Consider the following 72,089-nt stretch of genomic DNA (forward strand, 5'->3'; position numbering starts at 1 on the left):
TGTCAGCCGAGGTGCCACGTGTCCTAGTTGTTATGCCGAGGTCATCTCGGATAGGCCGAGGTTACCTCCGAAGATATCGAAATCCGAGATAAGCGGATGAGGGGCAAGAGTCCTAGAATGAGAGAAGACTTCAGTTTGTATTAAGATAAGACTCTTAGAGAGTTTATCCTAATCTTATTGGGAGTCCAAGATTAGCAGTAATTCTGAGTCCATAGAAGTTAGGCTTCTATTGGGATTAGGTTTATGTTGGCTATAAAAGAGAGGCACCCCCATGGGTCTAAGGTATGCTTTTGATACTCAAGCTTGTGAGTTTAGTACTTGATTTATCTATGAGAGATATACTGACTTGATCGTCGGAGTGCCCCCGGGTGGACAAACCACCGCCGAAATCTTCTATTTCTGTTGTAGGTCAGCCAGGTGCCATCTATTCCGCCGGTGCTCTCCAGCTGGTTACTAAGCGGGCAGTGTAGTCAAAAAATCACTCACACAATTTGGCGCTGTCTGTGGGAAAGAAAGAAGAATAGATGGCCAATGAAAGAAAGAAGAATAGATGGTCAAGGAAAGAAAGGAGAATAGATGGCCATCATTGTACAAGATCAACGTATCGAAAACGACAAGTTTAGCAAAGATGGAGAATGTATAGACATAAACAGAGTGAAGACCCTTCCAGAAGGGACGCAAAGACAGAGGGCATGAGTGCTCCCAAGGAGATGACATTCAAGTATAGAAGAGCTCAGCCTAAGTGAGCAGATCCCGGATTCCAGATTCTGGATCCCGGATCCCAGAAGGCGTGATCTCAGCCTAGATGAGTAGGTCCGAGAGGAGAAGAGCTCAACCTGAGAGAGCAGATCCAAGATTCCAGCAGACAAGATCTCGGCACTTAAGTCCGAGAAGAGAAGAGCTCAGTGAGCAGATCTCATATCCCAGAAGATAAAAAAAGAAAACACACAAGGTTGGACTGCAGTTAGCCAGGTTGAAGACCTTTTATAAGGTTCGTAAAGGAGTATGTGGAAGCCATGCAGGGGGCAGAGAGAAGAAGAATATGTTTACCACTTGTTGAAATTTGCAGCAATTTACAAGTTGGTTAAACCGATATGATGTTTACCACTTGTTGAAATTTGTAGCAATTTACAAGTTAGTTAAACCGATATGATGTCTGCCACTTGTTGAAATTTGTAGCAATTTACAAGTTAGTTAAACCGATATGATGTTTGCCACTTGTTGAAATTTGTAACAATTTACAAGTTGGTTAAACCGATATGATGTTTATCACTTATTGAAATTTGTAGCAATTTACAAGTTAGTTAAACCGACATGATGTTTAACACTTGTTGAAATTCTGTGTGAATTTACAAGTTGAAGTTAAACCGAGATGATATTTAACACTTGTTGAAATTCTGTGTGAATTTACAAGTTGAAGTTAAACCGATATGATGTTTAACACTTGTTGAAATTCTGTGTGAATTTACCAGTTGAAGTTAAACCGAGGTCATATTTAACACTTGTTAAAATTCTGTGTGAATTTACAAGTTGAAGTTAAACCAAGATGATGTTTAACACTTGTTGAAATTCTGTGTGAATTTACAAGTTAAAGTTAAAACGAGGTCGTATCGGAAGAAGATTGGCTTAAACACTTGTTGAAATTCTGTGTGAATTTACAAGTTATAGTTAAACCGAGGTCGTATCGAAAGGAAGATGGTTTAACACTTGTTGAAATTTTGAGAAAAATTTACAAGCTAAAGTTAAGCCGATGTTATGATAAAGGATGATGGTTAAAACACTTGTTGAAATTTTTGAGAAAAATTTACAAGTTAAAGTCAAGCTCAAGCAATATCTGCATACTTGCCGAAACTACCAAGTTGTCAAAACTTGAAATATGGAAAACTGAAATCTTGATAGAAGACATTGAGAAAGTGACAAGTCCTAAGCAACACTTGTGAAAATATTTGTTACAATATTTTCAAGTATTAGGACAAGGCCGAGATGAGTAAGATTAGAAGTTGTGGCAGAGGTATTTTACCCGAAGAGATTGCACAGTCAAGGTGTACTTTGAAGACATGCAAATTATTCTAAGTGTAGAATCATACAAGAGTAGAAAAAAGAAGATATTCATTCAAAGAAGAAATTAGAGAAATGCATTTAAAGAAGAAAGAAAGGCACTTCGGCCTGAATATTGAAAAATAAATTATTCAGACCACAAAAATGGCACGTCGGCCGGATTAAAAGCATACAAAGAAGGACAAAGTACAAGGTACAAGATACAATGAGTAAAAGAAGGAAACAAAACTACTCGGCATCAATGGCAGGATATAGAAGACAGTTGGGGAGACTTCTTAGCAGCCTTCTTGGCCTCGAGCTCAGCATCGATCTCCGGAAGAGTTTGATCAAAGCTCTTCTCGGCGATTGGCACCTCAGAGTTTGAAGGCAAGAATTGAAAGCAAGAATCTAGAAAAAAAACACAGAAAACAAAAACAAGAATGTAATTCGTAATCAAGAATGGTGATGAAGCTATCAGGAAATCAAAACAAAAAGATTGCACAGATGTGTTAAGCCAAGAACAGTGACAGAAATCAACAGATGTGTGAATAGTGTGTATTCAATAAGATGATTTGGAAACAACGAGTAAAACAGCAATGGTGATTAACAATAAAGCAGAGCTTCTTGGAAAGCAACAAGAAATAAAACCAGGAGGAATAGTGGCTTACCAGAAAGAGGGAAGCCGGAATGAGAATTGTCGAGTCTGACGACGGATGCGAAAATGACAGAATGACGTAAGCTTCACCGGAGGAGAGGAACGAAAACAGTTGCAGAGCTTGAAGCTTGGAACAATGACGGATTTAAGCAAAAGAGCTAGAAAGAGAAAAAGCCAGAGGATTGAATGAAAAAAGAGAAAAATCAGAGTCAAGAAGACGACAAAGTTCAAGAATAAAGCCACGTGCACAAGCACTAAGTAAGTATGTGAAGAACAAGAATGTAATGACCCAAGCACGATACTAGCAACAGAAAGCGGATATGGCAAGAACAGTGCCAGGCGTTCAAACAATTCAAAACTTGAAAACAGACGAAAATAGAAGACAACAGAGGGCAAGTAAACGGATTCAGAAGAGTTATGAAAGATTGAGCTTAATAAAAGAGTTTATGAACCTACCAAGAGAAATGAACGCCGATATGAAGATCACCGGAGTCAAATAGATGACTGGAAGTCGGGAACCCACCGAAGAATGTAAGTGGAACAGTTGCAAAGCTCTTGGAGTTTACGAATTAATGGAACAAGAACCTCGGCTAGAAGGTGTGATCTCGAGCAGCTTGGAAAGCATGAAGCTTGATACTTAACAGAAGTGGACAGTAAAGTTCAGGGAACTTTGAGGTCGACGAGTTTGATCTCGGACAGAGAGGCACAAATGAACGAACAATGTAGGTTCCATCACCTCAGAATGCTGAGGTAATAGAACCTAGGGGCAGTTGTGAGGATATATTTTCTGAGTACCAACACGTGGCCAAGGTGACACCGACGTGTCAGCCGAGGTGCCACGTGTCCTGGTTGTTATGCCGAGGTCATCTCGGATAGCCCGAGGTTATCTCCGAAGATATCGGAATCCGAGATAAGCGGATGAGGGGCAAGAGTCTTAGAATGAGAGAAGACTTCAGTTTGTATTAAGATAAGACTCTTAGAGAGTTTATCCTAATCTTACTGGGAGTCCAAGATTAGCAGTAATCCTGAGTCCATAGAAGTTAGGCTTCTATTGGGACTAGGTTTATGTTGGCTATAAAAGAGAGGCACCCCCATGGGTCTAAGGTATGCTTTTGATACTCAAGCTTGTGAGTTTAGCACTTGATTTATCTTTGAGAGATATACTGACTTGATCATCGGAGTGCCCTCGGGTGGACGAACCACCATCGGAATCTTCTCTTTCTGTTGCAGGTCAGCCAGGTGCCATCTATTCTGCCGGTGCTCTCCAGCTGATTACTAAGCGGACAGTATGGTCAGAAAATCACTCACACAAAATGTTTTAAATATTTTTCTTTAAATCCCCGTTTTAATTTCAACTATATTTTCATTTTTACTACTTTGAAAGGTTAACTTTATCCTTTGACGAGCACATTCGAAGTCAATCCATCTCCACGTCCACCCTTCTCCTTTTTTCTACTCCTCTCTCGTTTTTTTTTTTTGCTCATATCTTTTTTACTATTTACAATTAGTTAGTGATATAGAAGGTGAGAATGAATTAGAAGGTGGCAAGACAAAAACAGTACGAGGTGATCTTAGAGCACCACATAATAATACTCCCATTAATTATTAAATATCATATTTTTTTTACCATTTCCCATTACTCAACAACACCATATCGTATATTTCATTATTATAATATTTTTGGAGCACCACTTGATTATGTTTCAAGATCACCAAATAACTTCTCGGCATGAAGGACTAAGAAAGATCATTATATATAATTAGTGGTGGTGGGCAATGGAAGTGATTAATTAGGTTGATATTTACGTTAGGCAGGGGCTCCTCTCTAGTTTGCTTTCAAACTGGACGGTCTTATTGGGCCGTATTGGGCCCTAATCCGAGCCCATTTCAATAATTTAAATTATTCAATATGTAGAGTTCGTCGAGTATATCAATCTTGTAAAAAATTACCTTGATCAGATATTGATAGCCATTGGATCAAACGCATTTCTATCACAATTTATTTTGAAAATCATACTTGCCATTAACAGAAAAGTGATCTAATCAAAAAGCTATCAATATTCGATCAAGGTGATTTTTTGCAAAAATGGTGTACTCGATAAACTTTACATATTAAACAATTTAGATCATTGAAATGAGCCCAGATTAGGGACCACCATGGCCCAACAAGTCCGTCCAGTCCGATGATGGACTCCATTTCCTTTAGGTTAATGTTTGAAAAGTAAGGAATGAGACAGAATTGAAATTTTATATTATGATAAAATTATTATTAAAAGGTTGTATGGTTAAAAAAAATTAAAAATTAGTAACACCATGTTAAAAATACTCTTCAGCACAAAATCACATATATACATTTTTTATTTTTTGTTAAAAAAAGTAATAATTTCCAAGTCACAAAATCATTCTATTCAATTTTTTTTTGTTTTTATTTTTATTCAATTTATTTACTCCACATAAGAGAGTGATTGGGCAAAAGGATAATGTTTGTTGCAACTCCCACCACAATTGTCACCGTAGGGTGATAATATGGAGTGATGTGGGAAATCAATTAAAAGTTGATTTTTTGATTTATTTTTTTAAAATTTTTTTGTTCTTTTGTATGTAAAAAATATGAGAGGTGATATGAGAGAGTTTCTGTCTATTCCTCTGTTTCCACACATTTAATGATTTGTTTTTTAATTATAAATCTATCCCCTTAATCAAATTACTATTTTAGATCGAACATACACCTGTTGATGGAGCACTCAACAAACACACACCGACCGGCCAACCACCGCCACCAACCATAGCTATCACTACCGTCGCCACAAATCCCACCACTGTGAACCCTCTATCGCGGTGAACCCCACACTGTCGCAAACGCTCCAACTGTTGCGAATCATATCCCATCATGAAGTTTGATTTTGCATAATCGCCACTAACAATTCAATGCTACAAGTTTGAACTTTAGCCTTTGATTTGGAAGCAAAGCAATAGAAAACATATATCTAATAGTAAACAAAAATGAAGCTACGTTACCCCAATATTATACTAGATATAGATATATATATATATATATATATATATTTCTTTTCTTTTCTTTTTTTCTCTATTTCTTCATATGTATTTACGTCAATAGTTTTTTACCTGCAAACAACTTTGATGAAAAAAAAGGCATGTTTGATAAAACAAATACAAATATTCATACTTGCTTCCCTCAACAAAGCCTGTCTGTTCGGATTTGATATTTCGAACAGAAACAATGGTGGGTGATGGATTTCGGGTGGTAGCCACGACGAGTGGGAATGGGAGAGTTTCATGATGATAGCCGCAGGTTACAACGGTAGTGGCTTTGTAGTGGTAGAATTTTGTAGTAGTGGTGTTGATGGAGCTAAAGGTTGGGGGAGGAAGGATTTGAGTGGTTGAGGTTGAGGGAGGACACTGATAGACAAGTAGCTATGGTGGTTTGAGATTTAAGATTTGGAGTGAAAGATGAGGGTATTTTGGGGAGAAGGGGACATGCACAAAGTGAAAATTAAAATTTAAAAATTATTTGGTGAGTGTATTAAGTAAGGATGCGTATAAAGAGGAATAAGTGTATAGGAATAGTAGCTCGTGATCTGATCCAAAATGCATAAAAAATTAAAAGTTAACTTTTCAAATTGCCCTCTATCTACAATGGCATTTTTTCATTCCTCATTCTTATATTTCATCAATTTGCTTATATATTATCAAAAATATATATATATTTAAATTTTTATGTAATACAATTGCTTTTACCAGTTTTTAAATAGAGTCTAACTTATTTCCAACTGTGGTTGTTTGGAAAGTTGGGTTTTTAGCTTAAAATAAAATAAAAAGTTACTATAAAAATAAATTTATAATCATTCACTTTTTTTTTAGGGCGAATTACACCAATCGTTCCTATAGTTTGAGACTCGTATCATTTTAGTTCCTAACTTTTCAATTGCGACACATTTAATCTTGAATTTTAAATCTTATGTTAAATAAGGACAATTAAAAATATAATTACTGAATTTCAAGGACAAAGTCATCAATTTGATAAAATATAAACTAATTAGATAAAAATAAATATCAAAAAAATATTTTTGAATGTTTTAAAATTATTTCTACCCACCAAAGATAAAATTATATAAAATTGATAAATATTTTAAGCATTTATTTATTTATCAAATTAATTTTTATTATGTGTTTGGATGATGATCTTGTAATGGGTGATTGTTAGGCTTTTAATGTATAATCGATATATTTAATATATGAAATGTTTTTAATTTTAGATTTTTTGATTTAATAGATTAGTTTAATATTGATATCAAAGTGTCACCATATTTAACTTTCGAAAAAATAGAAACTAATTTAATGAAAATAAAAACAACCATTCATTATATGATCATCATCCAAACACATAATAAAATTAATTTGGTAAAATAAATAAAGAAATAAATGTGTAAAAAATTTATCAATTTTACATTTTATCTTTGGTGGTTAGAAATAATTTTTAAAAATTCAAAAATATTTTTTTGACATTTATTTTTGTCAAATTAATTTATATTTTATCAAATTGACAACTTTGCTCTTGAATTGTCCTTATTTGAAACAAGATTTAAAATTTAAGATCAAATGTGTCACAATTGAAAAATCAAGAAATAAAATGACACAAATTTCAAATTATAAGGACCGTTAGCATAATTTGCTCCTTTTTTTATTCAATTTAAAAAATCATTTTCAAACACTTATGTGGGCTCACCATATGACAATGTACTTTATTTATTTTCTCAACACTTGTGTGTAGATTATATATATATATATATATATATATAAAAGCTAAACCAATTTAATAATCATAGCCTCCGTTTGACAAGTTGGGTTAGGGACTTTTTTAGCTATTTTAGTCACAAAAGACAAAATAGGCTATTTTAGCCATAAAAAATAAAACATCACATCTAATTCATAATCATTACACTCTTCTCTTACAAAAAAGTCAAAAAAGTCAAAAAGCCAAAAAGTCCTTCCCAAATCAAGTTTTTAGTCCAGACTAAAATAACCAAAAAAATTAAAAAGCCAAAAAACCAACCCACTTCCCAAACCAACCCATAATCTATTGCAGACTCATACGGCCAAACGAAATGATCCATTCAAGTTTTCCAATTAGTGACAAGCCGAACAATTTAAATATTATCATAACTTATAGTTACATTTTACTTGTATTTTATTTATTTTTTTCTTTTCAAATTCACAATTCAAATACAATCTAAGAGTGAATAGTAAATGAAATATTTAATTATTGATCTGTATTTTGAGATTTGATTCCATGAATTTAATTAGTTAACCTCTAACTATTTTAATACAAGCAGGAGAGGCAGGATGAATGAGGGCAATTGAATCAAAATTTGGTACAACTACAATTTGACAGCCAAAATGGGTAACTAAACAAATCTGAACATGTTCTGTCTAATTTGGAAGGTGAAGCTGTCCATGCATGTGAAGTTGTTGTTGTTGTGTTTTTTGGGTTATATTTTTATAAAATCTATATTTAATTATGGATGCTATTAGTAAAAAAAATGAATAACTATATTATTAATTATGTATTTACATTTCATTTATATTAGTTCCAATCACTTTAATTTTATTATAAAAAAAGTATAATTATATTAAATTTGTTAAATTTATTGTAATTTTATTTTCTTCAAACATGGTTGAATTGATTTATTCCATTTTTTTGTGTTTACAAGTCAATATTGTTGTTGCATCTAGGGCTGCAAATGAATAGAGTCATTCGTGAACAGATTCGAATTCGACTCGATAGGAGCTCTTTCGAACTTGGTTCATTAAATTTATTTTATTTTAGTTTTTGCCTTCAAGCTTGAACTCTCACTCGTTAAATTTTAATAACAAGCCAAAACGTACTAAAGATCAACTCGTAAGTTTAGTTCGTTAATTGGCTTGTTTAACATTTATTATTTATATATTAAATAATGTAAAAATATGTACAAAAAATAAGATAAATATGTTATTTATAAATTTAAAAAATATAAATGTAAATAATAGTTAACTATAGATAGTACATTTATGTAATACCCAAGTTTTAAATATGATTATTTTATTGGATAGATTAGTAATTAAATTAATTTATATGGGTCATTTATTAATATCAAAGAATTAGTTATGAGATGGCATTATATTTCCTATCACTTAGATGGGTAATTTTGTAACTTTGCGAAATTAGGTTAATAAGCCCACCTATTGTGGCTTTAAGTCTTGGAGAACAAACAAAACAGAGGCTGTGAATTGCTCCATAGGCGGCTAGGGTTTGAGAAGGTAAAAGAAAAAAGAAAAGAAAAGGAGAAGAGAGGCTTGTGCTGCAGAAAGGGTTTGGAAGAGTTAAAGGTGAAGGCAGCAACAAGGGTTTGGAAAAGTATAAAATTAAAGAAAAGAAACCCAAACCAAGGAAGAGAGAGGATTCATAAGAGTGGTGGTTTTTCTTTATTCATCACTTAGGTAAGATTTATTTTATTGTATTCCTATCTATGATTTTAGTGTTAATATATCAATAGATGCTTTTATGGGCATATATGATTAAATAGATATATTGATGTAGTCTATGTTGAGGGTCTCAATTTTGCTCAATTTTAGAGTGTATTTGGCATCCCATTTGGGTGGTTCATATTTTGAGATTGATATGGGATGGGTTAAGTTTAATGGTGGTGTATTTGTAGGATACACAATTGACTACAAGCAATTACAATTTTTACATGTATATAAACAACAAGAGAATAATATGGGTTGAGAATTTCTGAAGCCGTGATGGCTTTGTTTTGATGCTAAATCGTGAGAGTTCCTAATAGACTATTGGGTTAATTTATTCTATTGTTGTTACAAGAAGAGATGGATGGGTGCACATAATAATTGTTTATGCGGTGCAATATTTTATTAGGTTTGTGAGATTGAAGTGGATCTTAGTAATTTGAGATTAGCTTGGGAAATATTATTTTAGCTGTTTGAGGTAAGTAACCCTCTATCACTGTTGGTTTATTTTTAATCCTATCGAATCGTTTAAAATCATAAATATTTATTCGTAGCTTTCCTGTTCTCTTAAAATAAAATATGGGTCAAGTATAAAACAACATCGAATATTATTATGAAAATTATTTGAATATTCAGTGAAACTATTCTGAAAATTATACTAAACGTTTATTCTGAAAATATCGAATGTTTTATTTAAAATTTGTGTATTGTGTGAATTCTGAGCATCACTCTAGTCTGACTATGATTTGGACCCTAGCCAATGGGGGTTATTTATTGGCATAGAAACTAGTTTCTTTTGGGGCTTTACCACCGGCCTATGTGTGGTTCTGAGCCTTGTCACGGGCTATGTGACCGTAGTCAATAAGACTTGGGTTTTGTGAATCAAATCATCGAACCATCTGAATATCGAACCATCGATTTGAACAACGAATTACTTTGAATTATCTTGTTGGCTTTTCATTTAAAATGTATTGTACATTGTTTATTTTTAGCTATAAAACCACCTTACAAATAATTGTTCATTTATTGAACTATAGAAAAAAAATTATATTTATTGGTTATCGATTTATTTATTTATTTTTGTATACTTGATCCAGCTAGCAGTGATGGTTGGTTATTTACTGGGCTATCTAGCTTACCCTTATTTTTTTTTTCAGATTCTGAAGAGTAGAGCTGCGCGGGATCTTTTTTTTTACATGTGGGAGTGCCGAGAGTAGGACCATGATTTAAGTACTTGGATTATTGTTTTGTTAGTGGATTAAATTAGTGGATTTGGTGGGCATTTTCATATGAGAACTATTTATTTTTATGGATTCTGGCATTATGACAATTAAGGATTTAATTTGAGTATTTTATTTTATGGGTTATGTGATTGGATTCTTAGCCTTGCATGCTCACTTATATGAGTGTGCGGCGTTGTCACAGAGCTTGGGGCGTGACATTTATATAATAGTAGTGGTAGATATTATTATTTTGGTAAAATATTAACTTTTTAAAAGTATGTTTATATATATTGTATATATAGTTATATAATTAAAGTTTTAATTGTAAATTTAGTCTCATATGCAAATATAAATTTATAAATTTTTTGTCTCATTAAGGTTCACGAATAGGTTCAAGCTCGAGTCAAGCCTAAACTAACTCAGCTCAAACTTGATTTGTTAAATTTTTATTGAGCTCAAGCTCGAGCTCGAACTCAAACTCATTAAAATTTTAATAAACAAATCTAAATATATTAAAGCTCAGCTCGACCCGGTTCAACTCATTTGCAATCCTAATTGCATCCCATTTGCTTGCATATTGAAGAAATTATTCATTGTAACAAGTATTAATATCACAAAACAAATCTAAATTATTTATTTATATAGGTTTCACACGTCTGGAATAAACATAGGAAAATGATTGACACTAAAATAGTTTTTTTTATACAAATGATGTAGTATAATACATTTTAACATTTAATTTGTTATATCTCCAATGATATAGGCCAAACTCATTTACTACAAGTCTATTGCGAATGAAATGATGAATTATTAATATTTTTCAGCAAAGATATGAAGAAAAACTTGCCTCATTTTTCAATGTTGTTATCTTATTTGGATTACAGATAAATTCAATTACATCCATACTTTATTTCAACTTGATTTAATTAAAGTTTATGAAATATATTAACTATTTTGTATTTTCCAATCCCGTGAAAAGGATCAATAATGGTGTTCTCATGACTCGTACGAAGGTTAGTTCGTTTTCACATAATTCTAGACTGATTCAGATTTATTTATAATAATGTTTCCGCGAGCAATGTACATTCCTATGTAATTTTATCATAAAATTAAGTAAGTTGAATATAAAAAATAAAATATTTATGAATTTTTTTTTATAAGTTTCAATAAATTCAAAAAATACGAAAATATATTATACTTTTAATTTTTTTTCAATATTTAGGTGTCGTTTGATAAAAACGTTTTTAGTTATTTTTTTGGAGTTAATTTTTTTTTTAACTTGAGACTAAAAAATCCGATTGGTTTGAATTTTTTTATTTTTATGAGAGAAAAAACAAAATAATTATAATTTGAATATGATATTCTATTTTATTAATTTTTTTTAACCTATTTTATTTTTTATTAGTTAATTTAGTCTCCACCCAATCTAACCCACCTAACCAAACAAAACATTAACAAATAAATTTTATACTTTATAAATTGAATAATGTTTGAGGGCCCGAAATTAGGGGCTCGAATTTGGCTCAAAACCCAAAACGATGTCGTTTTGGGTTTTGATTTTTTTTTTCTTCCTTTTCTTTTCTTCCTTTTCTTTCTTCTTCTTCGTTGAGTTGAACAGAGGCGAGAGAGAGAACACAGAGGCGAGAGCGAGAACGCAGGTCGTCGTCGGCATCGCAGCCCGTCGGCGTCCTAGCTCGTCGGCCGATCTCGCAGCTCGTCCCTCGTCGCTTGTCGGCATTGCAGCCCTGCCTCCACCTCTGCCTCCGCCCGCCGCCGCCTCCGCATCCGCCTCCGCCTCCACCTTCACCTCTACCTCCGCCCGATTTTGTTGGCCCCTCCAGTTGAGTTCTTCTTCTCCTTCTTCTCCTCCTCCTCCTCCTTTTTCTTCCCCCTAATTTCGAGCCAAATTCGAGCCCCTATATTCGGGCTTTGTAGCATTATTATTTATAAATTTATTCAAATTAAGCAATCTAAAAAAATATTAAAGACAACAAAATATGAATTCAAAAAATTATTTTTAAAAATTTTAAACTAAACACATTTTTTCAAAGAGAGAATTCTCCCTAGTTCACATAGTGAATTAGAGTATACTGTTAAGCATGTGGAGACTATCAAAGGTCCTGTTTTGATAATTCAAACCGTTTAATGTGTAGAGATCATCAAGTATTCTATGTTTGTAAAAAATCACATTGATTAAATAATAGTAGTCTCTTGATCAGAACACATTTTTATCAATAATAAATATAATTTTAAAATTAAATTATTAACAAAAATATGTTTCGATCAAATATTCGATCAATGTGATTTTTTTAAATATAAAGCACTCAACAATTTTTACATATTAAATAATTTATATTATTAAAATAAAACTTATAATTAATTTTACGAACAATATGCACCAATCCATAAGCCATCTCCTTTTCCAAAATGGTTTTGAAAAGACAGAATCATGATAACTAAAATGTTTCCCTGTCGTGTCGTCATTTTATTTATATGCCTCCTATTTTTTTCCAAAATTCCCTCTCTCTCTCTCTCTCTCTCTCTCTCTCTCTCTTATCTATCTATTATCACTCATAGTACACTCTGTTTCACTGTCAGTCTCATGTGCACTATCCTCAATCGCAACCTTCATCAACCACTAATCACTCACCCCATTCCTCTCTAATCTAATCCCCTCTCTCTTCAATCATTCACACACACGCACACACACATTGTTCTTCACGGGTCTCTCTACTCTCCATAGCAACCCCACAAAACCTCTCTGTTTTGTTCAAATTCCATCTCACGAGCCATTCACAAGCAAAACCTACTCTCAGATTACGCAAACCTCTGACATGTGATTTATTGGATTCATCTGAAAATGGGTTTGCAAGAAAAAGCTTCATGGCTGGTTTTGTTGCACTGTTGGGTTTTTGTGGGTTTGTTTTTGAAGGCTCAATGTCACAACACTTCTGAGGTCTCTGTGAAGTTCTTCGAGACCCCCCATGCATTCTCAAAGCTCAACTCTGCTACATTTTCTTTTCAAGTTTTTGTGGGTCCTAATGGGGATACTTGCCCAAACTGTATCACCAATTGCACGGTTTGTATATATATATACTATGTTGCTACATTGCTCTGATTTTTAGCTATTCACTCTGTGTTTGTGTGCATCTTAATTGATACTACGGATCTGATTTGGAGTTCTCCATTTCGTGGTTTTGTCGTCTAGACAAGTGTTAATTCATCAGCATATCTGTTTTTTCAAGTCATGTGATAGGTTTGAGAAATTTGTAATGAATCACTTGACAAAAACATAAGAATTTTGGGTTTATTTGATCTCCCATTGATTCAGAATTTATTTTTATAGATTATGGCCATGTTTTCTGCAACTTAAATGAGCTTATTATAGTTCATTTTATTTTTGGAAGGATGTGACAGATTGTTTGGTGTAGTTTAAAGCTTATGGGGAAGAAATAGCTTAAATAAGCAGAAAAAAACTAATTATTTAGAAGGTAGGGAAGGCGTGCTTTGCTTTATGATTACTTTTATATAAAGTTCAGCTACCAAGTTGCATGTCTTGAACAAGTTCTAGCCTATTCTGTTTTGAGTAGTGATATACAAACAAAAAAATTCATACAAAATTTGTATACAAATGACTTGGTTGCATTAGGATTTATCATTTTGAAACAAAGTGTCCATTTAAACTACATTTAATTGAAAAAATACCATTGTCACATCATATTGGTAATAGCTTATGTATAAAATTTTTGTATGAATAACATTTTCCTTACGTTTCTTCTTTCCTGACCATGTTTACCTGGGTAAAAAAGAGTAGTTTAGTACATGAGGCTCTTGCCATTGCACGGTTTGGGAGGGTCAGATTTATGTGTTAGAGCATGTGTGAAGGTAGAGTCCCACATCGGATAAAAAGTAAAAAAGATGGGTCTTAATATACATTAGATGGGCTTTCCACTTATAGGCTTAAGCTTTTAAGTGGATATGAGTTCCAAATAATGTATGTTGGGCTTTAATGTGGCGTCTGTGGACTCTAGAGTTTCTCCCTGTTGGATTAGGTCGGTATTGTTGTGCGCTTGTGGACTCTAGAGTTTCTTCCTCTTGGATTGGGTCGGTATTGCTTGTGGACTCTAGAGTTTCTTCCTCTTGGATTGGGTCGGTATTGCTGTGCGCTTGTGGACTTCTTAATTCCCTGACAACTGGTATCAGAGCCAATGGCAGATGATCTATGGGTGGACTTTCCTAGAGCATTGATGTCGGTGGACTTAGGCTTGCACGGAAAACTCTTGATGGAGCAAGAAAAAAAATCCGTGTTGACTCTTGATGGAGCAAAAGAAAAATTCCCGGTGCATGTAGAGGTTGGACTGCGGCAAGGTAACTCTTAATGGAGTATGGCCCAAGTTGGACTTCATGTTGGAGAGTTATAAGTTGGACTTGATGTTGGAGAGTTATAGGTCAAGATTAAGGGGGAGTGCATGTGATCTATGATGAATCTGTTGATGATAGATCAGACTCGAGGCCTAATGTTTGGTTCACACATGAGGGGGAGATTGTTGGAGTATGTGTGAAGGTAGAGTCCCACATCGGATAAAGAATAAAAAAACTTATAGGCTTAAGCTTTTAAGTGGGTATGAGTTTCAAATGATGTATGTTGGGCCTTGATGTGGCGTTTGTCGACTTTAGAGTTTCTCCCTATTGGATTGGGCCGGTATTGTTGTGCGCTTATGGGCTCCCTAATTCCCTAATATTATGTAGTTTGAATTCCTAAGTAGCAATGGGGCAACTTTAGTGCTGCGCCAAGGCCTGCACTCGTTGTTTACCTGGGTTGTTAGGCTAAAGTTGAGAAGGGGCTTCATTGTGTTAATAAATTTATTATTTTTCTTGTCGATTTAATTTGGCCATTTTTTATTTTATTTTATTTTCTTATCAAATTTGTTAAATAATATATATTTATACACTGTTCATGCAGCTGGATTATAGCACACCTTCAAATTGTGATGCTAGGGAGGTTTCTTACAGGGGTTTGCAGGATGGAACTCATACATTCAACGTCTGCACCAATGGGGCTCAAGGCATCGGCTGTGCTAGCTATAACTGGACTGTTGGTTAGGAAACCTTCCTTTGTACTTATGGCGATCTAGTTGAATTTTCAACAAGATCTTCATCATCCATAGGCATATATAAATATTCTGTTCGTAAAAATGTGTGAACAAATGTCTTATCTCTTGTTCCAAAAATAAAAGAAAAAGAAAAAAAGAAATGTCTTTATCTCCCCCCAATAGTTGTTCAATAGAAAATGTTTTGTAGAAGATGATCATATTTTATGCTTTCCAATACCATGAATTACAATGGAGTGTTGTTCACCTATGTATCCAAACACAGAATGTTTTGGTTTCAAATATTCTACTGAAAAGGAAGTCTAAAGCCTGGTGCTCACTTAAAAAAAAAAACCTCGATAACATAGAAGCTAGAGGTTTCCAACATTATGAAGCATGAGGGAACTGTATTTGAGAATCAAATTTAAGATTATATTTGTTGGCACTTCTATGGCTTTAATTTCTTGAAATACTTTCTAATTGTGGTTGTGCCATAATAATGCAGATACTATTCCCCCAACAGCATATGTTACAGCAGCAACATCTTTTACAAATACTCTTAATGTTCCTGTAAATATTTCTTTCAGTGAACCGTGTACTGGTGGAGGTGGTTTTGGATGTTCATCCACAAATGCCTGCAATGTGAGTACGTGACCACCTGAAAATCAATTTAATAGTTTCTCTTTTCTTCATCTCCGTTCTGTTGTTGTGTATAATCTCTCTTTCACCTTGTTCATAATTTGTGGTTTTATGAGAGAGGTTGGCTTCTTTCATGGTTTTCTTCCTATACATTTTAGCTAAAGTCAATAGCTAACTCGCATGAAGATAATGTTGAAGTATCTCCCTGGTTGAGAGTAATTGTGTGATTTGCTTTAATACTTAAAAAGAACCTTAAATAAATTATACATGCATTGAAATGTCTTGTTTTAAACATCTTGCCCGCTGTATGCTTTCTTTTAATTTGTTAGTTTATTATTGTTGTATATTCCATTGTTAGTTTATTATTGTATATTCTAGTGTTAGTCATAATGATGTTCCCCATTTGTATTCTAGTGTTAGTCATAATGATGGTAGTGTTAGTCATAATGATGTTCCCCATTTGTGTTTCTTCTTTCGGTGCTATTAAGGCACCCTATGTAGCTTTCCCTCTCTATAAAAGAGAGTGTAAATCATCTTGTAAATTAATACAACAACAGAATATTTCAGTAGCTCTTTCTCTCTCTCTCAATCCTCTATCACTCTCTCAAATTATTCTTTCATGGTATCAGAGCCCAGTATTACATTTCTGGCAATTTTTGATTTTGGTGTTTAGTCCCGTACACAGTGGCATACATCAAACCGCTCGGAATTTCCTCACGATTCCAACGGTACCAAGCCCGTTCTCAGAACACCCTCCACGCGCCCACACGCGCCGCCCTTGTCTTCTGCGCGTCACCAGCTCCGCCACCACTCTCACACGCGCCCGCACGCGCCATCTGTTGCTACTCTCCTCCGCCACGCGCCACCACGCGCCCACACAACCGCGGCTGACGTCAGCCCTACCACTCCCGTACGCCGCGCCTGCTACTGTGCGCCTTTCGTGCGCCGCTTCACTACATTGCACCCGCGTGCGCCAAAACGGCTACTGTGCACCGCGCCTGCGCCTGTTCGCTACCGTGCGCTGCCGCCTTCCTGCTAACGTGCTCCTCCCTGCACTCTGCTAACGTGCGCCGCTGACATCATCGCTGACATCATCTCTGTCCAGCAGACCTTTCCTGGCTATTTTCGACCTTCCGGACTCATTGGTACACTCTGTTTTACCAAATTTTGCTCCTACAGGTCTATTCCTATTGCTTTAATCCTACTCAACTAGTATTATGGATCGTCCTGATGCCTCCCATCCCATTTCCGTTATTTTGAATGGTTCAAACTATGTTCTGTGGGCCCAAGCCATGTCTTCCTTCCTCAAAGGCAAGAAGCTCTGGCGAATTGTCACCGGGGATGTGACTAAACCGGTAAAAAACAGTGTCACTACTGAAACTATTGCTCATACTGCTACATATGAAGACCGACTTGAGGAATGGGACAGTAAGAATTACCAAATCATTACCTGGTTTCGTAATACCTCTATTACCTCTATCAGTCTTCAGTTTGGTCGTTTTCAGCTAGACTCTGTAAATACTCCTGCCAAAGACATCTGGAATTTTTTGAAAGAACGATACCAGACTACTGGTCTTGCCCATCAATATCAACTTCAGAACCAACTTCATCGCATGCGCCAAGAATCCACTCAGTCCATCAATGACTTCCTTTCTCAAATGTACTCTGTTTGGGATCAGCTTGCTCTTTCAGAACCGACTTGGCATAACCACGAAGATGCTGTTTTATTTACTATCTATCGCAACCAGCAAAGATTGGTGCACTTTCTCATGGCTCTTACTTCCTCTTTTGAGCCCGTACGTGCCTCTCTGCTTCATCGTCATTCATTGCCCACTCTTGAACAAGCAATTTCTGAGTTGCTATCAGAGGAGACTCGTCTTGGTACACTTCAAACTCATCATGTGGACTCTGTTCTTGCCACTCCTCCGTCCCGGCCGTCATTTCCCCCGCGGACCACTGCTTGCCTCTATTGTCAGAATCGGGGCCTTCCTTCAACCCATCTCCTGGTCAACTGCCCCGTCAAATCCTGTCGCTACTGCAACAAACTTGGTCCTGGTCATCTGCAACAGGATTGTTTTCGCAATCCTTCCCGATCATCTTCCAATAGCCACTCCTCTCGCCGTGGCTCTTCCCGGGGAAGCTTTCATTGTTCCGGGCATCAGTCTCATCACACTGCTACTGCTGCTTCCGGGAATCAGTCTCATCACACTGCTGCTGCTGCTTCCAGAAATCAATCTCCTCACACTGATGCTTCTGCCTCTGCGGGGTTCTCTGAGTCACCTGCTCCGTCTACCCATCGCTTTTCTCCGACGGATGTAGAGGCCATGCTCAAACAACTTCTCTCCCCTTCCGGTACAACTCCTCCTACTGCTTTGTCTGTCATCCCAGGTAACTCTTCTTGGTATTTTGACTCTGCCTGTTGTAATCATATGACCTCCAATTCTACTATCTTTTCTTCATCCTCCTCATTTCCTCATTTTCCCTCCATTCATACTGCTGATGGTTCCCTCATGTCTGTTCGTCATGTTGGTACTGTTTCCACCTCTTCTTTATCTATACCTCAAGTTTATCATATTCCTGCTCTCACCTTAAACCTTATTTCCATTGGTCAATTATGTGAACTTGGTCTAACTGTCACATTTTCTGCTACTGATTGTTTGGTACAGGACCCTCAGACGGGGCAGACTATTGGGATCGGCCGTAAGCGTGGACGTCTCTATGAACTCATTCACCTTCATGTTCCTCCCTCTCCTCAGATCGCTGCTCCTACATCGCCTTCCTCATTATCTCCCTTTCATCTTTGGCATTGTCGCTTAGGGCATATTTCTGTTAATCGTTTAAAGTCTTTGGTTTCTAGTGGCCAGTTGGGTCATGTAATTCCCGATCATTTCGATTGTATACCCTGTCAACTTGCCAAACAACCTGCTTTATCATTTAATAAAAGTACTTCTGTTTCTCTTGCACCTTTTGATCTTATACATTCGGATATTTGGGGACCCTCCCCTACTACTACTATGGGGGGCTCCCGCTATTTTGTTGTTTTTATTCATGATTTTTCCCGGTTTACTTGGCTTTTTCTCATGAAACATCGGTCTGAACTTAAACACATTTATTATAGATTTGCCCAAATGGTCCACACCCAATTCTCCAAAGCCATCAAAATTTTTCGCTCTGACAATGCTATGGAATATCGGGATTCAGATTTCCTTTCCTTTCTTCAGCATCATGGTACCCTGCCTCATCGTTCTTGTGCTGGCACGTCCCAGCAAAATGGCCGCGCTGAACGGAAACATAGACATATCCTTGACACTACTCGTGCTCTCCTTCTCTCTTCTTCCTGTCCTGAAAACTTTTGGGGGGAAGCTGCCCTCACTGCTGTTTACACTATCAACTGTGCTCCTACTCCTGTCATCCATAATCAAACTCCCTTTGAACGTCTGCATGGCACTCCCCCTCCTTACGCCAATCTCCGGGTTTTTGGCTCTGCCTGCTTTGTTCTTCTTCAATCTCATGAACACACCAAACTTGAACCTCGTTCTCGACTTTGTTGCTTTCTTGGGTATGGAATTGAACATAAAGGTTTTCGTTGTTGGGATCCTCTCTCTAAACGTCTTCGTATCCCTCGCCATGTCGTTTTTTGGGAACACCAAATGTTTTCCTCACTCTCCTCATTTCACTTACCCGCACTTTCCACTCCAGTACTATTTACTAATCCTTCCATCGATCTTTTCTCTGCTGATTTTAATACAGGTTCCTCATTCATCGAGACTCCCTTGCTCACTCCTGATCCCGTCCAGCCTGCTCCCTCTGACGGTCTACCTCTTATTGCCACACCTCCTTCTCCGCCGGTTCTTCCTCCCACCGATCCTCCTACGGGTCGACCACGCCGGGTAACTCAACCTCCTCTCCATCTTCGTGATTATATTGTTGGATCTGCTGCCTTCTCTACTTATGAACCTACCTCCTATCGTGAGGCCTGTACTAATCCTCTTTGGCAGCAAGCTATGACTGATGAACTCCAGGCCTTAGACAAAGCTCATACTTGGGATCTTGTTGATCTTCCTCCTAGCAAGACTGCAATTGGCTGCAAATGGGTTTACAAAATCAAAACACATTCTGATGGCTCTATTGAACGCTACAAAGCTCGTCTTGTTGCCAAGGGTTTCAACCAGGAATATGGTATTGATTATGAGGAGACATTCTCTCCTGTTGCTCGGCTTACCTCTGTTCGCAGTTTACTTGCTGTTGCTGCTGCTCGCCACTGGGGGCTCTTTCAGATGGATGTCAAAAATGCTTTCCTCAATGGTCATCTTCTTGAGGAGGTCTACATGCAACCTCCACCTGGGTCCACTTTTCAACCTCATCAGGTTTGCAAACTACAGCGTGCTCTCTATGGTCTCAAGCAGGCGCCTCGTGCTTGGTTTGCTACGTTCAGTTCTGCCATTCATGACTTCGGGTTCACCTCTAGCTCCTATGACTCTGCTCTTTTTATCCGGTCTACTTCTCATGGTACCACTCTTCTTCTTTTATCTGTGGATGATATGATTATCACTGGTAATGATGAAGCTGGTATTCTCCACCTCAAACAGTTTCTCCACCGACAGTTTGAGATGAAGGACCTTGGTACTCTTCATTACTTCTTAGGTCTTGAAGTCTCTCATGATTCTACTGGTTCCTATTTGTCCCAAGCCAAATATACATCCGATCTTCTGGCTCGTGCTAGTCTTACTGATTGCAAAACTACCTCTACTCCAGTTGATCCTCAGATTCGTCTCACTCCTCTCGATGGGACTCTTCTCTCTGATGCTACTCTTTATCGCCAGCTCGTCGGCAGTCTTGTCTATCTCACAGTAACTCGTCCTGACATTGCCTATGCCGTTCACATTGTTAGTCAGTACATGTCGGCTCCCCGCACTCCCCACTATACTGCTCTACTCCGCATCCTTCGCTACCTCAAAGGCACTCTGTTCCATGGCCTTCACTTTTCTGCTTCCTCCTCTCTTGATCTGCGTGCCTTTTCCGACGCTGATTGGGCTGGGGATCCTACGGATCGACGCTCTACCACGGGTTTCTGCTTCTTCTTAGGGGATTCTCTTCTTACTTGGCGTAGCAAAAAACAATCCCTCACTGCCCGCTCTAGCACCGAAGCTGAATACCGAGCTCTTGCTGATACTACTCAGGAACTTCTCTGGCTTCGCTGGCTACTTGCTGATATGGGTGTTTCTTCTTCTGGTCCTACTCCTCTCTATTGTGACAATCAGAGTGCCATTCAAATTGCTCACAATGATGTTTTTCATGATCGCACCAAACATATTGAGATTGATTGTCATTTCATTCGCCAGCATGTTACCAGTGGTACTGTTCATCTTCTCCCTATTGCTTCAGTCGATCAACCCGCTGATATCTTCACTAAAGCTCATCCTCCTGGCCGCTTCCATGATCTTGTTTCCAAACTCAACTTGGTTGATGCTTTCCCTCCTTGAGTTTGCGGGGGGATGTTAGTTTATTATTGTTGTATATTCCATTGTTAGTTTATTATTGTATATTCTAGTGTTAGTCATAATGATGTTCCCCATTTGTATTCTAGTGTTAGTCATAATGATGGTAGTGTTAGTCATAATGATGTTCCCCATTTGTGTTTCTTCTTTCGGTGCTATTAAGGCACCCTATGTAGCTTTCCCTCTCTATAAAAGAGAGTGTAAATCATCTTGTAAATTAATACAACAGAATATTTCAGTAGCTCTTTCTCTCTCTCTCAATCCTCTATCACTCTCTCAAATTATTCTTTCATAATTTATGCATTTCTGATAATTCTCTCTAATCAGTGGTTTTAGTCATGATTTTACCCTTTTGTAAGCTTTCCTCAATGTTTAGTCTAGCAGCACTACCAATGTGATAGTATATTGAATTGAATTCTAATGGATAAATGTGCGTCTTAATACAGCTTCTTGTCTATGGTGCTGGCCAAGTTGTACCATCTACATTCAACATTCTTGAGCCCAACCTCAAATTTTCTCTTGTTGTGAGTTTGTCTTCAAGTGTTGATCATGGACGTGTGATTTTGGTCATGGACAAAAATTTCTGTACAGATAGTGCTGGAAATAAATTTACAAGAACATCAAATTCGAGTTTTTTGCTACATTTTGGTGAGTCCAATATTCAATTAGGCATTATTGTCAGTTATTTGTATTTTACTTTTACCAAAAACAAAAGAGAGCAAAAGAAAGAATATGATCTTTTTGGTCAGAAATATGACTACTTTTGTTTCAATTTTCTATCTGAGTATCTAATTTACTTTGAAGTTTTGGTGGTCGAATTCTACAGATAGACGAAGCGTCTTTGTCAACCTGAGGACTCATGTACCTGAAAAGCTACTTCAACTTAACAGTGAAATGAGAACTGTACAAGCAACGAATAACTATGAAAACCTGAAGGTTTATCTGTACTTCACAGAATCTGTTCTCAATTCATCAACTGAAATGTTGAATTCTCTCAACACAAGTCAGGGCTCGCTTCTTCCTATTACTGGAAATAGCCTCAGAAATCGCAGATTTGGCTTTATGGTCAGTTGGCTAAAAGCTTTGAATTTCATATTCTAATTTCTCTACAAAAATTTATTTTTCCTTTATTTTATGTACAATAGTCTTATTTTTATTATCACTTCTCAGGTGGTGGAAGATATATCCAGCATGTGTATAGTCACAGTTAGCCTTAATTCAAGCTTAATAATAAGCAGACAGGGGACCCCAGTTTCTCCTGTTGCTCCAGTTACCTTCCTTTATGGTATGTTTTACATCTAGATAGGAAGTTTATGAAAGATATCATATTATTTCCAGGAGAATAAACTTAATGCTCTGTTTGTTTTGGCAGAGAATATTTTTTGGAAAACATTTTTCACATTGTCTGGTGTTTGGTACGACAGAAGACTAAAGTCCATAAATTTTTTTTCCAGTCATCAACAAAAAAAAGCCTTGTTTGGGTGGAAAACGTTTTCCACTACCACCTCCACTACCACCACCTCTGGCGCTGCCACATACCACCGCCACAATCACCACCACCACACCAACACCATTACTACCATTACCACTATCATATTACTTTCAAGGTCACAACCAAACATAGTAAAAAGTTTTTCCCAAAAAATAGTGTGAAAAATGTTTTCCACAATAAAATGTTTTCTACCAAAACAAATAAAGTGTAATGTCCTCTTCTTTTCCATGTCAAAGAACAATATTCGATGAGAAGTGTGTTTTACATAAAATATGGTTTATTTTTATATTTATCATAGCATTGTCTTCGGGCTCGGCATATATGAGATTTGGTTGTTTCCTTCTGATGTACGTTGGGTTTAATCTTCAGATTCCCAGAGGCCTGCAGTGAGTTTGAGTACAACATCTAGCACAAGGACAAGAGAAAATAGTATTTCAGTATTGATAAAGTTCACGAAGCCAGTATTTAGCTTCAACTCTTCACATATATCCGTCAGTGGAGGCCATTTGCTGGGGTAAATAATTTGCTACATAAACCTTTGGCATATATATTATAAATATAGCAAATGGTAAATTATACTGAGAGTGGTTATCCAAACTTCAGGAGAGGTTAGTGTAATTTACCCTATAATATATGAGTATCATCTGTATAATTACTGCATTACAAAGAGGCATATTTATATGAAAAAATCATCAAAAATTTGTCACAATGTGCAACCAATTTCAGGAGGATAGACTGTTTATTAATATTTTTCTTGTAAGTGAATCCAGCTTTCGTGAAGTTAGTACGAGCATTTATGTTATAGAGGCAGAGGCAGATAATCAAACCATATCTGTCAGCATTCCTGAAAACGTAACAAGGGATGTTGCTGGGAATGAAAATATGGCATCTAACATTCTACAAGTCAAGCACTGTAAGTATTCATTGTAGGCTGGCTAAATAGTTTAGAATTATATTTTTCTTTTGATTAATTAGTGATATTCTGATTCTTTTAACTAACAATTTTGCAGATTCTGTACCTGTAATATCTTTGGTGGTTTCCACCTTCGCAACTGCTTCTTTCGCGGTGACAGCTTTAGTTGCGGGGCTGCTCACTCTTTCGACTGCGAGCCTTCAATCAATTGGGGTATTTTCAAGACCATCTCCGGGTTTGACATCTGATCCTGCAAGGAACCTTTTTGTAAACTACTTATCCCTTTTAAACATTTACTATATAATTGAACTGTTTTGTTATATTATGAACTTCTGTGAGTGGATTCAGAGGACCTATTAAGTTGGAAGGTGTTAGTGGTGGTAATTGGTCAAAATGATAAATAAAATATGAAAGATTAAGGGAGAAAAATGTTGTGAGGTGTCTTGTATTAACTCTAGCACCCAGAATTTTCGTATTTCTTAGATTAAGATTCTACCCATCTCTCATTACAATGTTGCCTGTTGTCACAAAATTGTCAGATATGCTAAACGACAACTTTGAGGATTTCTAGAAATAATTTTTAACATATAATTAAAAATACTCAATAATACATTGTATATTGGTGGTTTAGACTCCTTTGCAACATAGATGATAACATGTAAATATTTACCCCTACCTTTGAAATGGGGGGTCTGAATCCATCCCACATCGGTTCACTAGGAATTCTTGACCGACCTTATAAGTGTGGCATACCCACAAACCTTCAAGAGACCTTTTCTAGTGAAGGAAGAACAAAACTGTGCGTGTCCCCGTGGTACAAAGTAGACAATATCTTGGTGTGTGCTACGGCAGTGGGGTGGTCTGCACAACTGCCATGGAAGGACTATTGATTAAGAAGATTTCAAATGATAAATACTTAAAACTACTTAGCTGTCTCATGTTCATCATCTTTAGTTTGTTGGGGTGGTGTGGATCCCGATAAGTACTAGACACTAATCACTTAACCATTTGGTATAAGGATATTTTTGGTATTTTCTCACTTTTGACTAGTTGCCCTAATTTTTGAGTGATGCTGTACAAACAAAAAATTCATACATAATTTTTATACATAATGATGTGGCTCATTATGGACCATTTATTTCAAAACACAACACCATTGAATATGCATTTATTTACAATAATGGCATTGCCACATCATTTTTGTGGAGTTTTTTGAATGAATTTTATGTATGAATAGAATTTTTCCTAATTTTTATGTATATATAGTTAAGGAGGGCGACTATCTCTGTATCTCTTGTAGCCTTTTTTATCACAGTGAAAGTCGCAACAAATGTGGATCTAGTTGTAGTTTGGAGTGAACAACATAAATGTGTTCTTGTGTGCTTGATTAGATTCTCATTTTTATTCCTATTTGTGTTTCATGTCTCACTGATCCTGGTTAAGTGTATCTATTTCTAACACTGTTTTGTGTTGATACAGAGAATTGCATGCCACATTCAGGTCTTTGCACTGTCTAGATGGTTAGCAGTCACGTTGCCAGTTGAATATTTTGAATTTGCGAGAGGTTTACAATGGAGTATCCCCTACTTCAGTCTCCCTTGGGAAACGGGGCATGTTCAGCAGGTCATGGTTGGCTCAAATCCTCCGATGAATCCAAATTCATACAGTTCCAAAATTTATGAGAATGTGCGACCGCGAGAATGGAATTCACATATGGCTGCCTCAGTTTATGGGTTGCCGCTTACTCCAATGGAATACCGATCATTTTTTGAGGTAAAAAAAAAAAAAAGCCCCTTAGTTTTCATGAAACTTGCTTTGGATACTGTTAGTATTTTCCTGATAGAATGGGTCTATGGCAGATCCAAAATATTAGACCGGAGGCTGATCATATTTTGGATTCACATAATTCAAATGGGTAAGTTATTGGAATATTTCATCCCTATGTGCATTTAGTGAGTATTTGTCGGGTTAATTACACTAAGATCACTTCAACTTTTAGTGAACATCATCTTTCCCCCAGAAGTCAAATGGGTAAGTTATTGGAATATTTCATCCCTATGTGCATTTAGTGATTATTTGTCGGGTTAATTACACTAAGATCACTTCAACTTTTAGTGAATATCATCTTTCCCCCCTCATCTCTGAACCTGTACATTTTGACCTCCTTAACCATAAAAATGCATCACTTACACCCATTCTTGCCTCCTCCAAAAGGGTGTATATGTACGGATTTATAGTTGAGGGGGTTAAAATGTATGGATTCATACATGAGGGGGTAATGTGATATTTACCAATAGTTAAGGGGTCTTGATGTAATTAACCCTTCTTCATCTGCTGTATCCATATGACGGCATAAAGAAATGATAAAACTATATGAGAAAATGCACAACATGAAATCCAGCACATTTACAATCTCTAATGCTTATTTGTTCAATGAATTCACCACCCTTTGGGGGTATAAACAAATTAAAATCATTTGTCAACCGTGCTGCATTATGTGCCGATCAAAACTGAGAATACAATAAATTTAAAATCTCAAATTTTTATTATTTATTTATAAAACAAAGAACATGTGCAAACTCATTGATTTACCAAAATGAAAGACATATTTTGGTAAGAAAGACATTTTTTTTATATCTAAAATGACTAATTTTTTCTTTTTAGGTGGAGGGATTTCAATCGAAGCATGTTTTGGTTAGCTGCAATTAGTGGCAGCTTGATGCTATTGCACGGTTTGCTCCTGTTGATCTTAAAATTGAAGCAAAAAAACTCAGAAAAAAGGGGCAGTTATGGAGCACTCGTTTTGCCAAGATTTGAAATATTTCTCATAATTCTTGCACTACCCTGTATTTGTGAAGCCTCGACAGCTCTAATCAAAGGTAACTGGAATAAATAATTTCTACATAATATATGCATTAGACCGGGAAGCAAAGCTCTTCATGTATAGGACTTGTCATTATGTCAGGCATATCATTTCAATTAGACATATGCCATTTTTAGACTTGAGTTCAACCTGTCTAATCTTGCAAATATCTTTTACTTCTATTAAGAATAGCAATTTAGAATGGTTTCTCGTTTACCAAATCTGTTACGTCGACAGCAAATATCTGGAATTTTTTCTTCAATTTATTTAATAATTTGTTAGGACGCACCTTCCTTGACCTGAATTTTGTGAGGTAAATCATAACTATATGCACTTCAGTACAATTTATTTTTTCTGCTGACTTTTTCTGGGCTGAGCTATTATTCTTTAAATTCGTGTTCTAAAATGATGTTTTAATGTGAAAATTAATATCAGTTCAGTTGCTACGATTGCCATGTTAATATATCGGATGAGCAACACATACTGTTCTCATTACCTTAAATCAAATCCCATATAGGAGTGATATTTGTGTTATCCTACAACTGCACTGGTCAACCTTAGCAAGTACATATCTGTATGTAAGGAACATTATTTACTGCACTCCACTAATCACTGATACAGTCAGACATTGACGGGCCACACATCTGACCCAGTCGTTTTCGGATCTTAGTATATATTATGGGTTGTTTTGAGAATTAAGGTTATGTGAGGAGATAGAACTCTTGTTATAGATGTACGGCTTTGAATCTTGCATTTTCTTCTCTTTTGATAGCAAAATCCTCTGCCCGTGGACATAGGTTAACTCGAACCACGTCCATGTTCTTGTGTAATTGTGTTGTTTAACTTTCTTGTTTTTGTTTGTTTTGTCATAACAGAGCTCATCTCAAATTATTTAGGTTAACTTTGAGCTGTGACTTCACTAATTTTAATAATTTGTCTTTCTTGTTCATGATTCAAGGAGGAGAATCTTCCAAGGTTGTAGTTGGCGTTCTCCTATTGGGTATTGTATCGTTCCTACTGCTAGCCTTATTCTTGTTCCTCTCCATTGGAATTTCATTTGGGAAGCTACTTCAATACAGGGAAATACATCATGAGGGCCGGATAATTCACTGGTATCGAGACATTGTTCGGGTGACTCTAGGTCCCGGTAAAAGAGGCCAGTGGACATGGAAGAACAAACCTAACTCTATTTATCTAACCATGTTAGGTCCTCTATTCGAAGATCTAAGGGGTCCCCCAAAATACATGCTTTCTCAGATTTCCGTGGGAAATCCCCGCAAGCGGGGCAGTCAAATCATCCCTTCCGATGATGAAAACGAGGATGCAGAAGCACCTTTTATTCAAAAGGTGTTCGGTATTCTCAGAATATACTACACGTTGCTTGAATCCGTAAAGCGGGTTTGTCTTGGAATCATTGCTGGTGCCTATTCGGTGCGCTGGACTTTTAAAACTCCCACAGTTGCCTTACTATGTGTTGCCTCATTTCAGCTGTTTTTCCTTGTCCTTAAGAAGCCGTTTATTAAGAAAAAGGTTCAGATGGTGGAGATCATCTCGGTTTGCAGTGAAGTCGGAATTTTCGCTATTTGTTTTGTTCTCTTAGAGATGGAATTTTCAACCCGGGACGAGACAAAAATCGGGATCTTCATGCTTTCACTATTCTTAGTCACTTTTTTGGCTCAAATGACCAACGAATGGTATGCATTATACAGACAGACAAAGCGGCTGGATCCTTCTGAGGAGTCGTTGTTGTTGGGTCTGAGAAACACCGTGATTGGATTCCTCGTGCTTTTCATCTCACAAAACTTGATCAAAACCTTAGAGAGCCGGTTCTTGATGGATCAACGTGTGGATGGTGAACCGGGGGATACAACTTCGTCTGGCGACAAGCGTAGGAGCTCAGGAAGTAGGAGCTCAGGTACAACAGATAAACCTTGGCTGAAACAGCTACGAGAAATGGCAAAAGCGAGTTTTAGTAGAGATGGAAGTGGAGCTGGAAGCAGAGCTCCAAACGATCCTTCAACCAGTGGTGCCACAAAGAGCGGATTCTGGAGTGGCAAGCGGAGTGGGAGCTCGTCTCAAACTTCACCGGCCGATTTCAAGTTGAAACCTACAGGTTTGGACCAAGATTTGGAAACCATTTTTGCATCCAAGTGAAACCGAGAGCATTCAAGAAATGGGACGCCTTCGAAGTCTATCGCCGAATATGAAGTATAACTGACATAACTACTTTTTGAAAATTACAGTGCCCTCTTAGACTTGATTGTTTAGAGATTAGATGAGGGGTTGTTGTAATCTATGCCAGCAGGAGTTTGGATCTACTTTTTTTATTGGCTTTTGGTTTTTTACTAGTTTTTTGTGTCGGGCTTCTGATTAAATAGCCAAAAAGCCACACTGAAAGTCCACAAAAAGAGTAAAAGATTGAAATGTCAATTGAATAAACTTTCATAGAAAGGCTAAAAGCTTATTTAAAAAGCGAGTAAAGAAGTTGATCCAAACAAGGCATAGCCACATATGCAAGTTACAGAGGGCTGTTATTATGTATTGACAGTGCAGTGAATTAGATTATTGGAAGTGGAGGTTGGAACTTTCCTTTTATAGTCTCTTGTTTGCTGTTACTAATCATTTTCTTGGTTGCAGAAAATGTTGTTGCAACCCCACTTGGCATCCAGCTAAAAAGGTTATAATTTTTTTTTTTTTTTTAAATGTGTCAATTTTTTTAGTTTTTCAGTCTAATAGAAAAGAATGTAACAAGTAAAAATATTTAAAAAAATTTACGAAAGTCAAAAGAAATTCAAAAAAGTACACTGTTTTGGATTTTTTTTTTTTTTTTTTTTGCTTTTTTTTTGGTTTCATCTAGTTGAGTAAAGTCTAAAAGTTCAAAGCTTTTGAAATTTTTATTTTTTATTTTTTTTTAAAAAAAAAAGCCTTCACGAAAAATGAAAAAATAAACTAAAAAATCATTAAAAAAAGTAATCTTATACAATTTCAGAAGATTATTTATATTTTTGGCTCAAACCAGTTTCCTATATTAGACGAAGAGAAGAGAAGAGTACAAGTCAATTATTGTTGTAGATAACAATATGTATGTTATGGTTTATGCCAACAGATTATCAAATATTTTCAGTTGAATCAACTCACTTATCGGGTGGTGAGATATACTATACTAATGATTAGATGAAAATGATGTCGGCTTCTAAACTATGACCCATGATTTTAGATCAAACTTGATAGAAAAAGAAATTTTAAGAGTCAATAATAAGATTTGATGAACTTTAACATTATACTTTGGCAGAAGATCTTTGGCTTGCTTAGCCTAAGATCCCTTTGTCTCTAAAAATTGAATCCTGTGAGATTCTCAAGATTTTCATATGACTTGTTATGAGTGTTTTAGGACTGTTACACAAATGTATAGAGGGAGAAGATTAGAGAGAAGATTGTACTGATGACTAGATTACTTGATTACATGATACAACAATGGTGGTAACACAATTATATATAGATATATATATTACAGAGAGATTAGACAAAAGAGAGGAAAAAGATGAAGTCACGATATGTGAGTAGGAGGAGGCTCGAGAACGTGGCTTTCGATGGCTTCTTGTTGTGGCTTGACTTGTACACCTTCAGATATATTCAGATCTTCATCTCGATACTTTCGAAATTTGGACAAATTTGAAACCGTGTTCTATTCTTCTCAATTTTTCGAAAAATTGGTCCAAATTGGCTTTGATACCACTGATAGAGACACAATATGTAATGTGGTTCAATCCAATATCTACGTTCACAGGAGAAAAGCCATTTACACTATATTAATGGAGATGAAATACAAAGAGATTTACACAACGGAAGAGGAGACTCTCTCACTCTACTCCCACGGGGAGATTGTTAATCATGTGGTTTAATTTTGATAATGTCTAAAATATTATTTGATAAATTGTGATTTTTTAATGTACATATTTTACAATCATTTCACACAATATGAAAATAAATTTCGATTGCATCATATATTTTTACTGTGTAGGTCACTGTGCATGTTTGAATTTCGTGGAAGTTACTATGCTTAAATAGTAAATTTTACTATTCATATTTTGATAAAATCAGTTTGTTACTATTCATTATTTGACAAATTTGATACATCTACGTAATGGTGGGTTATCTTCATTAGAGTGTATCCAAAATCTCTACAACAGTTACAAAGATTATAAAAAGGGTATATATTTCAAATATAATATAAATGTTATTTAAAGAGATTTTACTGTACATTCAAATATTTTAATAGAAAAGTCACTGTATATTCAAATATTTTAATAGAAAAATTACTATACAAGTCACTGTGCACTCTTTGATTTAACGAGAAATGTCTTGAAAAATCAGTTATTACTATTCATCGAAAGTGACCGTGGCCTATTATTTCAACCTTTCGTATAATAGGTCAAGATCGCTTTCGATGAATAGTAATAGATGATATTTCAAAAAATTTCTCGTAAAATCAAAGAGTGCACAGTGACTTACATAGTAACTTTCCTATTAAAATATTTGAATGTATAGTAACTTCTCTATTAAAACATTTGAATGCATAGTAAAATCTCTTTAAATAACATTTATAATGGATATAAAAATATATATATTTTTTATAATTTTTGTAGCTGTGGTAAGGATTTTGGATAAACTCTAATAAAAATAACCCAACACCAAGTGGAAGTATCAAAATTGTCAAAAATCAATAGCAACAAACTGATTTTATCAAAACGTGAATAGTCAAATTTACTATTTAAGCACAGTAACTTCCACAATATTCAAACATGCACGGTAACTTGCACAGCAAAAATATATGTTGCAATTGATATCTATTTTCATGTTTTGTGTCAATTGATTATAAAATATGTATATTAAAATATCACAATTTATCAAATAATATTTTAAATATCATCAAAATTAAATCACATGATTAACCATGCTCACTATGAGATAGAAAGTGTGCTTGGGATGACTTATGACAAAATGCACCAGTGGTGGCTTGGGTAGTGCACTAAGGGATGACTTAGGTGGTTCACATGATATATTACTATACTCACCGTCATGATATAAGTGTAATATTTCCCTCAAACCTAAATAGATTTAAAGATAGAAAGTTATTTGAAATTGAAACATAAGGGAAGATAAAGTAAAATAAAAAAGGAGAGATGTTCTTAAAAAAAAATTGATATATATATACATATTGTAGAAAAGATTTTATTTTTTTATAAGAGTGGCTGAAGATTGAGACAATTCATTTGATTAAAGTATAGAAAAAACAAATTAATTAGTCAATTAGGTTTTTTTTTTTTTTTTGGGTTGATGAAAAACAAAAATTTTAAATAAGTAATGAAAAATTAAAACAAGTTGTCCAAAAATTTGGGAAAAAGATGAGAGTAAAATAAAAATGTCTAGATGGAGAAGTGGACTGGAAAAAGAAAAAAAAGGACAAAACAAGAAAAGACAAAAACAAAAAATTTCGACTCACAACATGGGGAACAAGCCCATGGGGGAGAGAAGAAGGGAAAATATAATAAATAAAAGTAAGATAATGTTAAGAATGTTAATTTTTTTATTAAATAAATAATTAAACGTCTTACAAAAAAATATAAATAATTTAATTATTTATTTAATAAAAAATTTAACACTTATAACATTTTCAATAAAAATAATGAAAAGTGGGAAAAGTGGATTCCTGCCTATGGTTTGTGGTTTGAAGTTTGTATTTATCAGAAAGAGAAGCAAAGTTATAAGAGAAGAAGCGGTAAGACCCACAAGAGAGAGGGTCGGAACCGACCAGCGTAATGGCTGGGGAAGAAGGGTATGTGGCCAGCGAGAAGGCAGCGGAGAAGAACCAGAACTGCGGCGTGATGGCCGGAGTGGCCGAGTAAAGCATCGGTGGAGAAGAAGCAGGCGAAAAAGGAGCCTTAGGCCGGAAAGAAGCCGGCACTTTAAGGCAGGGGAAAAGCCTACTGAGAAAGGTTGGATGGTCATGGTTGGAGAGTGAGTGCTCCTCACCAAAGATACAGAGGGTCGAACGGAGTCACCGGGCGACAGTGCCGACAAGGAGATGGTCTGGCGAAGTCGTCGGAGTTGGAAGACGTAGCGGAGTGAAGGCGATGATGCCAACGAAGGGATGAAGAAGGCCTTGCCGCTAAGGTGTCGGAAAAGATGGTGAGCCACAGGTATGTGTAGAATACTTAAACCTTATAGTTTTAATGCTATGTTAGATATATATATAGAGGAAGAAGAAAAGAGAGAAGATTGTATTAATGACTAAATTATTTGATTACATTAACACAATTATATATATTCACATTACAGGATAAAGACAAAAGAGGCTAAGAAGATAAAAGTGAAGATATGTGAGTGGGAGGAGGCTCAAGATAGCTGTCGGTGGCTGGGTGATTATTCAGTACTTTCGGAGTATGGACACATGGTGCTCTATAAGGTTTTGATTGGTGGAGAGATACAAGGACCCACGATTTATGTTGAAAATAAGGAGACAATATGTGACTAACTAATTGGTGATTGGTTTGGAGTATGGACACGTGATGCTCCGAGAGTATTGAATAATTTCCTGTCGGTGGCTTGTCTGGTAGCTTGACTTGTACATTTTCAGTTCACACTATAGATCTGCTAATGAGGACAATGACAAACGTTAGAGAGGAACCATGTGAAAATGGATAAATAGGTGACCAATCAGTCATCTTAATACCAAATGGGTGAAATGTACAATTACTGTGTGAAATAACAATAACAATATCAATGTTCATTAGATTTGGAATGATAACATTCAATGTTCGTCGAATAAAATTTTGATGCGAAAAATTAAAATCTTACTAGAAGGTTGACGGTCCAATTATCTCTACTTATCGGTGAGTCTTTGTCACCCTTATAAAGTCTTAAAAAAAATAAAATAAAATAAAAATTCATCTTGGTTTGGATTTCATAATTTATTTTTTAGAAAATTAATTTATTTTTTATTTTTCATATTTTTTATTTTCATTAAATTTTTTTAAGGTGAATTACAAAAAAAAAAAACTCTCAAGATTTCATGTATTTTTCAATTTAAACTCCAAGATTTTAATTGTAACAATTAAAATCCTGATGTTATTTCTGTGTTACAATTTAGCCCTTTCATCCATCTCCGTCTCATTCAGCTAATAGAATTTAAGTAAAATTTTCAAATTCAAACCCACATATTCAAGCGTTTCTATCTCCCTCGTCGTAATTCCGTTTCGTTTCATTTTTGCGTCGTTGGATTCACCACATAGCCTAGATTTTATTTCACCTCTCATACGCCTTGTTCCACCTCTCTCTCTCTCTCTCTCTCTCTCTCTCTCTCTTGAATTTGAAAAAAAAAAGAGAAAAAAAAATCTTATTTTTGACCAATTTTCGAAGTTTTGACAACACACAAAACACAGTAGAACAAGGTGTATGAGGGGTGAAATGAAAATTAAGCCATGAGATTAATCTAATGACACAAAAATAAGGCGAAACGGAGTTACGACGATGGAGATATAAGATTTTGAACATATAGATTTGAATCTAAGAGAGAGAGAGATCTTATTTTTGACCAACTTTCGGAGCTTTGACGGCACACAAAAAGAGATGAAACAAGACGTATGAGAGTGGAATGAAAACTAGGCTATGAGATAAATCTAACGACATGAAAATGAGATGAAACAAAGTTATGACGAGGAAGATACAAAGATTTGCACATATAGATTTGATTTTGAAAAAAAAAAAAAAAAGAATTTTTTTTTATTTTTGGCCAACTTTCGAAACTTTGACGTCACGCAAAAAGAGGTGGAACAAGGCATATGAGGGATGGAATGAAAACAAAGCCATGAAGTGAATCCAATGACACAAAAATGAGGTGAAACGAAGTTACAACAAGGGAGATATAAGGTGTTGAACATGTGGATTTGAATTTAAAGAAGAAAAAAAAGAGAAATCTTTTTTTGGCCAACTTTTGGAGCTCCAAAGGCACACAAAAAGAGGTGGAATAAGGCGCATGGAGATTGGAATGAAAATTAAGCCATAAGGTGAACTCAACAACATGAAAATGAAGTGAAATGGAGTTACGACGAGAGAAATATAAAAGTTTGAATGTGTAGGTTTGAATTTGAAGAAGAAAAAAAGAGGAAAAAAATCTTTTTTTTTTGGTCAACTTAAGGAGCTCCAACAATATGTAAAAAGAGGTGAAATAAGACGTGTGAGGAGTGAAATGAAAATTAGGCCATGAGGTGAATCGAACGATGAGAAAATAAGGTGAAATGAAGATACAACGAAGGAGATATAAGGGTTTAAACATATGGGTTTAAATTTGAAAATTTTACCCAGATTTTCGTTAGCTAAATGAGACAGAGATGGACAGAAGTTGTGACACGGAAACAATATCAGGGCTTTAATTGTTACAATTGAAATCTTGAGATTTAAATTAAGAAATACACGAAACCCTAAGATTGTGTTTGGAACGTTTTTCCAAAAGTTAATTCTACCTCTTTATTTGAGTTTCATGTTTGTTTACGATTTTCTAAAATTAATTTCACATTCAATTTTGAAAACTCTGTCTTAGACGGGAAAATTTGGGCTAACCGGTCGTCCCACCGGACGTCCCACAGATCGTCCGGCCGGTTAATCGGAACAGTAATTTTTTTTTTTTGCAATTGACACATTAATTTTTATATATTCGAAAAAAAAAATTTGAATTTTTTATAAGCTTTAATAGAATTTTGAATTGTATATTTGGTTATAAGTTGTAAGTTTTTATATCAAATATCATATGTCACATCAAAAATTTCACACTCAATTCAAAACTCTTTTCAAAACTCTTTCACCAAATAAATTTTCTACACTCAAATCATAATTAAAAAGATCTACCAAACGCAATTTAAGATTTTTTTTATAATTTGCCCATTTTCTTATTATTTTAAGTAATTTTTTTTTAAAATTTTTAGATGCATTGGCATAAGTATACTTAAAAAAAATAATATTTATAAAAAAAAAATTTAAATTCACAAAATACCAAAAATATAAAAAGATAGGAAAATTCAATACATTTTTCATATTTTTGTATATTTATTAATTTTTTAAAATATTTTTTTTACAAATATTTTACTTTTTAGATCCATCTAAATAACATACATCTAAAAAAATAAAAAAATTATTTAAAATTTTAAAAATATCCACTAAAAATAAAAAAATAAGAAAAATAAAAAATTTAATTTCTAAAAAATTAAAATCAAATACAGTGATCTTCTATCAATTCACGCACCCAAAAAAAAAAACTAGCAAAAAGCCATCAGATTCTTGTAATAAGGATTTACTAGTAGCATGACAATTGAATTTGGAACATTACAAAAGGAGATATTGTTGAGAGAACTTTGATTTTAATGTTATTTTCCCCAAATTTATTTTTAGTTGTCTAAACTTCTCAAATACATACTTTCCACACCAAAAAAAAAGAAAAAAAAACAATAAACAAAAACAAAAAGTTTCCATACTTTCTACCATCACAATCAAATTCTTTATTCTCTCTGCTTACTTATTTGCTTTGGAATACACGGATCCCCAGCTTCAATCTCAGAGTCACCAAGATATATTACTTTGTAACATTCTACACTCAAAATTGCATTTTTGGATCTTTAAAACACAATTGCTACACCTGCTTACTATCTAAAATTACAACCGACGTTACAACAATTTGTATGTTTTTTTGTATGTTTTCACTGAATCTGCATTCGATGTTCTCAGAGATCAACATTCATGGTGTACACATCAAAGCTCTGGAGACTTTTAACCCACTCACCTTGCACACAAAACCTTTCCCCATCTTATGGTCTACAACATGCTCATTTTAACCTAGAAACTCCAAGATCAATCCTCAAGTAGAGATTGGAGTGGTTGCACAGGCTACTTTTTTCACCTTCTGTAATGACAAAAACAACGAACAAAAAAATTGGTGATGTACAACAATTTGTCAGTAAATAAACATATAAGAATCAGATTCGGCTTACATTGGAGATATCGATCCACGAATCAAGGGTCTTGAGAGCTTTGCCAGATAGCAGTGCTTTGCGAGCCAGAGCTACTCCTTCGGCTAGAGTGTTAACACGTCCACTGACCAAGAGGGCTGCGCCAGCATTTAGCATCTGATTGATTGTTTTGGTCAGAAGTAAATCACTGATAACTGAAAAACTATTCTTTAACATGTTTGAGTTTGTTCAGCTCCATCAATCAGATCTAAGAAGCACAAATTACTTGAATTTAATGTTTAATCAAGAACTAAGAAAGGATAAACATTTCTAAGAAGGTGGCGTGTCACACATGCCCAAACGTGCCAAAATTTCTAGACCTTGACACGCTTCGGAGACTTGGGAAGCATGTCTCCATCATATTGATGCATGTGAAACACATCACAAATTTGAACAAAATAACTTCTGATTTAATGATAGAAAAAAAGCAAAGCTTTAGACCTATTAATCCATCATCCTTTAAACTTTAGAAATGCATGTTATGTTGTGTATTTTTATTATTTTTTAATGAAGTATTCAATCATATTATACATTTTTCATGTATGTTCTACATTTTTTGAAAATTTTCATGTTGACATGTCTTTGCGACCATGCCAGTGCTTCTTAGATCAAGAATAAAAGATTAACTTCTTTAGAAAACAAAATGTTCATCCTCAGATTCTTTTTTTTGTTAACCGGGAGCCATATACTAGGCAAGGTCCTTTGGGCCCACCCCAGGAGCCATAAATCCGAGGATCAAACAACACCCTCTAATCAGATGATCCAGGCAAATGGCAGGGGCCGACAAGAGTCGAACCTAAGTTGGGCATGTGGGGAGCATACCCACTGACCAACTAAGCTACCCCTCAGGGGTTCATCCTCAGAATCTTCAGGGTACACTGCAAATACCATAGTGTCAAAGCCGGCTCCATTTGGCAGAGTTTTCAAAACTAGTTTTCTAATTTTTTTAGTTTGACAAAAATAAACACCAAAAAAGATATATTTCTAAAAATAATTTTCTGACCTTAAGAAAAGAAAATCATATGACAATAATGAGTATTTTTTCAAAAAAAATTTCATCAAACTAGTTTTTGAAATTTTTTCAAAAAATCGATTCTGAAAACTCAACCAAATCCCTAAGAATACAAGGCACAAATCCATTCTCTCCAATGAAGTCAATAAAACACAGCAAAAATAGTGCCAAGCATTGAAATGGCAAAAATTTCACAAAGATTGCCATGAGCTCATTCAAAAAGCTGCATAAAGCAGAAATAACTGATTCACTTCCATTGTTATATGTACATAGCCCCTCAACGAATTTCAGATCTTAGCTGAAACTAAATTAGAAATGAAAATAGTGACAGAGCCAGAGAAGAAACTTACCAATGCATCAGCGATGGAGCCTTCTTCTCCTGATAGTACGCGCTTTAGTACATCTGCATTATACTGTGGATCTCCACCCCGCAAGCTATCCACCCCACAGCGAGGGATTCCAAAATCCACTATCCAATAACGATTTTGTTCTATCAGAATACAGGACTGTGAAATACAAGTTTAAAAAATTTATAGCAATAATTATTTAGGACATAAGTATTTCAAGTGACGGGTCATTGTTGAGGCTTCGTTGTTGCACCATACGATTCAATTACTTGCAGGCATTTGCTATTGAAGTTTATATAACCAATTGTCCAAAATATTAATTAATGAATTGATTTCAGGGCAGAATTGAGATACTTACAGGGATCAAATGAAAACTTCTCAATCTTATCGAAGGTAACATCAAGGACTAATCCAGGCCCTGTCCACAGCAGTATATTTAATTTATGCTCAAGTAAGATAAACAAACTTTAAGTTTGTATAGTTTGGGAAGGGGTTCTAATTGATCAAAAAGAAGAATCTACTTCATTATTATTAAACCTATTACACTAAAATTAAGAGAGCTTACCAAGAGGACTCATTTCATCCAGACCTTCAGAGTGAACCACCAATGCCCTTTTCATGCCAAATCGTTGAAGTGCTTTCGCCATTTTATAGACCTGCCAAAGGAACAGAAAAGAATACCCCTTTTAGGACATATAGATGGGCCACTCTAAAAATCACCTTCAACTAGTTACAGAAATGCATAGCTAGCATTCACTGCAATATACGTCCTCTTCTGTGGTTCTACATAGGAATGAATCAGAAAACACAAGGAGAGGGACAATCAGAGCATCTTGATCTTGTAGATAAGAAGTCTCCTGTTCTACAATCACCCTAAAAGGGAGGGGGTTCTTCAGATCATAAGTGAAGGCATTGATCTTCAATTATTGATTGCATATACAAGTTGCTACAAAGTTTTAAATTTGTGGACATGACATTGACTAGTAAATCCAGCAGATCAATGGCCACTTAGATGCAGAAAAAAAGAAAAGAAGAGATTATTCTTCTCTGCGATACTGTTAAAGGTCATGTGAGATATGCAATGAATGAAATATTGTATTGCTAAGAAAATCACCAGTCATTAGTATCTCAGCTTTTACAAGTTCCTTAATTTTTGAAAGTTGGAAGGCCAAATATACACAATCAGCCAGAAAACCCATGGAGTGTTAAGAACAAGAAGCAATTAGAGGAATCAACAGTGGAATTACATACCAATTCTTCCTTGTATACACCAACAACAGCATAAGGTACCCGTGCTGGATTCAACATAGGACCCAAGATATTGAATACAGTTTTCACTTTTAGCTTTTTCCTCACAGGACTGACAATTTTCATTGCTGGATGGTAAATAGGAGCCATCATAAAACCAATTCCTGCTTCTTTTACACACCTTGTTACCCCCTGATACCATTAAAAATAAGAATTTCACTACAGGCAGATAAAATAGTTTACGCAACTTATTTTTATTTTTACAGTTGTAACCCTACGTTCAACAAAAGTAATGTGAAGCTATGTTGTTAATCCAATTCTCAAATGAAAATAAAGCGCAATAATGTGGGTCCTAGGCAACCTCTGTTTCTATGGAAATTCTAACAAGTAACATAATTTAACTCATTGTTAATTAAGGACATACCCTGAATTTAGAAAGGATAAACCCTGCTAACAATTTCGCATGGAATCCCAAGAAAAATGAAGCAACCAATATGATGAATTAAAATAAAAAAAACTAAGCATCACAACTGCAAAAGAGAAAATATCTATTACATGCCTTACCTAACCTCATGAAAAACAAACAACTTTTATGTTAAAAAAGGAGGCTGATTTAAGACAAAGAAGATCAGTTCCAATACAATTAGTATTGGGATAATGGTTATCACTTGTGATTGTTATTAAATAAGGATAGCAGTAGTTCTTTATTTCATTTAGTGGTTGTAATCGTTCTTTGATAAGAAAAGAAACAAAATTCTTCTTATGGATGAATAAACCTGTTGAAGCATCTGTATACTGCAATGCAGCACCATGAAATATACAGCAGGGGACCCCCAAAAATGGGTGGGGGAAGAAAAGAAAAGAGAAGGGAAGAAAAAGAAAGCACTTTCCCATCAATGTTGAAGGGTTAGATTGGTTTATTTGAGCCATTTTATTTTGGAAAGCAACACTTGTCTCCACTTTTGATATCTCACTTTCCCATCAATTGGGGGGGGGGGGGGGGGGGGGGGAAAGAGAAGGGAAGAAAAAGAAAGCACTTTCCCATCAATGTTGAAGGGTTAGATTGGTTTATTCGAGCCATTCTATTTTGGAAAGCAACGCTTGTCTCCACTTTTGATATCTCACATTTGATGATTTGTTTTTTTTTTTTTTAATTTTAAATTTCAATACCTAGTGCCACTTCCACCCAATAGAACTGTCTTAAGCAACAAAAAACTGAAATGATAAGGGGCAACCTCTAATGTGGTAGCCCAACATACCACAGGTATAGAATTAACAGCAGAAACATAATCCACCAAAAAAAAAGAAAAAGAAAAAAGGCTAGATTGAAATCATATGTTTGCCTAATTGCAGTCAGTTCTTATGAATTTAGTATTGCTTTCATAATTCAGGATGCCAGAGAATGCTACAATGGAACCCACATTCCGCAATTAATGACTTAATTTCATGAATAACACAAGGAAAATGCTATGCAAACTAACAAAATTTACAAACTTTTCTTAATCACAAATGTGGCATGCAGTAATACAACTTTCAAATCTGAAATAGGACAATCAATGAGTAAATTTTTTTTTTTTTAATTTTTTTTGTAAAAGATGTTAATTTGTAACAAAAGTTACAAACTTTTCTTAATCACAAATGTGGCATGCAGTAATACAACTTTCAAATATGAAATAGGACAATCAATGAGGGGGAAAAAAAAAGTTTGTAAAAGATGTCAATTTGTATAGCATTACTCATAACACAAACCTCTGGGTCCAGGTCAATTACGACCCCCAAGGCTTCTAACACATCGGCACTTCCACAAGCGGAAGAACTTGATCGATTACCTTGCTGCAATGCAAACCCCAATGAGCTTTTATATTTCCAAACAATTACAAGTATTGAAAATTCACACAACAAAGCAATTCAAAAACAATCGTACCTTTGCAATTTTTGCACCACAAGCAGCCGCAAGAATTGAAGCACCAGTCGAAATGTTCACAGTGTTTGCACCGTCACCTCCCGTCCCAACAATGTCAACCCCATCTTCATCCAATCCTTCCACCCTTTTACAATGCTTGATCATTGCCCTTGCCAATCCCACTATCTACACAATACCCAATTGAAGTCGACGCATACAAACACAATGTGAGACTAATTATACATGTATATGCAGAAAAAAATTGAAAATATTGAAATTTAAATAAGAAACTTGAACAGTTACATACAAGCAATTTGGGTATATCAGAAAATGAGTGACACTAGCTGAGTTGTGTGCTTCATAGTAGTATAGATAGTGTGTGTGTATATATATATAGAGAGAGAGAGAGAGCATACTTCTTCATAAGTTTCTCCTTTTGCTCTCAACAGAACAAGAAAGGCACTGATCAACGCCTCATTAGCTTCATGCAAAAGAAAATCCAGAGACGCCTCGGCCTCTGATTCCGACAAGTCAACTCGATTAATCAAAGACTCAATCAACTACAGAGAAAACCCACATAGATAGAAATCAGAATCGCACAAAAAAACAAAAACCCAAAATTCAAAACCATTTTTTAACAAAGAAAAACAGAGATTGAGTTGATTGGAACCTCGTTGAACGATGAAATCGTTGGTGAAGAAACAGAGGACAACCCAGACACCAACGCTGCACATTTTCTGGTCCCAGCAATTGGTGAAGAAGCTTTGAAGAAGCAGCTTCGGAGCTCATAACTCGAAAAGGGTCGGCAAATTAATGCAGAGGAAGAGAAAATTAATGGGGTGTTGCAATGAATCACCGCCATTACTGATTTGACCCACCAAACAACCCCCAAAAATTAACTGCTTTGGATCAGAATCAAATATGTACGCCTATACACAGAAAAAGTAAGGTTGTAATTAATGTGGATCAGAATCAGAAATGAGGAGAAGAATTAAATGGGAGAGATTTGGGGAGATAGGAAATGTAATCTGAGTTGATGATTTGAACTATATATAAACTAGGGTTCTTGATACGAAATTATTATTATTAATTGTCAATTATTATTATTATTATTTATTTTTTAAAGTAGGATCCACAAAAATAAATTTTGCATTTAGGGATTGTTTGGGATGACCCAAATAAGTGTACTTTTTATCTTTTTATGAAAAAATGTGCAGAAAAGTAGAGAGGTGATGTGATGAAAAAAAGATAAAAAGATAAATTATTTGAGGTATGCCAAACTTGGCCTTAATGAATGGTTGAGAAGTTAATTTTGATAATCTAGAGTTCTTGATATGAAATTATTATCATTAATTGTAATTAGCTATTATTATTTATTTTTGAAGGTAGGATCCACAAAAATTAATTTTGCATTTAATGAATGGTGGAGAAGTTTTGATAAACTAGGGTTCTTGATATCAAATTATTATTATTAATTGTTAATTATTATTATTGTACGAGTACGAAATAATCTTCTCGTATTATCCTGTTGATCAAGTTGCACTCCTCTAAACGTTGTCGCTTTACTTTCTGATAACACAAACATGAGCTAGCCAACGGGTGTATGTCGGATACCTCTTCGATGCCAAGTCAGCAAATAACAAATAGACAATAGACAATAGACAATAGACAAAAAGCTCTGTGTTTTAGAGAGTAAAGATTGTGATACATGTACATAAGTCCTATAATGAGATTCTGCCTGGCACAACCCTAATAGAATTCCAACTCTCTTTAGTAGAATCCTATTAGGAATCACTTAAAATAATGATTATCTTTTTACACCCTCCTCATTGCTTAACGAAGTGAGATGGTCTTACCATGGTCTCGATAGCAGCACATCCGTCCTAACACTGCCTTGCCTCACACTAGTCTTAACCGTGCCCACCTAGCTCGGTGATACCGTGCACCTAGCTCGATTATACCTCCATTTGTATCTCGGTCCACAGCAACCAAACCGAGCTATTAACAGATATCACCAGCAGAACGACACGAGATCAAGGACCGAGCTATTAACAGATATCACGGTCCACTTTCTCGGCCCATAGCTTGGCCCACCTTCTGTTTAGTATTAGCTCGGCTCATCTTTATTCACAAATTAACCTCTCAATTATCATTTTTTATTTTTGAAAGTAGGATCCACAAAAATTAATTTTTCATAAAAATAAATGGTTGAAAGTTGTTTTGATGGAGTTGTTGGGAAGTATCTATAATGAAAAATGTAGTCAAAAGTTATCTATTATCATAAATCAGAATAATTTAAGGATAATTCTCACTTTTTCTTTTTAGAATATTCATATTAATAATTTTTAAGTGAGAGATTTATTAGGAAAGTTTTTTTTTAAAGTATTTATATCTTAATTAGTTCATAAGTCTTATTATTTAGATATTTGATGTATCAAATTTTAATTCTCATATTTAAGATATTTTATTGATAATTTTACCCTTTTAAATATTTTTTGAACAGTTAACAATTTGATGATGTAAATATTCATATTTTACAATGTGAATATTCACATTAACGTGTGAATATTCACATTATGAAATATTCATACCATTAATATAAATATTATTATTAAGAGTATTTTGGTATGTCCACCCATATAATTTATTGAAATATAAAAAATAAAAAAATTAATTAATTAAGTAAAACATAAGTACATGAAAAATGATTTGGTGCCCTTTTTTAAATTCATTTGTCCACTTTTTACTCTTTCAATATTTTTTTCATAACTGTTAAGAGCTTTTAGGACAAATTACATCGTTATAAATTTTGTATCATTTTGATCCTTACACTTTAACTTATTTTTTGATCCTTAAATTTTGAAGTTTGTATTAATTTGATTTAATTGACAACGTTAAGATTTTTGATAGAAAATCATCACTGAGGTGACTAAGATTAACTCACTAAATTAAGTAAGTTTATAATTTTACCTCTAATAACATGACTAGGGGTGTTTGCAGATCATATTGGATCAAGTGACTTCTCGTCCGTCATTCAGCTGAACTTAGATAGATTGAAAAAAATCAATCCCATTCGTTTGCTTAGTTAGTAAATATGGATTGAGTGGGCTATGCAGATTGACGAGTGGATGATGATTGATTTGGCAATTTGAGATTTACTATTTTGGACTTTTTTTAGACTATTTTCTAATAGTTTTTTTTTTTAATTTTTATTCTGGGTCTTATTTAGGCCTAATTTTTTATTATTATTTATTTTTTTATAATAAAAATCAAGGCCAACTCTTCATAAGGCCTCGTTTGGGAACCCTCTCTTTTAGCCAAAAAGCTAAAAAGTTACTAAATTAGCCAAAAAGCCAACAACCCATACCAAAAAGTCAAAGATTCTCTTTTCTCTCTACTTTTTGCACATATTTTCGTAAAAAGTCAAAAAGTCATCCCAAACATACTAGTTTTCTTTAGCTCATATTTTAGCCAAATAATCAAAAAGTTACTAAATTAACCTGTTCTCAAACGAGGCCTAAGTCCATATGTAAGATTGGTGTAAGTCATTACTGTATGTTAGAGTTGCACCCCAAAAATATTCTTTTGTATAGTACAATTATGTTGTAACTATTCCACCCATTTACAATTTGCCCAAAGCTTTTTGATATAAATTGTACAAAAATTTATTTATTTTTACATTTTTTTTACCACCATCATGCTAAGCAAATGCACACATTTTTATTTTTTTTTATTTTTATTTCATGCACTTCACATCAAATCTCGTTTCTTTCACTTTTCACCCATAAAAGCTATCTTGGAAATAAAAAACACTCCTTCAGCAGATTGCTCAAATCTCGCTGAAATAGTTAAGATATACAGTGACTCGCCAGAACAAGCGAGGCATTGTTCATGGACCTTTCAATTTTTTTTATTAATTTTTCCTTCACCCATTTCTTATTTGGCACTAAAGTGAGCAAAACTTCCACCAAATAGTTGACCACCTTTTTTGTCTAGCCTTGGTCATCTACCTACTCGACCACTCAAAGTTTTTAATAATATTTTAAAAGAATTTAGTTAAAGTAGAGAGTTTGTTAGAAGGGTAAATTACACTTACACCCCTTGAGATTTGAGTTCAATACATATCACTCTCTGATGTTTGGAAAATTATACTAACCCCCTGTCATTGTAATTATTTAAACAGAATGAAGACATTAAACTCATGCACTCTCTCTTTTCTTACTTTGCTTTACTTCCTCTATTTTTTTTCCCTTTGCTTTACTCATTTTTTTCAATGTAATTTCCTCTATTTTTCTACTAAGAGTTGTTGCTTTTTATATCAGTAAGGGGGTTTGTAAAATGAGACTATTAACCACAGGGGTGAGAAATGTAATTTTCAAAACATTATGGAGTGGAATATAATTGGACCAAATCTTAAGGGATGTCAGTGTAATTTGCCCTTTTTGGAATGTATATTTAAAAAGTAGCTAGCTAAAATAGTAAAGTGAAATTATAAATAACTAGTTTAGGATTCATTTGGGATGTTGGTTAGCTTTTTGGCTATTTTAGCCTGGGGTTAAAAAATTCCATTTGGGATATGTTTTTTGGCTTTTTTAATTTTTGTGAGAGAAAAAATGAAATGATTATGATTTAAATGTGACATTTTGTCTTATTGAATTAAAAAGTTTATTTTGTCTTTTTGTAATTATTTTAGCCAAAAAACTCAGTTTTAACTTATGCCAAATGAAAGCTTAGCTATGCTTGTGGGAAATACTCTAAGAGCATCCCTACCAGTTTACTTAAATTTTACCCTAAAATATTATTAAAAAATCCATTCCCTATTTTAGGAATCACTTTTTCATTTAGTTCTCCCAATAGACTCCCTATTCTTTCTCTATTCTATTAACAAACTCCCTAGTTTTTTCTTTATTTTATTAAAATATAATTTTTAATTATAAATTTAATAAAAATAAAAATCATAAATGTGTATTGCATTCCTTAAACAAAGCAAAGCAATATATATATATATATATATATATAAGGGAGCTACAGTGACTCCCTATGAATAGGGAGTCACTGTAGCAAAAACTAATTTAAGGAATTATTTAGGAGATCTGATACTGGTGGATAGGGAGCCATTTATCCCTTAAAATAGGTAAGGAGGGGGTTTAGGGGCTTTGGTGGGATGCTCTAACTAAATGATATGCCAAAGAGATAAAGATTTAGATGGTGAATTTCTTATATTACTATTAAAAGTGTATATATTTATTTCCATTATATAAAATATATAATTCACTTGCATGAACATGTTTTGAAGTTTGGGTAAATTACACTTATCTCCTCTGAGGTTTTTGATAAATACATATTAAAAAAACTTCTCTACTTTTGTTGATAATATTAAGATTCTATCAATTTGTGACCGTCATTACCAAAAGTGACAGACATTGCTAATGCCATCAAATATAAATCCTAAAATGCCAAGAATGCCCTCAAGTGTTCTCAACTCATCTATAAATACCAAATTCAATTGAACTCCATCTCCAGTAAAGTTTAATTTCTTGACGTGATTTTTTTTTTCACAATAAATTTTTAAAATTTTATATATAAAAAATAAAAAATTTGGATGAATGAAAATAATAATAAAAATAAAATAAAAATTCAACTATTAATGAAGGTTAATTTTAAAAAAAATAAATGAGATAAATAAAGATAGAGAAATAGATTTTAGGTGTCACACATAACAAATTAATTGAGTATTTTGTTATCCTTGAATAATTTCTTCATTTAAGTAAAATTTAATTGTTTGAATTGTTTATTATTCTCAAATTATTTCTTGATTCTTCATTCCCTATCAATTAATTGTGACGGGGTTATATTTTTTTCACTTTTATATTTATTTGTAAATATTTTTTAATAATATAAAAAATATCGACGGCGTGTTTTTAAATATGCATCTATTAGAAGTTTAAGGATTCAAAAATAAAAATAATAATTTAATAATAATATATGATTGCAAAAAGATAATATTCCTACATATGAATAAATAGGGCAAAATTCACTTTATCTCTCAATGGTTTGGGCCGTGTGCGATTTACTCTCCTGATATTTGGAAATTACCATATAACCCTCTGATGATTACTGGGTTGAAATATACAATTAACACCGTTAATGGTAGAAAGAAAAAGACTATTTTGCCCTTGTCTGTCTATATCTATGCTATTATTAAGTGAAGGCCTAAATTGGTTTAGTGAATTCTTCTCCTCGTGCTACGTGGCAACGTTACATATGCTAAAATAAAAAATTATTAGACACAGCGTAAGCAAGTTTTGAATCTAAGATCTTAAGTTTTATTAAGAACATACTTATCCTTTAAGCAATATGCATATTATGATATTAAATTCTTTATTATTTGTTTTTGTATGAGTGATTTTTCGATCACACTGCCCAACTCAGTACTCAGCTGGAGAACACTGGCAGAATAGATGACACCTGGCTAACCTGTAACAGAAAGAGAAGATTCCGGTGGTGGTTCGTTCACCCGGGGGCACTCCGACGATCAAGTCAGTATATCTCTCAAAGATAATCAATAATGCTAAACTCAATGCTCAAAGCATAAAATTGCATACCTTAGACCCATGGGAGTGCCTCTCTTTTATAGTTACCTCAATCCTAATCCCAATAGAAGCCTGACTTCTATAAATTCCTGTTTAGTACTTACTTTGGACTCCTCAAGAGATAAAGATAAACTCTCTAAGAACTTTATCCTTATCTTGGCTAAGTCTCTTCTTTATTCTAGGACTCTTATCCCTTATCCGCTTATCTCGAATTTCGATATCTTCGGAGATAACCTCGGCTTAACCGAGATGACCTTGGCATAACGACCAGGACACGTGGCACCCTCGGCTGACACGTCGGCGTCACCTTGCCACGTGTTGGTACTCAGAAATATATCCCCACAGCTTTTATAATTAGTTATTTAAATTGCGAAACCAAGACCTTAGATTTCATTAAGAACATACTTATTACTTAAGCAACATATATATTATGATATTAAATTCTTTATTATTTATTTTTATTATTAATTATCTGAATTGCACATGCATCGTGTGTGCCACCCGCTAGTATACTATTATTAAGTGAAGGCTTAAATTGGTTTAGTGAAACCTTCTTCTTCTCATACCACATGACAACTTTATATAGGTTAAAATAAAAAATTATTATACACAGCGTAACGATGCCACCTGCTAGTATACTATTATTAAGTGAAGGCCTAAATTGATTTAGTGAATCCTTCTTCTCCTCATGCCACATGACAGCTTTATATATGCTAAAATTAAAAAAAAAAATTTATTAAACACAACGTAAGCAAATTTTGAGCTCAAGACCCTAGATTTTATTAACAACATACTTATCACTTAAGTAATATACATATTATAATATTAATTATTTATTATTTATTTTTATTATTAGTGTATGCTGGTGTGTATATATATATAACATTTATATCTATTTGCTCGACAGAATTCGTTGCTAGAGATGAAATCTGAGTGCTGCCTCAGTGCGACAATTGATTCCATGCCTAGTGCATTGACACGAGTAGGAGTGTAAAAATTGGGCCCGACCAGTTTAGGCCCGTTTGGGCTCGAGCCCAGCCCAAGACTCTAGGCCTGGGCCTGGACCATCATTTTGAAGCTCGCCCGACCCGACCCATCAACCCGCTTAAGGCCCACTCAATGCCCGGCCCGCCAGAGACCCAATGCCTTTTTTAGTGGAAAATAATGAAATTTTGGTAGAAAAAATTAAAACAAACAAAAAAAAATTGTTCAAGCCTGCCCAAGCCTGAGCCCAGGCATAGGCTCATCGGCCCGAATACCCCTTAGGGCTGGGCCTAATTTTCTGGACCGTGCGCCGTCCCGATCGGACCCAAATTTTGGCAAGAGCCCGCAAAACCCGACATGGGCCAGCCCAGACTGGGCCGGGCTAGGCCAAATTTACTCCCCTAGACGCAAGGATCGAACCTCATTCGTCGTGCTTGTCTTGTCATCAGATTTTGGTGGCCGAAATGTCTAAGAAGTGCAACGGATTGGCGCCGTCTTTCGCCGCTGAAACTGAGACCGAGGTCGGATTGGAGCATCGTAGACTTACAAATCTAATAGTGAACAAAAACCCTTTTTTAACTTCTATTTGCTAGATACTCTTTGTATCCTTTCTCATCTTGTCCTTCCAAGTAGTACCCAAATTGCTTCCAACCCAAAATTCATTCAAGAAATCCTCCTATGTTTTTCTTCTGTGTTTTTATTTTTATTTTTTTTATTTTAATTTTCCCCTTTATTGTCTTATATTCTCTTTTTTTTTTCTTCTCGATTGTCTTCAACAGCTTGATTATAATTCTTGACAATTGATCAAGAAAAACTTAGTAATCAAAGTGGGTTGGGAGTTTCTCTCTCTAGATTTTAGAGAGAGGAGCTTCAGAGGACCATTTACTTGTCTTTATTCCCTTTTCTCCATTCTGTACGTTACCATTCTAATAGTTGATCATATTAGTTGGATTTGAGAAGCATTTCATCATCTTCAAAATCCTTATTCAAAAGGGTTATTTTAACTTTAAAAAAAATAGCACACTCTCTATAATGGCTATACCACTGCATTTACAAACTCAGACTCTGTTATGGCTTTTTGATAGCTACACTTTTTTCCTTTTCCAAAAGAAAAAAAAGAAAAGAAAAAAGAAACTACATTGGATCTCGAATTTGTAGAAGCAAAAAAGGAAATAAAAAAGATGAAGTGAAAAGGCTATTTTTTCTTGGGTAGAGTCACTGCAACTGATATTGAGAGGAAGGTGAGAGTAAAGAAATCATCTTGATGGGTAAAGTTTTTATTTCTAACCTTTGGGGCATTTTAGACATGAGTCCTGCTACAGACCCCCACTGGGGGTCGACCCCCAGTGACGTGGCGAACAGCCATTCGCCAGTTTTCTTTTTTTTTTTTTTTTTTTTTTCCTTTCTGGCCAATCACCCACAGCCACGTGGGCTGGGGGTCGCTGGGGGTCACCCCTCACTGGGGGTCCCCCGCATTTTCCTTTAGACATTTAAATTGGAGGAAAAATCATCTTTTAATGCCCATTAGGTGCGTGTCATGTATGAACTGTTGTTAGATAAAATTGTTAACTATACACTTCAATCTAGTAATCACAGGGGGAATGTTTGTTTGGCCGGATTGTAAGGGGGATTGTAATCCGCCAAACTGTTAGTCCTGTAATACATTGTCCTTGAACTATTTGATTGGATTGGATTTGTATCCTATGTTTGTTTAGTCATGAGATTAGATGTCTGAATTGAATTATTTTATTGAATCCTATGTTTGTTTGGGATATTATGGAGAAAGATAAATGCTCAAAAGACTATTTTACCCTTTTGAATTATTTACTAAATAATAGGAATATTAAATCTGAATTATAAAATTTATTTAATTTGTTTACTTAAAAAATTAAAAAAATAAAATATTAATAAAAATTATGTAAATTTATTTTAATTTGTAGTTGAGATTTTTAAATTTTCTTTTACTTTACTAAGTATAATTAATACCATATGATTATTAAAATAAATAATTTAATAAAGTATAAATAATTTAATAAATAAAATTTATTAAGTATAAATAAATTTATTAAGTATAATTTATTAAATAATTTAATAAATAAATTTTATTTTTAAAAAGATATTAAATAGTAGAGGGTCAAAAATGGGATTTCACTATCTAATTCCATGGGATAAGTTATCCTATGGATTGTGTCCCACTCCTGGGATAGAACAATCCCATAGATTTGGGATTCATAGTCCAGATGGACTATTAGTCCGGTGCAAAAATTTTGAATCAAACAATGGACTATTAGTTTGGATGGACTACTAGTCCTATCACATTCTTGAATCCTCCCAAACAAATACCACCAGGGGGTTATGTAATGATTTATAATTGTCTTTGCCTAAATAAATAAGTAGTGCAAATTGTTGGAAAAAAAAAAACCCATTTGTTTCAACTTAAAAAAATAAAAGAAATTCAAATAATAAATGCATTAATTAAAATGATAAATTGTACGTTGTTTATATAGTGTGAAATAAGTCTTATATTAAATTAGGGTTTATTACCCTTTATACCCCTAAACTATCATTAAATTGTCAATTTAGTTCCTAAACTATCGATTGAGTTTACTATCTCTAAAATATAGATCAAAGTTTATTTAATTCATAAACTATCGATTGAATCTATTAAGTTTCTAAAATATTTAATTCAAACCTATTTAATCCTTAAAAAAATTATAAAATTAAAATATAAGCCTATAAATATTATAAATTAGTAAAAAGCCCCTATCTAGTTAAAATTTTGTTTTAAAAAAATCTTAAATTTTTATTCTATTTTTAAAAAGTGGGCATTAACTCCTATGGTGAATTTTCTTTACAATGATAAGGGTAATTATCTATAGTATTTTTTTACTTATCTTCTATAATGGTTATGTTCTTACATTTATTTAGTGATATATGTCAGCTTGCGTTTATAATTTCTAATTGATTATCCTTTAAGTTTTTCGCTAAATTCTTTTTTTATAACTTAATTCATGTATTATCTTGTTCTATTATTATTTGTAGTGAAGTATTATTATTTAAGTTATCTAATTTTTACTTCTTCCGTATATCTAATACTCATATAATTTTATTGGCAAGACTGAGAAATTAGATTCTAATACTAATTTAAACAAACAATGAAATAAAATACTTTTTAAAGATAAAAAATTACAATTTTTCTGTAATAAAATCTTAATTAGGTAATGTCTTTTACTAATTTATATAATACTTATGAGTATATATATTTTATTTTTATAATCTTTTCAAACATTAAATATGTTAGACTTATTTATTTTGATGATTTATTTAATTATGTTTTAATTTATTTAAAAGAGAAAAATAGAATCAAAAATTTATTTTGATGATTTATTTAATTATGTTTTAATTTATTTGGAAGAGAAAAATAGAATCAAAATTTATTTTGATGATTTATTTGAAAGAGAAAAATAGAATCAACATTTATTTTGATGATTTATTTAATTATGTTTTAATTTATTTGAAAGAGAAAAATAGAATCAAAATTTATTTTGTCCCATTATTTCTTACCTAAAACTTGTATCCTAAATGTTGTTAGAATGTATTTAATATTTGATTAAATCAGAGGTTCAAACAATCCAAATAAATGTTCAAACAGCTCAGCACAGCAGCAGGCAAAAAGGTTCAAACAGCCCAGCACAACAACAGACCTAAAGGTTCAAACCGCCCAATATAGCAGCAGGCCAAAAAGTTCAAGTGGAAGATATTCAAATTAGTAATGATGGAGTGGAAGATATTCAAATTAGTAATGATGGAGTAAAAAATATTCAAATGAATACAATGGCTATAAACGGTTATAAATTCAAATGAATACAACGGCTATAAACGGCTATAAGTTTCATTATATATACCAAAGTATCTAATGTAAACAAGTAAAAAAAAAAAGCCAGAAAATATTCTTTGATCTATAATTACTCTCATCTATTCTCTGAAATTTTTTTTGAGAAGTGTTCTTCATTTTTTTTTTACATCCTCTTTCAGAAATTGTACACTGAGACGTATAGCTTTAAGCCCATCTTTCCTGTGTGAGGTTTACAGAAAAACTAGAGCTTCATTTTTATTTCTATCTTTGAAAGATAATTCCTGTAGCTTTCTGTGAAAACAAAAACACTTTTTTTTCAACCTTGTAAGAGTGTAGTACACTCAGTGTTCTTGACTTAAAAAGTCTGTGTAAAATCTGTGGAGGATTGCTCCATCTGTGAAAAGGTTGTTAGCACCCTGTGAAGTTAGAGTATAGTGAAAAATCTCAAGTGAAGCTTGAGGAGTGGACGTAGGCCGAGTTGAAACCGAACCACTATAAATTTGTTTGCCTCTCTCTCCCTTATCTCTTTACTTTACTTAAATTGCCATAGCTATATTTCACATTTTCACTGTGTTAAAATCATTAACTGACATAGTTGTTAGAACACTTGTTTTAATTATTTTTATTTCATTAACTATATTTATCTATTGTGCTAGTCATAATTTTTATTAGGGTATTATTATTTTTATTTGTAAAAACCTAATTCACCCCCTCTTAGGTTGTTTTTTAGATAACAATTGGTATCAGAGCCTAGATTCTTATTTTAGATTTAACCATCTGGGAGTTTCGATCCATGGCAACCCTAGCTGAAGGACAATATAGCGATCCCGGTTTTTCCTTTCATTGTTTAGTGTATTTCGAACTCGGTTCCGTAGATGTGTGTTGTTGTCTTATTCTCGTTTCCATCATTTACTCTTTGCATTTGAGTTTTGGGTTGTGTTGGGAAGGTTTGAAACAGGTTGATTGTGTTTAGAAACATAGAGTTGATGCCCAGATTTTGGCTTTCACGCTCGAGCGGGCCCCTTTGCTTTTGCTCCTCCGCTCGAGCGAGGAGTTTGACGCTCGAGCGGGATTATTCAGTCTTCAGTATTTTTCCCTGCAGGACTCAGACGCTTGAGCGTCCACTTTCACGCTCGAGTGGGGACCTTCGTCTGCAGAACTTCTGGAAGTGTGCATTCGACGCTCAAGCGTCGCTTTTACGCTCGAGCGGACTGTGATGTATATCAGTCCGAGAGAAGCCATTTTTGAATCACTTTTTCGACCCACTCTCTCTAGCTTTCCAAAACCCTAATTTGAGAGCTCCTCTCTCTAGAACTCTCTCTCTCTCTACATTTTGATCTTGGTTTAGTAAGACCCAACCCTTGTGTCTTCATTAAAGTGTTAGAGCTTTTCAAGGCCTCCATTTTGATCCGAAAAGTTGTGGGTTTGAAGCACCTTCGAGTTTGTTCATCATCACCTTTGGGTCTCTCCATTTGGGGTAGGGATAACTACTCATATTTATGGTCTTTGACACAAACATGTAGTCTTTTCATTTAATGTTGAAATTGGAAAATTTTGGGTGTTAGGGTTTCAAAACTTGAAGTGTAAAAAGAGGGGTTTTGTTCCTTTTGAACTATACATGGGTGTGTGGGTCTTAAAATGAGGTTATTGTTTTTTATTGATGATATTTGGACCTTTTGATCAATATTGAAAAGGGGAAGAGAATGCCCTAATTATGTTTGAATAAATAAATGTTGGGGAAACATGAAATTGAGTTGTAAAGAATGAAATTGGGGAGTTATGAGATGGAATGATGGAGTTGGATTGATTAATCACTCCCCTTTGAAATTGTAGATAATTTATCTATTTGATAATTTATTATCTGTTTAGAAATAATTGTTTGGGGCTATCGGTGGAGGATAGTCTTGAGTGTTGTAGACACTGCATGATGATTAGGTGAATTAAAACTAATCAATTGAGTATGTCATTGAATATGATAGATGGAATAACACATTGAATAGGTGCTTTGCTTGATAATTATATATGATAAGTGTTTAAATACATTGCATATGTATGTTGTTTGGGAGGAGAGAGGGGATGTACTCCATGGTTTAGGAGGAGATAGGAGATGTACTCTCAAACCTATTTGGGAGGAGATAAGGGATGGACTACAATGATAATTAAGTTGGCCGGAGTGTCCAGGGTGAAAGTCCCGAAATCTTGATTGCGTTTGCATAACGTAGATAATTTGAAGTGTTGAAGTATTATTGATATGAGTTGTAGTCTCATTTGAAATTGAAACGTTGAAATGTTAATAATGTGAGTTGTAGTCTCATCATAAACTGTCTGGATAAATAGAGAACCATATCTATGCATTGGTTTGGATAATGAACCGGAAAAGTAATGGTATATATATATATATATATATCCGTGAATATGGATTGGCTATGAAAGAGATGTATGTCTGTTTATGTGAGTAAAACATTTATCAAAAACTAATGTTTTAGTTATTGTTCATATTATGTTTAGCATATCTTTACTGGGCGTTGGCTCACCCTATATGGGACATCATTTTCAGGTTCAGATGATATGCCACCTCCAAGGACGTAGCTTGGGAGGCTTAGAGGCTGACAGATCTTTTGTTGTTATCTTTTGGTATTACATGTAAATTCAAGCCAAGGGCTTATTTTGTATAAAGAGTTAGAACTCTTCTTTTGTTGTAACCAAGTGTTGACTTGGAAAGTTGTAAGCCCGTAGGACATTTACTTTTGATGTCAACATGTAATACTTTTGTACTTAATATTCTGATAAATGGAAATACGCTTTATTCATTTTGTCTATGCATGTCAAGAATGTGGGGTTTATATGTATTATTTTGAGGGCGTTACAGACAATCCACAAATAGGCCACCATTGTTTAACGGAAACAACTATAGTCATTGGAAGGATAAAATGACCCTATACCTACAAGCCACTGATTATGCCATGTGGATTATTGTCACTAAAGGTCCAAAAATTCCTACCAAATTAGTAGACAATATTAGTGTACCTAAAACTGAAGATGAATGTGATGAGAGGAATCATAAATTATTGCAAGCCAATGCTAGAGCCAAACTCACCCTTGTTTATGGATTAGACTCTAAAGAGTATAATAGAATTTCAAGTTATGATTCAGCAAAAGAAATTTGGGACAAACTTGAGATAACGTATGAAGGTACAAACCAAGTGAAGGAATCTCGTATTGATATGCTTGTTCATAGTTATGAATTGTTTAAAATGAACTCTGATGAATCTATTTCAAATATGTTTACTAGATTTACTGAAATTGTAAACTCTTTGAAATCTCTTGGCAAAACTTATACTAACAGTGAGTTGGTGAGAAAAATTCTTAGGTGTTTACCAAAGAATTAGGAAGCAAAGGTCACAACAATTATAGAAGCCAAAAATCTCTCTACACTTGGATTGGATAAGCTTATGGATTCCTTTATGACTCATGAGATCACCATGAAAGGACATGAGGATGTTGAAAACAAAAAGAAAAGTGGAATTGCATTCAAAGCCTTATCAAATGAAGAAGAACATAAAAACTCTAGTGAGGATGAAAGCTATACCATGTTTAGTAGAAATCTCAAAAAGCACTTCAAGAAAAGCAATTATGGAGGAAGAAGACCTTTCAAGAAAGAGTACAGCAAGGATAACAAGAAAGAGCCTATTATTTGCTATGAGTGCAAAAATCCTAGACATATGAAGATGGATTGTCCAAAATTGAAGAATCATGGAAAAGACTACAAAAGAAACAAAAAGGTCATGGTAGCAGCTTGGGAAGAAAGTAAAGATGAAAGCTCCAGTGATGAAATTGAAAATGAAGTAGCCAACTTATGTCTCATGGCTCTTGAAGATGAAGACTCTACTCAAGATAAGGTAACTACTCTTTGTGAAGAACTTGAAAATGCATTCCATGAAATACAAGATGAATTTAGAAAGTTTGTGCCAAAAATAATGTGTTGAAGAAATCTGTTGCATCTTTATCTATTAATGTAGAAGAATTAAAGAAAGAAAAAATTGTTTTGAAAAATGATTTTGACACCATCTCTAATGAGAAAACTGCTTTACAAAACAATGTTGATGATTTAACAAAAACACGTGAAAATTTTGTAAAAGGTAAAGATAATCTTAACATGCTTCTTGGAAATCAAATATATGTTTTCGATAAGGCGGACATTGGATATGACCCTATTAAAAAATAAAAGAATCTCAATACAATTTTTGAAAAGGCACCTCTCATGATTCACCCTCATATTACTTGTCATTATTGTAGAAAGAAAGGCCATTATATATTTTCTTGTCCATTCAAAAATAATTTAAACATGGGAATTAAAAAGATTTGGATTGTTAAGGGATCTAACAAAACTAACCAAGAAGGACCCAAAAAACTATAGGTACCAAAAACCAATACTTGATTGCCATCTTGTAGGTTTGTTTTAAGTCCAAAGCTAAAGAAGGGAAGTAGTACATTGATAGTGGATGTTCCAGGCACATGACCGGAGATAAATCCTTCTTTACTACACTGTCATCCAAAGATGGAGGCTTTGTTACTTTTGGAGACAATAAGAAAGGAAAAATCATCGGTATTGATAGCATCGGTATTTCTCCTAACCCTTCTATTGAAAATGTTTTATTTGTTGATGGACTTAAGCATAATCTACTTAGTATTAGTAAATTATGTGATAAAGGTAATCGAGTTATTTTTGATAAATCACATTGCATAATTGAAAGTACAAATGATCATAAAGCTTTATTCGTTGGTAATCGCCACGATAATGTTTATGTTTTTCATCTTAATGACCTCTATGCTAGTGATGTTAAATGTCTATATGTTAATAATGAAAATAGTTGGTTATGACATAGAAGACTTGGTCATGCTCATATGGATTTAATTGCTAAACTTTTGAGAAAAGGATTTGGTCATTGGACTTCCAAAAATTAAATTTGAAAAATATCATCTTTGTAGTGCTTGTCAATAAGGAAAACAAACTAAAACATCATTTAAATCAAAATCTCACATTTCCACAACTAGACCTTTACAACTACTGTATATGGATTTATTTGGTCCCTCAAGGACATCTAGTCTTGGTGGTAAACATTATTGTCTTGTTATTGTTGATGATTATTCAAGATTTACATGGGTTATGTTTTTAGCACACAAAGATGAAACCTTTTCTTCTTTCACAAAACTTTGTTGTAGAATTCAAAATGAAAAAGCCTTTCTTATTACTAATATTCGAACCGACAATGGTAGATGAGAGGGTGATTTATGATTTGGAGTTGGGCTGAGGTATCGACCGAGCAGGTTGAGAGCCCAGCAGTGCATTGGGCCGAGATGATCGACCGTTCGCCCAGAGAAGGGCTGCCAGAACTTGGGCCGGGCAGAACTTGGTCCGAGTGCGTCCCGCCCAAGACCGTAAAGAAGCAGCTTGGTAAGGCAGAGCTCGGTCGGACCAGGATGCTCGGTCCGAGATTAGCCGAAGCCAGACAAGCCGAGTGACCGGCGCCCGGAATGGCACGGTCGGCCGAGGTTAACGTTTGACCGACGTGAAAGCTGACCACGGGGTGCTTCGGGCTAGGCTTTGCCGAGATGCCGCCTAGCCCGGTCCCCCCTTGGAGTTTGCCAGGGAAGCGCTTGGGTATGAAGCACGGCACGGCACAGCAACGCATAGGGCAGCTCGGCTGCCGAGCTCCAGCTGTGATGACAGGCAGATGAGATTAGGTGATGTTCAGCAAGGTTTGTGCTGACAGATAGGATAGCAGAGCCACGTGTCAGGAGATGACAGGGAGTGGATATGGGGTGCAGAAGGTATATAAGCATGTCTGCGCCCTCCATACGCGACACACGAACATCTCTGTAAGGAACTCTTACACTCAAACACTCTTTCCCTTCTCTCTATTCATCCTAAAGGTGTGTGCTAACTTGACCGTCGGAGGGTTTTTCCGGCCACACACCGCCGGGTAGCTCACCGTTGCTTGCTCGCAGGTGATTGGACATCGTCGGAGCTCGGAAGAAAGGAATACGGGCTTGCCGGAATATTTGCTCCCCGTACAATTGGCGCCGTCTGTGGGAAGCTTTTCAGACAAAACCTTATCTTCCAGGTTCGTCTGATCGCCGTCCATGGCGAACAACGACGAGTTTCCGTTGTCCGCCATCGACGGAGCCACCCCGGAGTATACCTGAAGGAGAGAGGGACCTCCTGCCGTCCATCCAATGGCTGACTTGGGGACGCCCACTGGAGGACAGTCAGGAGACGTGCGGGATAAGCGCGGAAGGAGTCATGGTCATTCACGGAGTCCAGACGGTCACCGGCGGAGGAGAGACTCGCACGCCAGGCGACTGGAAAACAAGTTGAGGGACCAAGACGCTGTCATCAGGCGGATGGCGGCGGAGATGGAGGATCTTAAGCGGCATGTCAAAGGGAAAGGTGTAGCTGGAGTGGGAGACCACAGTGAGCGCACCCCATCTCGCCGGTCAGGCGATCAGAGTCAGCGACGCACTCAGTCCATTTCCATCACCAGAAGTTACCAGGTTGGTGATTCCGACGTGCATGCAGAAAAGTCTAGCGCGCAAGACAGCACCTACAAACCCTCACGTCCGGCGACGACGTCGAGGTACTAATACTCCGCTCAGTCAGAGGATCTACGGGCGGTCTTAAATGAGCGGGCCCGCCGGCGCGAAGCTCAGAGGATACCTGCTTTCTAGCGGTTATCCTATGGGGTTCACGCCAGTGAGGAGGTTGGAATGCCTCCACCCCGCCTAGTAGTTCCACTCTTCGAAGATATGGACTTGGCCAGGCTGAGTGCCACTCCTTTTTCCCTGGAAATTGAAACAACACCACTTCCGACAGGCTTCCACCAACCTAAGTTCACACTCTACGACGGAAAAACCGACCCTTACATGCATGTGAGTCACTTCCGACAGGTTATGGCCGGACATAGGCGGAATGACGGACTTATGTGTCTAATCTTCCCGTCAAGTTTGGGCGAGCTGGGCTTAAAGTGGTTCGAGAGGTTGCCGGAAGGGAGCATACAAAGGTGGCATCAGTTGGCCGAGGCGTTTGTTACGCGCTTCAAAACCAACACAAAAACACCAAAGGAAGTCGATCACTTGCTAAGTGTCAAGATGGAACCGTGCGACACACTGAAGGCGTACAATTCAAGGTATTGGGAAACCTTCAACGAGATCTTAGACTGCCCGGTCAACCTTGCAATCACGCAGTATAAGCGCGGTCTCCCGGTCGGACATAGACTGCGGGACTCGCTTACCATGCACCAGCCGACCTCCATGGGCCAGCTTATGCAGCGCATCAATGAGCACATCCGTGTAGAGGATGACGCGTCGGCTTCTACCATGAAAGCCAGTCCGGTCGTAACAGACAAGAAGACAGCAGGCAAAGTGCACGCAGTTGGGCAAGAGTCCAGCCGCTCAAGTGACCGAGCAGAGGAACCAGACCGGGGTTCAAATCGTAAAAACCGGGGTAGAGGACGTCGGAATGACCGGGATGACTACCCCCGAGATAACGTTGAGGACGCAAATAGAAGAATGAAGGCGAGGACTGGCATAACCACGGTCTTCAAGATTCCAATCTATCGCATACTTAGTGAAATCCGAGACGAGGAGTATGTCCGGTTTCCTGCTAAGTTGGGCGATGGACAAAAGGGCTACAATCCGCGGTATCGTTGTACGTTCCACCGGGAAAGAGGCCACCGGACTGAGGATTGTTTACCTTTGCGACAACACTTGGAAGAACTAGTTGCGGCCGGGCATCTGGACCTTTACATTGATGGCGGTGTGAAACCAAATCAGGCTCCGGTCGATCCCAGGGGACAGGATGACCGAGATGCACCACCACAAGGAGTTATTAATGTCATCCACGGCATCGTGGAACTGGAGCGTGTCTGCGAACTCCGGGGCATGATCAAGAAGGCAGAGCATATAAGGGAAGTTTTGTCGGTACAGCCTGCCATCAAAAGGGGGAAGACAGAAGAGAAAGACATGATTAGTTTCACCTCAAGGGATTTAGAGCGTATCCAGACGCCGCACAACGATGCTCTTGTAGTAACACTACGCGTCAAAGAATTTGATGTTAGACGAATCTTGATCGATCAGGGAAGCTCGGTCGAGATCATGTATTATGATGCGTTCAAACAGCTCAAACTCCGTGAGACAGACTTGGCTCCGGCTACTTCGCCATTGGTTGGATTCAACTCGCAACCGGAGTGGCCTTTGGGAAAGATAATCCTGCCGGTCAAAGCGGGATCCGTGGTCAAGCAAGTTGAGTTTTGGGTGCTGCAAGTGCCTTCGACGTACAACCTTATCCTTGGAAGGGGATGGCTACACGCCATGCAAGCCGTGGCATCAACTTTTCACCAAGTAATGAGATTCCCCTCGGCTATGAGGGCAATCGAGGAGATTTGAGGCGATCAGGTCATGTCCAAACAGTGCTTCGTGGCGGTCAACGGAAGCCGGGCTGCCAAAGGATTCGTTCAAATGATTAAGGGACCGGAGGACTAGGGTGTCTTGGATGATGTGGGCACCAAGGCCGAAGATAAGGCTGTTGAGGAATTGGTTGAAGTGCAGATTGATACCGAGCAGCCGGACAAGTTCTTCTTGCTGGGCTCAAGTCTCACGGCCATAGAGAGGACCGAGATGATTGAGTTTTTGATGGCGAATATCGAAGTCTTTGCATGGTCGCCTTACGACATGCCTGGCCTCGACCCGAATTTTATCTGCCATCATCTCAATGTCTTCCCTGGAGCAAAGCCAGTCATCCAGCGAACAAGGAGATCGGCGTTGCATCACGCCGAGGTAGTTGCTGAGGAGGTAAAGAACCTGCTTGAGGCACGAGCAATTCAGGAAGTGCACTATCCTCGGTGGATTTCCAACACAGTAGTGGTGCCTAAGAAGAATGGAAAGTGGCGAGTTTGTGTCGACTACAAGACAGTCAACCGAGCTTGTCCCAAAGACAGCTTCCCTTTGCCGCGCATTGACCAGCTAGTGGACTTGACGGCTGGACACAATAGGCTCAGTTTCTTGGATGCGTACCGCGGCTATCACCAGATCGCCATGCATGGGCCTGACCGAGAAATCACCTCTTTCACGACTCCAAGGGGACTCTTCTGCTATCGAGTTATGCCCTTTGGTTTGAAAAACGTCGGGGCAACCTTTCAGAGGATGGTGACCAAAATGTTTGCTCCTTTGCTCGGCCGGACAATGGAGGCTTACATCGACGATATGGTGGTAAAAAGCCGACATGAGGCAAACCATTTGTCCGACTTAGCCGAGATGTTTGCCATTCTGAAGAAGCACAAGCTGCGCTTGAACACCTCAAAGTGTGCCTTTGGCATGGGATCCGAAAATTTTTTGGGATTCTTAGTCACGAACCGAGGCATCGAAGCAGACCCTACTCAGATCAGAGCCGTGCAAGAGTTGAGGCAGCCCAGCTCGGCTAAGGACGTGCAGCATCTGGCCGGGATGGCCGCCGCGCTTAATCGATTTATAAGCCGGTCATCAGATCGCTGCCGCCCTTTCTTTCAAGCATTGAAGTCAAAGTTCTCATGGGATGACGAGTGTGACCGAGCTTTGGCCGAGCTCAAGGACTATTTGTCTTCTCCGCCGCTGTTGGTTACACCGGAGCCGGGTGAGGAACTCTACCTTTACCTTGCCGTCTCCCAGCACGCAGTAAGTGCGGTGTTAGTCCGGGCTGAAGGAATTAAGCACCTCCCAATTTTTTATGTCAGCAAAACTTTGTTACCAGCAGAATCAAGATACTTGCCGTTGGAGAAGCTTGCCCTGGCCTTGATGATGGCTTCAAGAAAGTTGGCGCACTATTTCCACGCCTATACCATCATCGTACTGACCGAGTTTCCCCTCAAGGCTTTGTTTGAATGCGCGGATTTCTCAGGTCGAATTCTAAAGTGGACGGTCGAGTTGGGACAGTTTGATGTGAAGTTCCAGCCGCGCACCGCAATCAAAGCCCAAACCTTGGCAGATTTTGTCGCTGAGTTCTCACCTGGCACTCATCCGGTATGCCCGGTCGATATTGCCGAGGCAGATGATGGGATGCACGCCATGCCAACCGAGGTACAACCAGTTGAAGGAGGTAGCGCCGCAGAGTTAGCGCGCACCATCGAAGTTCCCTCAGTTTGCACGATCATACCACCCGGTGATGCGATGACAGAGTTGTGTATTACCAACCCATCCACTCTGTCCGGTCCCGCATCACCAAGGGGGGAAGAAATTGAACCACACCGCTCAGAACCTGATGATTCGCCTACGGACTTGGGCATTCCGAACCAACTTGCTAAGTCCGGTGCCGAATCGTCAAGGGGGGAAGGAATGGATCCACACAGCTCAGAATCTGCGGCCGGCATCACACCGCAACCTAATGATTCGCCCACGGACTTGAGCATTACAGAACAACTTGCTGAGTCCGGTGTTGAATCACCAAGGGGCACTGAATTTGAACCCGTCAACACCGAACTTGACACCGCACAGCCGAGCAGTTGTGATCCCATTGCCCTTCGCAACTCTCAGGACCCATCCGACTGCTGGAAGCTTTTTGTGGGGGACATGTGGAAGTTTTTTGTTAATGGAGCGTCCAACCGCCATGGAGCCGGCCTAGGTATTGTTCTTATATCCCCGGATGGTCTAACCATTGAACATTCTATCACGCTTGGCTTCCCGGCGTCTAACAACGAGGCTGAGTACGAGGCACTTCTCGCCGGGCTCAAGAGCGCAATTCAAATGAAGGCTGCCGAGCTCCTGGTGTACAGTGATTCCTAGCTTGTGGTTAACCAAGTTTCTGGGATTTATGAAGCAAAGGACGAAAGGATGGCGAAGTACCAAGCTCTGGTCAGGGAGCATATCAAGCAGTTTGAGGCAATTAGAGTCCAACAAATTGGCCGGGAAGACAACAGCCGAGCTGACGAACTGGCCGGTCTCGCTTCTATGGTGGATAATTCTTTTCCAAACCCTCTTTTGATTGACTTTCTTCCGCGGCCAAGCATTGAACTCGCCGGGCAGACAGATGTACTCTGCGCCGAGCTTGGTCCCTCTTGGATGGACCCCTTGATTTTGTTCCTCAGAGACCGGACTCTTCCAACTGACAAGAAAGAAGCACACAAAATCCGGGTGAAGTCAGGGCGGTTTTGGCTCTCTTCATCTGGCGCGTTATATAAGAAGTCCTTCACTGGTCCTTATTTAAAGTGCGTGCACCCGAATAGTGTGGAGGCCTTCTTGTACGAAATTCATGAAGGCATTTGTGGCAGCCACATAGGAGGCAGGTCCTTGGCCTACCGTGCAATTTCGCAGGGATACTGGTGGCCGTGCATGCAGGCCGACGCACAAAAATATGTCCGCAAGTGCGAAAAATGCCAGAAATTCGCCCATCAGATCCACCAGCCTGCCAGGGAACTTCTTCCCCTCACCAGTCCTTGGCCTTTCGCCATGTGGGGGCTAGATATAGTGGGACCACTGCCAACAGCACCGGGCAACCGGAAATTCTTCATCGCGGCCACAGATTACTTCACAAAGTGGGTTGAAGCTGAGCCCTTGGCAACCATCAAAGAGAAAGACGTGAAGCGATTTGTCTGGTAGAACGTGGTCACGCGGTTTGGCGTCCCCAAGATTTTGATCTCTGACAACGGCACCCAGTTTGACGGTCGCCTATTCAGAGGATTTTGTGAAGATTTGAAGATAGAATTCTACAACTCCACCCCGGCTTACCCGCAGTCCAATGGTCAAGCCGAAGCATCGAACAAGACTATACTGGATGGGTTGAAGAAACGGCTGGAAAAGGCCAAGGGCAAATGGGCTGAGGAATTACCCAGCGTCCTTTGGGCATACTGAACAACCCCGCGACGTTCAACCGGGGAAACTCCATTTGCTTTGGCTTACGGCATGGAGGCGGTCATACCCTTGGAAGTTGAAATGCCCACCCTCAGAAGCGAGAGTTTTGAGCCCGAGCTAAATGCCGAGGCTATTGCCTTGGAGCTGGACCTAGCGGAAGAGCGCCGGGAGAAAGCCCTCATCCATGTGGCCGCCTACCAACAAGAGCTCTCCAAGAAGTATAACAAGACAGTGCACCCCAGACCGTTCAAAGTTGGTGATTGGGTTTTGAGGAAGATTATGGGCAACACCCTGGTGCCAGGAGAAGGCAAACTAGGGGCAAATTGGGAAGGACCCTACAAGATCACTGGTCTGGTGGGCAAGGGGGCTTGCCACTTGGAGGATTTAGAGGGAAGAGCAATACCCCGGCCATGGAATGCGGCCAACTTGAAACTGTATTATTTTTAAGCTTCTGCTTTCTTTTCTTGTGCAAAGAAATTTTTTGGCTTGCACCACAGCATGTAATTCTTTTTGTCAATTTATAGAAGTAATTTTGCTTTAGCACTTGGACTGTTATTTTAATGTTACGGACCAAGATGATGTACTCCGGTTGGAAGAGTTGGTGTCTTGTCCAACTTTGGATTCCCAACCGAGATGATGTACTCCGGCTGGAAGAGTTGGTGTCTTGTCTAACTTTGGATTCCCAACCGAGATGATGTACTCCGGTTGGAAGAGTTGGTGTTTTGTCCAACTTTGGATTCCCAACCGAGATGATGTACTCCGGTTGGAAGAGTTGGTGTTTCTTCCAACTTCGGATTCCCAACCGAGATGATGTACTCCGGTTGGAAGAGTTGGTGTTTGTCCAACTTCGGATTCCCAACCGAGATGACGTACTCCGGTTGGAAGAGTTGGGGTCTTGTCCAACTTAGGATTCCCAACCGAGATGATGTACTCCGGTTGGAAGTGTTGATTTGTTCGACTTTGTTACAACCGAGGTGGCTATTTCGGTTCATGAATTTGTCTTGTTCTGCTGAAGTGCTTCGACCGTGTTATGTATTTCGGTCGACAAAGTGTTCAAACGATGAGTTATACCGAGATGTTTTGCTGAAGACAGAACTGATTACAACTGTGCAAACACTTGCAAAAATTTGAATTTTTCATTGATAAGAAATTCAGTACGAAGGTGGGGACAGAGCCCGGTTACATCAAAAGTGTTGAAAGCAAAAATACAAAAAAGAATAGAAAACTAAACTAGGGGGGAGAGATTGGTGAACTCGTCCTCGCCAGCATCAAGGTTGATGGTAGGACTGACGTCTTGGGCACCGGGCTCAGCACTGCCGGGCTGCTCTTGCACCTCGGCCTCCTCTGCCTCAGAATCTGTGTCATCCTCTCCATCTTCAAGTCCTTCCTCGGCCTCCGCTTGCAGAGCGCTGAATACGTCGTTCGCGTAAGGCACAAGGTAGACCGGTAGCGAAGCTGGAGGAGGGTTGGCAAATACGTCGGTGTCGGAGCCTTGGCCGAGGTGTTCGCAGGCAGACTTCCAGCCTACTTTGAAGTAGATGTCTTGCGTTGCAAAGACCTGCTTCTTGTAGCTCTCCTCGGCCTCGTTGAAGCCAGCGGTGTTTGCAGCCCGGCAAGCTTTCTTCTTCGACTTTTTTAGAGTGTCCACCTCGGCTTGTAGCTCATCTCGTTTTTTCTCGGCCGCATCCAGCTGGCCGAGCAGTCTGTTATTGTCGGAGTTGGCCATTTCAAGCGAAGACTTAGCCCGGCCGAGCTCGGCTTGAAGGCTTTCAACCTGGCTGGCTGTGTCGTTGGCTTTCTGCCTAAGCCGGTGGATGCGCTCCAAAACCAAGTGTTGTTTTTGAATGGCCTGCACAAAGAAGCAAAGTTGATCAGAAAGGGGACCGAGCAGAAAGGGAACCGAGCAAACACTTGTGAAATTTTTAAAAGGAACATCAACTTACCCTGGCCATAGACTTCACTGACGACTTGACCAACCGAGTGTCGGGGACGTGGTCGCTGCCGACCACGTCGCTCGGTAGTAGCAGAGCTTTTGACAGATCAAAGGCGAGCAGATGCTCTTTGTCACCCTTGATCGAAGCCGTCTCCGGGATGTCTTGACCCCGGTGCTTCAAATGTGGGCGCCAGGCCGGCACTGGAGCGGGGGCGTCTGTTGGATGCTCGGTGGTAAGCTCGGTGACTAGCTCGGCGGACGGGTCTGTCCGAGCTCTTTTACCGGCACGTCGTGCAGAGGGTTCTCGGCTGGATTGCCCGGCGGATTGAGTGGCAAGGGCGACCACGGCGCCACTGGATTGACCGGTGGCTGGCGACCGAGTTACTACGCTCGGCACCTCGGCGGATGTGGCGGTGAGCAGGTTCTTGATTCTGCTACGCTTGGTCATTTCTTGTTCCTCGGTCAAGCGAATGAGGGGCACGTCAGGAAGGGAAGGATCTGGAGGCGGTGAAGGAGCGCGAAGGAAGTCAGTTACTCTACTCTGGCACGGAGCAGAATACCTGTATGTTGGTGTATAGCCAAGCAAATCGTTGCAATCTCGGTGACGGTACCTAAGCACGGTCCGAATTGCTTCGACGTTGGGGAACTGATAGTTGGCTTGCAAGGCTTGGATTGCTGCAAAACAAACAGGAAAACCCGGTCAGTTACAAAGTAAAGAATTGAGCTAACCGAGCTAGTTTGAGTGGCTTACATAAAGAACCGAAGTCCTTGTTTATGAACCAGCCCGGCACCTCGGCTGTTTTGTAATTGCCCGACACCCAGAAAAAATCATCGTCGTGAAGATCTTTATCCGGGGTACCGGTCACAATTTTTTCTTTGCCTGGTCTGATCTTCAAGTAATAAGCCAAACCGTCCTCGGTGTGGCCCATTGTGTACTGCCTTAATATCTCGGCTAGACCCAAGTTGGTGCCTAGCCGATTGTTCAACTCGTGAACGCCGTTGATTATTCTATAGGTATTGGTTGACACTTGGGTGGGTGCCAGCCCGGCGCGGCGAAGGAACTCGGTTATAAGAGGGTTGAGCGGGAAACGGAGGCCCCCTTCAACGATTGAGAGCACGGTTAAGGGGCATTGGTCAACTCTTCCCCAGGGAGTGGTCTCCTCTTCAGCCAGTTCGAGATGAACATCGGCCGGAATGCCGTAATCCTCTCTGAAAGCAGCTAGCGCGGCCGGAGTTTCCACTAGGAAGCGGAATTTCCCCATTTGTGGCCGGCTTAGTGTTTCCCGGCTAAGGGGTTTGGCACTGGTTATTGGATGCTGCTCGGTCCTGAGAGCCTCAGGAATGACAGTGGTCCCCTTGGACTCTGCAGGAAAAGGATGGCAAGTGTTAAGTGTTAGCGCGGTCGCGCAAAAGGAGCTGGATTTTAGCTCGGTCATTAAGGCTGCCAAACAACCTCGGTTGTTTATTCTATCTAAGGACCCCGGTCGCCCAAGCAGACCAGATGTTAGCCCGGTTGAGCGACCAAATCCTTTTTTTATCTCGGTTTTTGCTGGGGTCGAGACAAACTTGTTATTTGCTCGGTTGGACTGGTTTTTTGGATCAAAAGAGGACTAGGAGCCCGGTTCACCCCAGTTTTTCAGTGTTCTTCATGAATATGAAGAACACCAAGAACAATGGGAGGTTAGGTGCGGATTCTACGACCTATGCCCTAATAGCTATGTTTTTGTGCCCTAATGTGTGTATCATGAAAGAAAATCACAACCAAATAGAGGAAGGAGGACTCACCAGTGAAGGGCGAGGTCGAGTCCCTCGAGCACAAAGAATGGCACACGAGTTAATGGCGAGAATGCTAGAGCTCTGGAGTCTTGAGACGGAATAGCAATAGAAAGAAATGGCTTGAGGGGGGTCCTGTATATGTAAGTAAGAAAGGCCGCCCAAATTCAAAAATCTGGCAAAAACGGCGGGTTGGCTGCCCGATGACCAATGGCAGCCCGCCACGTGTCCCCATTTATGGCGATGACAGGACTGAAGCGACGGGTTGCAAATACGAAGAGCCAACCGAGCTACTTTCGACGAGGAGGATGTCAGCCGAGGAATATAACCGGGCAAGTTCGCAGACGATTATGTTAACTAGCCTGGTTGAGGTTCGGCGTCTTGAAGACCGGAGAAGTGTTATCTCGGTCGAAGTGAGTAATCCCAGTCACGCTTTTGCGGACGGAATTAAGGGGCAATTGAGAGGGTGATTTATGATTTGGAGTTGGGCCGAGGTATCGACCGAGCAGGTTGAGAGCCCAGCAGTGCATTGGGCCGAGATGATCGACCGTTTGCCCAGAGAAGGGCTGCCAGAACTTGGGCCGGACAGAACTTGGTCCAAGTGCGTCCCGCCCAAGACCGTAAAGAAGCAGCTCGGTAAGGCAGAGCTCGGTCGGACCAGGATGCTCGGTCCGAGATTAGCCGAAGCCAGACAAGCCGAGTGACCGGCGCCCGGAATGGCACGGTCGGCCGAGGTTAACGTTTGATCGACGTGAAAGATGACCACGAGGTGCTTCGGGCTAGGCTTTGCCGAGATGCCGCCTAGCCCGGTCCCCCCTTGGAGTTTGCCAGGGAAGCGCTTGGGTATAAAGCACGGCACGGCGCAGCAACGCATAGGGCAGCTCGGCTGCCGAGCTCCAGCTGTGATGACAGGCAGATGAGATTAGGTGATGTTCAGCAAGGTTTGTGCTGACAGATGGGATAGCAGAGCCACGTGTCAGGAGATGACAGGGAGTGGATATGGGGCGCAGAAGGTATATAAGCATGTCTACGCCCCCCATACGCGACACACGAACATCTCTGTAAGGAACTCTTACACTCAAACACTCTCTCCCTTCTCTCTATTCATCCTAAAGGTGTGTGCTAACTTGACCGTCGGAGGGTTTTTCCGGCCACACACCGCCGGGTAGCTCACCGTTGCTTGCTCGCAGGTGATTGGACATCGTCGGAGCTCGGAAGAAAGGAATACGGGCTTGCCGGAATATTTGCTCCCCGTACAGTAGAGAACTTGAAATTGAGAAATTTGAATTGTTTTGTGATGAGTATGGTATTGGACATAATTTTTCAGCACCTAGAACCCCTCAACAAAATGGTGTAGTAGAAAAGAAGAATAGAACTTTAGAAGAGATGAGTAGAACAATGCTTTGCGAAAATAATCTTAATAAATATTTTTGGGCTGAAGCCGTTCATACTGCATGATATATTTTAAATCGTGCATTAATTAGACCTATTCTCAAAAAGACTCCTTATGAACTTTGGCATGATAGAAAGCCCAACATTAGTCACTTGTATGTTTTTGGTTGTAAATGTTTTGTGCATAATAATGGTAACGATAACTTAGATAAATTTGATTCAAAATCTGATGAAGCAATTTTTCTTGGTTATTCCTTAACTAGCAAAGCTTATCGTGTTTTTAATAAAAGAACTTTTGTTGCAGAAGAATCTATACATATGGCATTTGATGAAACTAACATCTCTACTCAAAAGCAAATTGTTAGTGATAATATAGATTTGGAACCAAATGTGAAATATTCGAGTATCTACAAAGAAGAGAACCAACCATGTAAGTTGAAGAAAGAGATTGAACAACCTATTCTCCCACCTCAAGAAGAAGGAGGAAACAATGATGATTTGCCAAGAGAATGGAAGTTTGTTCATAATCACCCTAAGAATTTAATCCTAGGTGACCTTACAAAAGGTATTGAAACTCGCTCTTCACTTAAAAACATTTGTAGTAACTTGGCTTTTCTCTCATAGATTGAGCCTAAAAACTTTCAAGAAGCCGAATTCGATGAACATTGGATGATAGCTATGCATGAAGAGCTTAACCAATTTGAGAGAAACAAAGTGAGAACTTGTGCTAAAACCGAAAGATCATACCATTATCGGTACCAAATGGATCTTTCGAAACAAGCTTGATGAATCCGGCACAATCATAAGAAACAATACTAAACTTGTGCACAAGGACACAATCAACAAGAAGGTATTGATTTCGATGAAACCTTTGCTCCGGTTGCTAGATTATAAGTCATTCGCATGTTATTTGCATTTGCATGTTTTAGAGATTTTAAACTTTATCAAATGGATGTAAAAAGTGCCTTTCTTAATGGTTTTATAAATGAGAAAGTTTATGTTAAACAACCCCAAGGTTTTGAAGATCATGCTTTTCCAAATCATGTTTTTAAACTATTAAAAGCTTTATATGGTTTGAAACAAGCACCTCGTGCATGGTATGAACGATTAAGTAAATTTTTGATTGAAAATAATTTTTCTAGATGAACGATTGACACAACACTTTTTGTTAAAACTAAAAATAATGATTTACTTATTGTGCAAATATATGTGGATGGCATTATATTTGGTGCTACTAATGAAATCTTGTGTAAGGAATTTGCTAAGTATATGCAAGGTGAGTTTGAGATAAACATGATGGGAGAGCTAAATTATTTCCTTGGGTTTCAAATCAAACAATATAAGGAATGAATTTTTATCAACCAAGCTATGTACATAAAAGAACTATTCAAAAAGTTTGGTATGTGTGGGGATATATTTTCTGAGTACCAACACGTGACATGGTGACACCGACGTGTTAGCCGAGGTGCCACGTATCGTGGTAGTTACGCCGATGTGATCTCGGAGTTGCCGAGGTTACCTCCGAAGATATCGGACTCCGAGATAAGCGGATAAGGGACAAGAGTCCTAGGACAAAGAGGAGACTTAGTCAAGATAAGGATAAAGCTCTTAGGGAGTTTATCTTTATTTTCAGAGATAGAATGGAGGGAATTGATAGTGAGGGGATTAATAGTGAGGGGATTGTTAGTGAGGGGATTAGTAGTGAGGGGACTGATAGTGAGGGGATTAGTAGTGAGGAATTATTAAATTATTTTTATATAAAATAATAAAACAAATAAAAAAATATAAAAAATTAAAAATTATAGTTTAAAAAAAAATTCCCATATATAAAAAATAAAAAAAATAAAAAAATTTCTAATCCCCTCACTATTTTTCTAATACCATCTCTACTTCCTCCTTACCAATCCCCTCTCCAAGGGTATTAGTAATACCAAGGGACTAATAGTCCCAAGGCCTTCTCCCAAAACAAACAAGGCTATTACTAATACCTTGGTATTAGCAATCCCAATACCCTCTCTTTCACCCAAAACAAACAGGGCCTTAGGGAGTTTATCTTTATCTCTTGAAGAATCCAAAGTAAGCACTGAATTGGAATTCATAGAAGTCATGCTTCTAGTAGGACTTGGATTGAGAAAACTATAAAAGAAAGGCACCCCCGTGGGTCTAAGGTACGCAATT

The 72,089-nt window shown here is 37.2% G+C and overlaps 2 protein-coding genes across 4 annotated transcripts; one reads left to right on the top strand and one right to left on the bottom strand.

Annotated features, from left to right (window-relative positions):
• The first annotated feature begins 13,025 nt into the window (after window positions 1-13,025).
• On the top strand, window positions 13,026-29,532 carry LOC114263414 (uncharacterized). 3 transcript variants are annotated; one of them, XM_028203952.2, is made up of 13 exons: window positions 13,026-13,519; window positions 15,404-15,539; window positions 16,036-16,172; window positions 22,114-22,315; window positions 22,494-22,732; window positions 22,838-22,952; window positions 23,529-23,673; window positions 23,930-24,072; window positions 24,170-24,339; window positions 25,552-25,845; window positions 25,932-25,987; window positions 26,737-26,951; window positions 27,894-29,532. In XM_028203952.2, the coding sequence occupies exons 1-13, from the start codon at window positions 13,301-13,303 to the stop codon at window positions 29,087-29,089; spliced, it is 3,267 nt and encodes a 1,088-aa protein (XP_028059753.2). In that variant the 5' UTR covers window positions 13,026-13,300; the 3' UTR covers window positions 29,090-29,532. The 3 variants fall into 3 exon arrangements, with proteins under 3 accessions (XP_028059753.2, XP_082722557.1, XP_082722558.1); XM_082866431.1 differs by having other exon boundaries at window positions 13,034-13,519; window positions 15,454-15,539; XM_082866432.1 differs by having other exon boundaries at window positions 13,227-13,519; window positions 16,036-16,176.
• Window positions 29,533-36,462: 6,930 nt separating this feature from the next.
• Window positions 36,463-42,674, bottom strand: LOC114263416 (anthranilate phosphoribosyltransferase, chloroplastic). The gene is made up of 10 exons (XM_028203953.2): window positions 42,174-42,674; window positions 41,920-42,063; window positions 41,525-41,689; window positions 41,350-41,433; window positions 39,604-39,792; window positions 38,918-39,008; window positions 38,711-38,770; window positions 38,356-38,474; window positions 36,976-37,110; window positions 36,463-36,887 (listed from the first exon to the last, which is right to left on the bottom strand). Exons 1-10 carry the CDS (start codon window positions 42,363-42,365, stop codon window positions 36,843-36,845), a joined length of 1,224 nt encoding a protein of 407 aa, XP_028059754.1. The 5' UTR covers window positions 42,366-42,674; the 3' UTR covers window positions 36,463-36,842.
• Between the last annotated feature and the right edge of the window lie 29,415 nt (window positions 42,675-72,089).

Source organism: Camellia sinensis, chromosome 4, assembly GCF_055761805.1.
Source record: "Camellia sinensis isolate YWXY chromosome 4, ASM5576180v1, whole genome shotgun sequence".
Lineage (NCBI taxonomy): Eukaryota > Viridiplantae > Streptophyta > Magnoliopsida > Ericales > Theaceae > Camellia > Camellia sinensis.

Coding starts and splice junctions, on each gene's coding strand:
- LOC114263416 (XM_028203953.2), bottom strand. CDS start 42,365: ATGGCGGTGATTCATTGCAACACCCCATTAATTTTCTCTTCCTCTGCA. Junction 39,009..39,603: donor GTGTATACAAGGAAGAATTG/GTATGTAATTCC, acceptor TTCCTTTGGCAG/GTCTATAAAATGGCGAAAGC. Junction 38,475..38,710: donor GAAGTTTTCATTTGATCCCT/GTAAGTATCTCA, acceptor GTTATTGGATAG/TGGATTTTGGAATCCCTCGC.
- LOC114263414 (XM_028203952.2), top strand. CDS start 13,301: ATGGGTTTGCAAGAAAAAGCTTCATGGCTGGTTTTGTTGCACTGTTGG. Junction 16,173..22,113: donor CATCCACAAATGCCTGCAAT/GTGAGTACGTGA, acceptor GTCTTAATACAG/CTTCTTGTCTATGGTGCTGG. Junction 22,316..22,493: donor GAGTTTTTTGCTACATTTTG/GTGAGTCCAATA, acceptor CGAATTCTACAG/ATAGACGAAGCGTCTTTGTC.